Consider the following 72,089-nt stretch of genomic DNA (forward strand, 5'->3'; position numbering starts at 1 on the left):
TTGCTATCTATGTGGACATGAAAGATTCAAGTGGAAAGGAAGAGCCAAGACAATTTGAAATCAACTTTGAAGCAAGCCTCTTCTATCTACCCAAAAAACAAGAAAAATTTGGTGCAAACAATGGCAAACACCCTTTGTGGAGATAAAATCATGTGCTTATTTTTGTGAGAGTGTGTCCAAAAGTGCTTTCCACCCACACAAACTGTTTATTTCAATGTATGTAAACAATCATTCTAGCACCGACCTTACAAGGAAACTCTTGCAGAAATGGACAAGGATACTAGACTTAAAAAATTGTCTATGTTTTTCTTACAATTAGTGGTAATGTTCTTTTAAAAAAAACTCAAGTTGTATACCACCTGATAAGCTTGTTGTGCAAACTAGAGGCTCTCACAGTGTGCTCATTGGCACGAATAGCTCCTTGTGGCACTACTTGAGCCACCTGAACCATCCATTCTTCAAGTTGCTCACATAGAGTTCTTGAAGCATGGTTGTGTTGAGCTACCCAAGCGCGAGGCATTGAGCGCCATCTTTATTGAAGATTCTCTCACTCTTCATGCCAACAAATGTATCCTATTGGGTCATGAATTCGCCCTGCATGCCTTTGCAAGCAAGCTCCCTATCTCACTCCTATCCCATATTTCCCTAAGTCTAAGTTAAGCATTGACAAACCCTAAAGAGATTGTAAGAACCCTTGGCATGAGGCCCGCCATCTGTCATATACAAACTAATGTAATTCGTAGAAAGAGAAACACTCCATGATGTAATTTTAGAAACAATAGAAATAAAATTGTTAAGTTAGATGTCTTCTTATTTCATTTTAGTATTGCTTATTTTTTTATTAATTCATTTTGTTTCTACAACTTTGATTAAGGCAAAGCCTCTTTAGAACAACAAAAAATCCCAATCGTAGGGTCGTAGTCTAGGTACCTAAGGGTGACCGTTGAACATTTTTTTGCCCAATTGGAGCCATGAGGGGGCTAGGGGGAGGGTACTCAATGCCTTGATATAGTGTCCGCCTCTTGCATCCTCCGCCCAGCTTTGCGTGGCCTTGTTTTGGTGAAAAATTGCCCGAAGGTCATCCTCAAGCACTTGGATTTCGTGATGGAAAATAAGCCATATCGCACTTCACCACTTAAACAACTTGGGATGTGATAGTTATAAATAATTCCCAATTTCAAAGAATTAACTATACAATCGCAAGAAATTGTAGAAATTGAGTCATTGAATTATATGAAAATATTACAGTTCTCAAAAGAGAATTTACATGGAGATAGTCTAATTTTTTTGGAGGCAATCCTCATTTCATAATTCGATGGAAATGGCTTGGGTCAATGTTTTTGAGAGTGACCCTCTTCGCATGTACCATATAGGAAACACCATCTTAGAATAGTTGCACTAATATATCCTTCGAGGTTTCCTATAGAGCCATCATTAGGGAAGGCCGCTTTAGGAATTGGCTTGGTGCTCTTCTAAGATCTTCTAATCTCCCTCAAAGCCACCGTTCTTGGCCTCTATATCTGTTTCTTTTGTGTTGTTGGCAGTGGTGGCAAAGTTGGTTGCTGGGCCCATTGAGGATGGTCATTTTTGTCCTTGGTTGTCCTCTTCTCTTGCGCTTGTTGCTCTTCAAGTGTAAACTTTCCTTTCTTTTTCTTTGTATATTTTTTGGCACGTTGTGGAAACTTTGAAGGGTTCAAGCTCCCACTTGCACCTTGTTGGGTAGTTTGAGCCCTATCCTCTGCCGCTTTCTTCTGAACCTCTACCCTTGCTTGTAAATTGGCAAGGTGGGCTCTCTCAGCCTTTATCCTTTCCCACTCCTCCTCATTGATCTTTCTTTTGTCCTCCTCCTGCTTTTGTTGTGCTTCTTTATCTACCTCCTCTTTCCTTAGCTTCTCCTTAGCTCCCTTGATTTGCTTGGTCTCTCGTACCTTAGATTTACAATCATGTGGTATACCTTTCAAACCTTTTGTTTGATGTGAGGGCCCGTTAAGCACTTTTTTTATCCTGTATTTTAGACTACTTTTGACTCTAGTCATCTTCCTCTCTCTTCTTGCTAAAACTCTATAGAACCAGTTGAACATCTCATGCTAAGAATTTTTCCCTTTCCTCCCACCTCCATGATGTGTATTTTTGAAGTAAACTACTTTTGCTTGATAGTGTGAGCGCCCCATCCTTTGGCTACTCCAAATTCCCAATGTATCATAAGTATCGAGAAAAAATACACCATGTGCAAAAGTATGTACTTCAAATAGATATAGATGACTTTAGTTCAAATCCACAAGAAATTAGATTATAGAGACTACATGCTATGCCCACCACATAATGTGTTATGTGTGGTTCTCCCAAAGGCATTAACCATTTGGGCTATGAAATTGTTGATTGAAAATGTTAAGATGGAGATGTCATCAGAGGTTAGTTTTGCTTTTACAATAAAACTAAACATCTTGTTAACATACTCCCATACGTGAGCATGATTAAGTCCAAAGGTGCTTTGTTACCTTTGAAGGTGGTTATATCATACACTTTTTTCCATAATTGAAACTCCTTGGGCCTTTGGGAGTCATAATAGTTTGAAAGTAGATGTCTCTCTTTACTACCACCCATACATATTTTATTTGAGCGATCTTGTGTGCTTCATGATGCCTTTTTGTCCTTTGTTAGCTCAATTGCACTGCCATGGAGATCGACACTTGAGAGAATGGCCTCTCTTATACACTCTTTCCTTTGTTCTGAAGTCTACATATTCCAAGAATAATTAATATGGAGCATTAGAAACTTGTCAAGAATTATTAAACGTACATGAAGAGTGCACATATTCACATTTGCCAATGGAATGTGTAGAATAGAATCCCAATTTGGGCCTTTCATATCTCGAATAGGGGGTACACTCTAGTCACAACTAAGAATGCCTCAAAACAATTCATGTAATTCTTCAATCATTGTTTGCATAGCACGTACACCTTGTGCAAAGTTGGCTTCACCTTTGCCACCCTTGTCATTTCCACCATTTGACTTGTTGGCCTTTGCACCCTCGCCTTCTATGGTCGTCATTGAGACTTTACTACGACAGTGATAAATGCATGGAAAGAGGTGCATAGCATCTTGCTTGCACCCTAGCATACACTTTAGAGTTTTCAAGTCTCTTGACAACCACCATCATTTGACTTGGAGCATACCAAACAAAAAACCTACAATCTTTGTCCTTTCTATTGTTGCTGAATAATGTCAACAATTGGAGTGTGATTGAAATACCACCTGAGGGACTCATGTGTCCTATGTGGGAGATGACAATTTGCCAGTCACCAAACATTTTTCTTTGATTGAAACCCAAATTACATGTTTCCCTTCTCATTGGCATTTAGCTCAACATCAACACTCACCAAATCCCTCACTGCTAATCATTTTGAGATGTTAACTTGTCACAACCTGACACTCATCAAGCTTTATAATGAGGATGACTTTACTATCACACTCTTCCTGTGTCAACCCATAAAACCTGATCATTGGCTCTTGAAACTTCAATAGGTCAATGTACACATTATTAAACTCGTTATAGCAGAAGGATTTATTGTCTTCCATGGGCATGCCATCATCCACACATTGATACCCACCTAATAAGTTGTCAATATTATTTTGACACATTTCTTCACTAGGATCACATTGTAAGGTGTTTGTAGCAATTTAAATAGTCCCTTTGCTCTATGTCGTAGCTAAAGTGCGGTGTGGTGATGAAAAAGCAGTGTGTGTGTGGTGCAAGAAGGGGAAGAAGAGAGAATTTGAGTGTAGGTGGAGTGAAGGGACATGTGGAACTCACTCCTTATTCTCTATATGTACATACAAGAATGAGAGGTTAGTGGACAGTCGAGCACCATAAGTCGGGCCTGTAGAAAATGTACATTCACCTTTAACCCCAACAACCTCTTATTTAAAAGAAAATGTGTTGATAAGTGGATCCAACTAGTTAAATACTAGTATGTACAAATAAATATGTGAAAGACTCTCTTAGCCTACACTAAATGGCTTGCTCACTCAGCCTACCTACATGCAAATCCTATATGAATCCCTATATGGTTTGCATAGATCCATAATGCATCATGCTAGTGTCAGTCATTGTACGATTTAAAATCCCTATTGCAAATGCTCCCACTACTTTTGTTAGTCAACACTAGTGGATCATGCATGAGATGCCCTAATGTTGATAAAATTTGTACAAACCTAGCTATACTAGCCTCCTTAGTGCTATCTGTATATACTACATCATCAATATTACGCATCATGTATGGATGTGTCATTGTCAACACTAGAATGGCTATGTCCCTCTCATCCATAGGTGGAACTATGTGTCCTAGCATCAACTCATCAACCTCTAGCATGAGCATATCAAAGAACTCCATGTCCTCCATATGTTTGTGTCCCTAGGAAAAGACCTAATTTAGCTCTCTTCGCATAGACTCTGATGACACCTGTTATGTCTCAATAGAGCACTACCGCTATACCTTTGTCTCTATAGAGTCTAGTGGCACGTCCTGTATAGTTAAAATCTTTGTCTCCTGAGCATACTAAAGCTCACTAGCAAATGAAGCACATCTCGTCTCTTGCTCATCACATGCCAACAAAATGAAATCAAGACTATGCTACCTTGTACTGCAGATATGTGCATAGGATATACCAAGCCCCCCTGCAATCACTAGTGATCTACTATGCAACTAGAAATACTGCTCTCTAAGCAGTATTATCTGACAACCAAAATCTACTATCTCGTCAAGATCAAACTATGTTTCAGCTGAGGAACATAATGCACATCTCAAAGTGTATATGATGTACCATCAAGCAAGGATAAGCATATATCTCCTGCTTTTGTAATGTCAAACGTTGTATCATCAGCCAAGTGTACATGACCAAAGCTCCCACTAGAGAAAGTGTTCAACCACTCACGGTGTGGTGTGACATGGAAGACTACACCCTCATCTAGCAACCAATGGGAAGAAGTGGATGGCATATCAATGAATAGCACATATGCAACAAAAGTGTGGGGTGACAAAACCAAAACTATGGCCAGAAATCCTAGGAGAAAACGAGCAATATTCTCCCCTATAAATTGAGCAACATCTCAACCATAAACTACATCCAAAGATGCCAAAGTGGGAGATTATGTTGGAAATAGAGTTGCAAAAAAACACACACAGCTTGGAGAAGATGAAGGAAGCTCAAGAAACACAACAGAGAGTATATTACTTAGAGTGCAATGAAAGATAGATAGCCCTAGATTGATGGGCATATATGTAATGCACCGGGGAAAAAACCTCCTAGCGAGGGGAAAAATTCATCGGCGTTCCTAAGTGTGTTCACAAACATCACTACCACATGTATATGGTAACAAATCCCCCCTGGGAGTGATGCGGTGAACGAGAGCTTGCACATAGAGTATAGGGAAGTGCCATGCCATGAGGACATGATCACTTCACAAAGGGGAGTAAGCCCAAAGCTTTGTGGAAAGCTTTGAAAATCTCACGAGGGAGAGAATGTCTTTGTGAAAAGATCTGCAAGGTTGTCACGTGCTGGCACATAAGCCAAGCTCATCTCTCCTGTTGAGTGCCTCTCCTTGACATAGTGGTAATGCACCTCAATATGCTTTGTGCGAGCATGAAAAATTGGGTTCCTCGCAACTGCCAATGCGCTCTGACTGCCAGTGTAGATAGTGTTGGCAATGTCCTGTCCAACACCCAAATCGTCCATAAGGCATCTCAACCATACACACTCAATCGTAGCTATGAATAATGCCATGTACTCAGCCTCACAACAAGAAGTGGCCATAGTAGGTTGCCTCTTGCTCAACCATGATATACATGAGCTGCCAAGCATGAAACAAAAACCACTTGTGGACACTTGCGTGTCAAAACAACCAGCCCAATTTGAGTCCAAAAAAGCATGTAAATCTGGCAGCAATGATCCTCCCTTGGGATAAAACAAGCCAAGATGTAAAGTGCCACTCAAGTAGTAAAAAGTCCTCTTGACATCCTGCCAATACTTAGACCCTGGGCTATGCATGAATTAGCTGAGCTGTGAGACTTCAAACTGAATATCCAACCTCGTGTTGCATACATAAATGAGACAGCCAACATGTCGTTTGGTAAAGAATGACATTGGAAAGATCACCAACATCATGAAGAATCAATTTCAAACCTGTTCCCATGGGAGTTGCAATAGGTTTTCTTCTCAAGTCCAAACTAGAATGTCTCTATATAACATTTCTGACACAAGGCAATACCACCATCACACTTCTTAATCTGTATACCCAAGTAATAATGCAACAGCCACAAATCTTTCATCTTCAAAGTAGCATTCAAATCAGCCTTAAATTCAGCAATATGTCTCTCATTTGGTCCAGTGATGCGCAAGTCATCTACATAGAGAACCACAATGAGAAGTATATCACCCTCACGCTTTACATACAATGTGCTTTCTGTTGGACTATTATGAAAGCCTCATTTCAACAAATGAGTGTAAGCCTTCTCATAGCAAGCACAAGGAGATTCCTTCAACCCATACAAAGCTTTCTTATATCTGCACACTTTATCCTCTTGCCCTTTCTTGACAAAATCGCGAGGCTACATTACATAAACTTCCTCAAATATTTCACCATTCAAGAAAGCAGTAACAATGTCTGACTGAGGTAAATCCCAACCAAAATGATCTACCAATGCAGTTAGAAAACACACAGTAGTCATATAACAAGTGGGAGCAAATTTTCTTCATAATCTATGCCTTTTTGTTGTGCATAACCTTTTGCAACAAGTCAACCCTTATAGCGATCGATCTCACCATCTGGCTTGCGTTTCAACTTGTAAACCCACTTCGTGCCAATGGCCTTTTTGCTAGGAGGAAAATCACTTCTATAAGTGTGTCATTTTGATTGCATGGCAGTCATCCATTTCTAGCAAGTGCGGATACAGACAAGAGATTCTTCTTGATCCCAGGTACATAAATTGCATCAACAAGTGTGAAAGAACTGCCATTTGCAGTAGTAAGCACAATCTTTCCAACTCCCTAAACTGGATAAGCGGCATTGTTGGCACAGTGACTGAATTCCCATGAGGGACAGACTCGGGAGAGGTAAACAATTCACGATGTGAGGTAATGTGCTTTGTAGCACCACTGTCGAAATACCACACATGTGAATCTGCAGCAACTGACAAGCATGCATCATGGACAACAGGATTGTAAGTGCACTCTGCGCTAAAAGCCCATTCTGCATCAACATCAGCATTACAGTCTCCTTTCATGGAAGACTCAACAATGGATGCATTTGTAGTGGAACCAGCATTTGCAGTGGAACCACCCTCTTTCTTCTTAGCCTCTTTGGCCTTCAACTTAGGACATGACTTGATCAAGTGATCATTAGCTTTACAATAATGGAAACGCATCTTCTTTTTGTCCTTATCACCAGAATTGCCAGACAAAGTGCTGCCAACAGAAGCATTAGGAACAGAAGTTTTGCCACTCGCAGCAGAACCATAAGAAGTGGATGCATTGTTGTTACCACCCTTTCTTTGAGAAGCAATAAGAGCCTGTTCAACTACACGATGTCTAGTCCTGTTTTTTCTTGAAAGTGACTCTTGCAACAGCAATGTGCATAATGCATCAAACTTGACAACTTTTGGATTTCCTTGGGTCATAAGTCTCCAAGTACTAGCAAAAGTCTGGTAGGAATTTGGTAAGGTATCAATAACAATCTGCACTAGGGAACTGTCTGAAATGACTTCACCTGTAGAAATGAGTTGCTCATTGATATCCTTGACACTAGCAAGAAAAGTGTCCATATCATCTTCCTCATGCATAATCTTTGACTCCAGCTCTTTACGCAGCAAAGCAATTTTCGCCTCATTGTGGCTTGCATAAAGACCATCCAAAATATCCCAAGCCTGTTTTGCAGATTTCGCTGAACGGATGTGAGGAACAATGGTGCGCTTTACATACAACGCATGAGCATGCACATCCTTAACATCCCAACGAGCTTGTTCTGTTGTGGGCAAAACAACTCTAACAACAGCAATCCTTGTAGCAAGACCTGCAACATCCTCAACATCGCCTACATCCTCAGAACCAGGACGTACATCAATGCCCTACACAATGTTCCAGACGCCCTTTGACACAAGAACATGTTGCATCTTATAAGCCCACATAGGGTAATTATCCCCATCCAACCTATCCTCATCAAAAAACATCTTGAACACATCTGTGTTGTTGTTGTCAGCCATGGTAAATACTGCACCTGATGTGAGAACTGCTTGAAAATAGGAGAAACGGAGCGGGAATAACACGTGCTATATAGCACAAATCGTAGGAGACTATGAGGCACCTGTTATGCAAAAAACGACACTGACAAAAATTCTACACAAAATGACGAAATAGCATGTGCAGTACTGCCTGTAGTGGAAACGAAGGCCGAAATGAGCCCGAATTAAAAATCTGAGCAGACTGAGCTCTACAATCGTGCCCGAAATATTTGTCAACCTGCGAACGCTCAGCAAACCTCACTGTAATCGGAGAAAGTGAGCAGACGTGTACTGGAGCAGCTGGCGACTAAGCCCGAGAGGACGCAACCTGCTCTGATACCAATTGTTGGAATTAGGGTTGCAGAGAAATGCACACAGCTTGGAGAAGACAAAGGAAGCTCAAGGCACACAATAGAGAGTGTATTACTTAGTGCAATGGAAAGATAGATAGCCCTAGAGTGATGGGCGTATATACAATGCATGGGGGAAAAAACCTCCTAAAGAGGGGAAAAATGCCCCGATGGTCCTAGTGTGTTCACACACATCACTACCACATGTATATGGTAACATTTGTATAGGCTCTAGTGGTGTGTGGAAGCGTATATCCCTACTAGATTAAGCATGCATACCATGTAGGTATCTTATGGCGTTGTAAGATGCATGTATATAGTAACCAATGCTCCCACTAGCAAAAGTCCTCAACCATAGCATTGGTCGTGCATAGCACTCTAGAGATCATTCACAAAAGATATGTGTCTAGTCTCTCGCCGACATGACTATAATGTTATCAAGACTATGTTGTATCGCACCTCATCATGCATAGGGTAGACCAAACCAATCATGACTCCTCTCGCAATGACTAGCAAACCCCAATGCATCTAGAACAATTGCTCTCTAAGCAGTATCTAACATCCAATGTCTCTCAAGCATCTCGTATAGATCAAGCTCTGTGCAATATTAGGAACATAACGCACATGTCGTAGCATTTAAAATGCACCATTGGGTAATGACAAACATACATCTTCTACACCCTCTTTATCATATGTTGATCCATCAGTTAGATGCACAATGACCAATGCTTCCCCGACTTGGGCATATGAGTGCCAAAGGAATGCAAATCCTTCAAACAAAGAAGCTTCTACCAGGTTTGAAAGAAGTGGACTTAGAGTTCTGTGAAGATTGTGTTTATGGTAAACAAAAGAGGGTAAAATTTCAAAAATCAGGAAATAAAAGAAAAAATAAAAAACTTGAGTTGGTTCATTCTGATGTTTGGGGTCCTGCAAGTACACCATCACTTGGTGGCTCGTTGTACTATGTAACATTCATAGACGATGCGACTAGAAAAACATGGATTTATGTCATGAAGAATAAATCCGATGTATTTTCCATATTTCAAAGGTGGAAAGCCTTTGTGGAGAATGAAACAGGTACCAAGGTTAAATGCCTCAGATCCGACAATGGAGGCGAATATTGCAGCCAAGCTTTTGAAAGCTTTTGTGCTAGCAATGGCATTCGGAGGCAAAGGACAACCCCAAGGACACCTGAACAAAATGGGATTTTGGAAAGTATGAACAGGACAATCATGGAACAAGCACAAAGCATGCGGCTACATGCAGGCCTACCGCTTGAGCTTTGGGCGGAAGCTGTAAGTACGTTTGTGTACTTAATCAATCGGTCACCCTCAACGGCATTGGATGGGGGAGTTCCAAAAGAGGCATGGACAGGTAAACCGGTGAATTATGCATTTCTCAAAGTGTTTGGGTGTGAGGCTTTCATGCACATAGATAGAAGCCTAAGATCAAAGTTAGATGCAAAGTCCAAAAAGTGTTTCTTCATTGGCTATGCAGAAGGAGACTTTGGGTATCGCCTATGGAATCCTGAAGATGGTAAAATCTTAAGGAGTAGGGGTGTAATTTTTAACGAACAAAATATGTACAAAGATTACTTGAAAAGAAAACAAACAAAAGAAACAGGTGATGAGTACATGGAGCTTGAGGACGGTGAAGACTCAAGGACTGGAAACGGTGACAACGTGCAACAACGTCAACCAAATGAGGAGCCTCAACCTATTCCCCAAAGATCTACAAGAGCAAGTAGACCTCCAGAAAGGTTTGTTCCTTCCTTCAACCATCTCTTGATCTCAGATTCTGGAGAGCCGGAATCATATGAAGAAGCTATGCAACATGAATCCAAAGAAGAATGGACGAAGAGCATGCAAGTGGAGATGGACTCACTACATCGCAACCAAACATGGGAGTTGGTTGAGTTGACTAAAGGTAAGCGGGCACTTCAAAACAAATGGGTGTATAAGCTAAAGGAAGAAGAAGGTGGGAAGAAAAGATACAAGTCTAGGCTTGTGGTAAAAGGTTTTTCTCAAAAGAAAGGTATTGACTTCAATGAAATATTTTCTCCTGTTGTAAAAATGAACTCAATTAGGCTTGTCTTAAGCCTTGTGGCTGCTCGTGATCTAAATCTCGAGCAAATGGATGTAAATACGGCATTCCCTCACGGTGACTTAGAGGAGGAAATCTACATGCTTCAACCAAAGGGGTATGAAGTAAAAGGTAAGGAGAAAATGGTTTGCAGATTAAAGAAGAGCTTGTATGGTTTAAAGCAAGCATCAAGACAATGGTACTTGAAGTTTTATCGATGGATGTTGGATCATGGATTCACAAGACGCAACTCGGATCACTGCGTCTACATGGAGAATTTGGGAGATGGGAAATTCATCATCCTAATGTTGTATGTTGATGACATGTTGATTGCAAGTGCTAACATGCAGGACATCAAAGACCTAAAAGAGGAGCTGTCCAAATCTTTTTCAATGAAAGATTTAGGTGCTGCAAAGAGGATACTTGGTATGAAAATATCAAGGGACAGGACGAAGAAGACAATAAAGCTATCTCAAGAAGATTACATCAAGAAGGTACTAGAAAGGTTTGCAATGCAAAATGCAAAACCAATTTCTACACCTTTGGATGGTCATTTTAAACTAACGAAGGATATGTGTCCAAAGACACAAGAGGAGATAGCCTATATGTCTAAAGTTCCATATGTTGCAGCGGTAGGTTCTCTAATGTATGCTATGGTCTGGACAAGGCCAGACATTGCACATGCAGTGGGAGTTGTGAGTAGGTTCATGGACAACCCACGTAAAGAGCATTGGCAAGCTATGAAGTGGATACTTAGATATCTAAAAGGGACAACAACAAATGCTTTGTATTTTGGAGGAACTGATATTTTTCTAGAAGGGTATACTGATGCAGATATGGTAGGTGACAAAGATACTCGAAGGAGCACTACTGGCTATGTGTTCACAGTTGGAGGAATAGCAGTAAGCTGGGCTTCAAAGCTGCAGAAAGTGGTTTCACTTTCTACCACGGAAGCAGAGTATGTAGCAATGACGGAGGCAAGCAAAGAAATTCTGTGGCTTCACAGATTCTTAGAAGAGCTTGGATTCAAACAAGACAATTGTGTCTTGTACAGTGATAGCCAAAGCGCTATCCATCTTGCGAAGAACTCAACCTTTCATTCAAGGACAAAGCACATTGAGGTGAGATATCACTTCATACGCACTCTTTTGGAAGAGGGACAACTAAAGCTAGGAAAGGTGCATACAAGTGAAAATCCTGCAGACATGTTTACAAAGGTGGTCAACAAGGAGAAGTTGAGCTTTTGCTCATCTTCAATCGGCATTCAAGGATAAGAAGCCAGAATGGAAAGCAGTCACAGGTTTGGTTTGGAGATCAGTCTCCAAGTGGGAGATTGTTAAGTATGGAGCCTGATTTACCCTTGTAATTTTCTGTGGTAAAAGCGCACATTTGTAAGGCCCCCATTATGAGGAGAAGCCATCGTGCGTGAAGGAAAATCACTCACCGGAAACCAAAATTTTCACGGACAAGAATCAGGGGCAACTTCTCCGCCCCCGAGACTTTTTTTTCGCCGGAATATTATGGCCGGACGGCGGCCGGAAAGTGGTCGGAAAACAATCGGTCGGTTGGCCGGTGGCCGGTAGTCAATGGCCGATGGCCGGTGGTCGGAAGTCAATGGCCGGTGGCCGAATTCAAAAGCGGACTTGTCTTCTCAAGGGCGGCCACACATGGGCGGATTGGAGGGTGTGATTTGGACTTATTCGCACAAGGGCGGCTACACATGGTTGTCTCTCATAAGAGAGGGCAGCCCTTTTGGCCTATAAAAGGAGGCCATTTCTACACACATTTCATAGTGTGAAGTTGATGCAACAAGGTGAGTGTGAGGTGGTGAGAGTGAAGCAAGGCGGGAGCTCCATTAAGAGTATAATCCCTTTGTAAACTACTTTTTGTTTTGAAGTACTAAAGCCATTGAGTGGCTGCTTTCCCGTGGACGTAGCCCACATTGGGTGAACCACGTATATCGTGTGTACTCTCTCTCTCTCTCTCTCTCTCTCTCTCTCTCTCTCTCTCTCTCTCTCTCTCTAATCTCGTGTATATAAATATATCTCTCTCCATTAAGTAATCTATTCAATTATCTATTTAGCTACGTCTTATTTCCTAACATTTTCTTCAAGAAGGACTTCTTCGCTTCCATGGAGGGAAAACGGAGGATGAGTGCTCTTTCTTTTGAGGTTCCCCCACTGCTTCCATTTTTCTTTATGTTGCCCACTCTCCAGGCTCTTGTGTGCGTCGGCTCATGGATCCCCATCAAGGCCATTAGTTCTTTTACCTCTTCGTCCACATTACCTTTGTCTTTAAGACCGCAAATTCTCACATGTAAAGCGCGCACCCGTCCTCTTTGCTCCTCCTCTAGTGTCTGATTAATGATAGTGGGTGTGGACGTGGACGTTATCTCCTTGCCTAATCCTTTCTTGTCCACCTTGATCCATTTCTCGGCTTCATCCGCCTTCTGTTGAGTTTTGGTAAGAACATCAGCCCAAGAAGTCGTCATCTCTTTGTGTTGCTCTTCTCCCTCTTTGATAGCCGGCACTTGCTCCTTGATCGTGTTGATTTCTTCGATTACTGAGGGTTGTAGTTCTCCCTCTTCCAGTGTGTTTCTTGATCGTGCTTCAGCGAGATCTTTCTTAAGCGACGCAATCTCTTCGTCCTGAGTCGTCACTCGGTCTTCAAGTGTATTTATCTTGCTCTCTTGAATCAGCACGCATCCTTCGAGCATTTTTATGGTGCCCAAGAGTTCATCTTGGTAATGGTCTCCGTCATTTCCTCTTTGCACTTTTGGATGGCATCCTCTAGGGGGTCGGCTTTATCGCTCAGCTTCCTCATGCTTGATCGCCGTCCGAAAAAGAGCCACTAAGCGCACGTGTGCACCCACACTAGCAACGCGGGCGTGGTAGGTGGGCGAGTGGGGGAACGCGAGGAGGTATGGCAGGGGAGGGGCAACGCAAGGGCGAGGGCGTGGCAAGGGAAAGGGGGGGGGGGGGGGGGGGGGGGGGGGGGGGGGGGCAACGCGTGGGCGGAGCTACGCAAGTGGGGGAAGGGCGAGCCGAGAGCCTGGCAGGCGGGGGGGGGGGGGACGGCGCAGCGCGCGGGGCGAGACCAGGCTGCAGAGGGCATCACAGGCAAAGGATAAATGAAAACGCGATAGAGTACGATGGGCAAAAGATAAATAAAAAATAAAAGTGAAAATTGAAAAATGAAATGGAAACGCGATAGAGCAGGAGGGAAAAAGAAAACGAAAGAGAAAGAAAGAAAACGCGATAGAGCAGGGGCAGCCGGGGGGGGGAACAGCGCGCGGGGCGGGGAAGAGAGAAACTCAGATGCGCGAACGGGCGAGAGAGAGAGAGAGAGAGAGAGAGAGAGAGAGAGAGAGAGAGAGAGAGAGAGAGAGAGAGAGAGAGAGAGAGAGAGAGAGAGAGAGAGAGAGAGAGAGAGAGAGAGAGCACAGGGGCAGCGGGTGCGGGTGCGTAGGGGCAGAGCGTGCGGGGAGGGCGAGAGAGACTCAGAGGCAGGTGCTGTCATTCTTGCGAAACATGCGAGAGAGAGAGAGAGAGAGAGAGAGAGAGAGAGAGAGAGAGAGAGAGAGAGAGAGAGAGAGATTAAAGTTTGTTTTTTTATGCTCCTATCCAGGAACACTTTGCAGCCGTCGTGATTATGGCATGCAATCGTCCATATTATTTGGAAAGAACAATAGAGAGAGAGAGAGAGAGAGAGAGAGAGAGAGAGAGAGAGAGAGAGAGGTGGGAAAAAAATAATTTAAATTTGTTTCACAGGGCAATGATAATTTTGTTAAGTTTTATGTGTTGGTCACTTTGCTATTACAATAGTCTATTTAAGAAAAGAATAGGGCTAAAGAATGTGTTGTTGATGAAGCTTTTGTTCCTACACAAAGAAGAGGTAGCAATAACAATGATACTACCTCCAATCTTCCTTCTTTAGGTAGCAAACCATCTATAACAAATACCTTCTTCCATAAGAGAAATGCATCTGGTAGATTTTTTGAAAGAGGAAAGGAAAAGTTACATTATAGTTGTTTTATACCTGCTAATCATTTGATAAAGCAATGTCCTAAGCTAAAGGCTAAAGAGACACATAAGAGAGTAAGTGAATCTTCTTTGAATGTAGCCACTGCATAATTTGCAAGTTCTTTTGTTGATGCACAATAGGCTTTTGGTACATAATGACAATATGACCCCTTTGTCTATGATGCATGCACTATTGAGGTTGGAAATTCACATGTGTGGTATCTTGACATTGGTGCTACAAAGGACATTAGTTCTCATCCCCACAAAGACATATTTGATCACTTTGTTATTTTACACATGTAAAAGAATATGACACTTTTCTCCTCTAGCCAAGATAGAAAAATCTTCCAAGTGCCATTGGCAAAACATGTAAGATAGCCATAATGATCTAGATGTCCAATAAAAATCAAAGTCTTTGTGAGAGTAGGCACATGTCTCACATTCTTCACCACAGATGAAGAACCATTGGAAAGTCTCAAATGTGTGTCTCCTTCCCCAACTATATCTCAAGCAAGTTGTTGCTCAAATCTATGTGTCCACGTCTACTATCATCGTAGGTAGAGAACCATCCTCTATGTGTAGTACCATGAAAAATATACACCAAAATTCAAGATCTAATCATAGATGAATGAGGCATCTTTGCAAGTAGAGAAGAGCTAAAATAGAACATTTTCTTCATCACTATTGATCTAAAATGGCAAGCAAATTTATAGCTGGCAATCATCAATCAAAGATCCTCTTTATTTATTAAATTGTTTCTATAGAAAGCCGCATGGTATGATTGAAAATCAGAATATCAAGTCTTAATCTTTAAAGGCTAGCCATGGTAATGCTCAAAGTCTTTAACTTAAAAATTGTATACCCTTGGTATGTAGATGTAGGTGGACAATGGTATTTTTTTATCCCACCTTAGCCATTGTTCAAAACTTACTCCCTTAAGGAAAACAATGAAGAAGCAAGTAGGAGGAAAACCCAAAGAGAACATATTGAAATTGCAACATGTAGCCTAAGTAGCTCCCACATTTGAATGTTCTCAGCATGGTAGTTGTCAGACTCAGGCCCAAACTTCAACTGTGGCCATTTGTGAGACAAAAATGACTGCATATTCCCATAATTATAAGCTATTGTATAGTAAAGGCAACCCCCTTCTCCCTTTACTAATGCTCAAAGTTTTTTCATGATGCACAAAGAAAGCAAAGATCTATAGACGTGACACTCAACAATAAGGGCAATGTCAAGTAAGGCTTCAACCTAAGGACTATCATTTTCTAAGAGGGACTACATGCCCACCCAAACATATGAAGGCTCCCAAATAGGCTACCATCCAAAGGGCACCACAAGCCTATCAAGAAATCACAATATTATCAAAATATATCTATATTTGAAGGCAAGGAGACCAAACCATATATAAGCAAGCATCCAAGGAACCCAAACTTGATAGAGGTAGTAAACTTAGCCATTGCCCTTATAATTGAACAAGGACTACCGTACTTGCAATTCAAAAATAATCACATGGAAGGAGTGTATGAACATATTTTAGTGCTCAACAAATACCCAATGTGTGTGTTGGTGCACGTAGTCACACCCCAACTCTTAATCAATCACCATACTTAAAACATTGAGTATGGACCTACTACCTCATCAAGTAGATGAGACAAGGATTTGCCTTAAATGTTTTGGTCACTGTTGAAAAGCATTGTTCACACTGAGTGCTTTTCATGATATGAATCTTACAATGTTTACATCGTTCACATTGAGTGCTTTTCATCATATGAATCTTGCAATGTTTACGTTGATAGTGTACTGCAATCGTCAAGATAGTCTTTCAAAACAAGCAAAATCTTCATGACGCCTAAGAAGCAATCTCAGTCGTTCAAACGATTATATGAATTGTATGTTAGTAGAAGTCATGGGAGAAATTCTCAGTAAAAGCAAGAACAATCAAGTCCAAGGACAAGGGAAGGTCTTTGGTAGCCCTTACACCTTCAAAAGCCGGTCAACTTAAAGCATAATGACCCTGCTAGGGTTTCTTCTATATTAACCACTCATGCTACGTTCACACATGCCAATCTAGAAAACACATTGACAATGAGTGTAATGAGTAATAGAGATAGCAAGGGTCAAGAACCAAAATCCTGAGAGAAATTTCATGTGTCTTGCGTTCAAAAGACAATTGGATTCTTGATATGCCAAGGTTGGTTTTCAATTGATAAAACAAGGTGAAGGGTCACTTTGGCATTCTAAACCAATCTAATGAAACGGACCCATGTGAGGCTGCTAAATGAAAGGGCTCTTTTACAAACTACAATATCAAAGAACATGTCAGTCTTTGTCAAATGTGTGCTTAACTCCCTTCTTCATTGAGGCTTATCTTAGAAAGCCAAAAACAAATTTTCCTGAATCAACAAAAAGGCCTAATCGAGGTGGCATGTAAGGAAGCAATCCCAAGTACAAAGAGATGTACATTTCTTGCGACCAAAAGAACTGCAAAAGACTGAGAACTGAGAATTTTCCTGCTGCTTTAAATGCTCAGCTTATGTTTGCTTGAAACTACACATACATACGGACTATCACATTTTTTGAGACCATCAAACCGCAGAAGACTGGTGACAGAACATTACATAGCTTGTAATACATGAAACTTCCCTAGACTGCAAAAATTTTATTCATGTTCAATGCCGGTAGGATAATCGATGCCACCTGAAGCTTAGTAAGCATCGCATATAGTGATTATCCACATAGAACATGAAAACCCTTATCAGTCCGGCTTACAGATTTAGCCTCATCTCCGATGATAGAACAGAAGTTAGACGTGCCAAACAAGGAATGAGGCAGCAACGTCTTAGCATAATAGCGCACGCAAAGTGCCCTTACTGGCTCAAAAGGAGTGCCTCAGCTACATTGTGATGTGGTAAAATCGTAACCCATGAATCATGACTATGGCCCTCACTGAACACGATATCTTCCCATAATTCTGCAGTTTGCAAGACTGGCTTGCCATCATTTTATAGAAAGACACAAAGGCTTTGTGCATCTGCAGCGGAAGACCCAAAGATTTAAAGATTCAGGTAAGAGTGCAGTTACTCGAGTATTGAGACTAAAAAATCTGTGCTTTACAAACTGCCACACCTTATTTGAAAACCAAGTAATGCATTCATTGCCATTGCCCAAAAACAGCAGGCTTGCAGCCACAAATCCGATTGACCGCAGGATTATTGTGTAAAAATGGAAAGGACAAAATACAGAGCAATTGAGGGGAGGCCTGCTCATACACTACTCAAAGTAATGAAGCTGTTTGTACTATACATGTGTATCAAGAGGTCTTCCCTTGCATACCCTGCCTATCTGCTGTAGCATACCACACATAAGAGGAGAATGAGAGAAAGAGCGGTGTACAGACTACAGACCGTCAAAACATACACTACACATTTGAAAGAACACAAAACCGTCAAAATGCGTGCAGACTACAGAACCCCACCGTTGGTAGAGCCATATTTGGTTCAATGTTACTATACAAAGCAAAGGTCTGCCAAGAAAGTCAAACCTTCTTTTCCCTCATAAATTATGAACACAATACCCATACACAAATTACATGGCCAGAAAATCAGGCTACTTCTGAAGAATCCAGAGCAATGTACAGATACGCTTGCTGATTTTGAGAACAAACCATCCGTAGAAGCTTTGCAGTTTGCATCCACTGGAATTTTGGGGGATTAGTACCACATAAATATCAATTAGAAGGTTGAACTGCATCCACACTCCATAGATCTCTGCAGAATCTTCAGCTTGTTCGACTTCTTCTTATCCAATGAGAAACAACAGCCCATGCGCAAGAATCACTCAGCTCTGAAAGCCTGACTGGCAAACCATATATTCAGCATCATTGATGGCCAATCATTTCGGGGCAAAAAGCCGATATATGCCAAAAGCTCAAACCTTGGATTACTAAAATTTTGGAGTTAACATGATCAACCACTAAAGGTCTTGTCTTCTGCAATGGCTGGAAGCTCTGAAATTTCCTGAGTGAAGGAGTTCCTTGGTGTAAGACCTGTTCCTCCTACATGTTGGACGAAAGGATGCTCCAGGAGTTTAGAGGCTGATGGTCGTCTTAAAGGATTAACTTCCAGACAATTCTTGATAAAATCCTTCGCCTCCTCGGAAAGAGTTTCAGGTATCGGAGGTGCTTCTCCATGTCCCACCTTCCACAAAGCGCGATGCTGTAGCATTGAATGTTCCAATAGTTTAGCTCATGCCTACTTATGTACTACTCCCAACTCTTAATAGCCTTATATTCATTCTCTTTGTGGTGGTGTTAGGCGTTACCCATTCCATATCACCAAAAGGAGGCCGCCTTGTAGCCATTTCCAGTACTGTGCAGCCCAGACTCCAAATGTCTGCTGGAAGGCTGTATGTCTTCCTCGGGTCAATGACCTGAAAACAATAAGAAGGTGAAACGCTATCCTCCTTTTATTTCAGCCTGAGGTGCAATTGTGGGAAGAAAGTACTACTCAATCGAGGCTGGTGGAAAGTGAGGACGATACAGAAGTAAGACTTGCACAAACACCAGCAGGTCGTATCAAAGTGCCTTCATGACAAGTACCAAAAACAATATCCTGTATTTTCACTTATAAATATTCTCCTGCCTCTGCATCCCTTCCAAAACTGCAAGTCTTTGCTTACTCATTTACAATGCAAATGCCAAGCACTTGGTTCTGAGCTTATTTGCCTAATTTAAGGAACTGAAAATCCTTCAATTTCCAAGGGACCCCTATTAATTGACTAATGCCTTCGCTAATCTAGCAAAACAACCATAAATGAATGTAAAGAGATCTAGCTAACAAACAACCCAGATAACTCCATTTTCTAACCCGCTGAGAGATGAGTCACACACTCAAAATGAAACATGAACTCAAGAACCTGCTAGCGGGATAAAGAGCATAGCAAAGAATGCATGCAGGGAAGTAGTGGGTTGTGACATGTGTCAAGTGGCTAATCAGTCCTTCATTAAGCTGATCCTTTACTGAAGTCATACGTACAAGGCTTGGCCCTCCTCACTAACTTATGTGTAATGTATGCATATACAATATTCTTTCTAGAAGTTTCAAATGAAAGAAAGTCAGTAAAAACCAGTGAAGTCATTAAGGACTCTCCTAAAGAGAGTTAAAGCCCGAGCTGCAAGATAGACATTCAATTCCTATGAAATACTTCACATAACAGGAAGGTAAGCCATGCAATATACCACCATAAGCCTTAAAGCACAAAAGAGAACGTTAACTAACCTCTGGAGCCATCCAATAGGCACTTCCCTTGCACGACTTCAGTTCATCCAGTTGTGAGATCTGTTACAAATACAGAAATTAAAGGGGCAGATTCAACAACAAGAGCAATTTACGAAGATAAGATAGTCAGCAGCACCTGCTTTGCTAATCCAAAGTCTGCAAGCTTAACCTTTCCGCTTACATCCACCAATATGTTGGCACATTTGATATCTCTGTCGACTCAGTAAAGAAAAGCTTGACATAAATAAGCAGATTAATGGTATTAAAACTTACTGTCATAAAGCTTACTGAGGTCAGAAAAAAATAACCAACCTATGCATTACTTTCCGTTCATGCAAATATTTCAGCCCACTCAATATTTGCCGAGTGTATGAACGTATTTGTGAATCAAACAAGGTATATTTTTGGTAAAGTGAGGAAAGTGAGCCCTTGGTGACAAGTTCGAGAAAAATGTACAGCTTGTCAGATTCCTGAGAAAAAAAAATCCTGTCAAGTTCTTAAACAAAATGTCCAAAGCAATTAACTTTTGTGCGGCATGATAATGCAGAATTTCTGATGTACTAAGGGTTAAGAATTATGATGAAAACAATCTCAGATTCATGAGAGAAGCTCGTGATATTGCAACTCTAACAATATGCAACAGCGTGATAACAAGATGCACCTGAAACAAAAAAGTGTACGTGCCTGCGAGCACGTGTCTCCGTAAAACGGACCCAGTTCAGAGTCTTGGAGATGGTCTCCTGGCTTCTCCGTCTTGATCTAGTAAGCAAGGGATATTTTGTGGCTGTGCCTGGCCTTGTGATATTCTAGTAGGTGTATGGTATCATAGGGGTCTGCAGCTTTTGTCGGGTATGGCCATTGCAGTGCCAGTTTCTGAGGGCACCCCTAGTTTCTGTAGTTGACCCTTCATATTCCGCTTTTTTGGGTCGTGTTGTATTTTTCCTGGGTACGGCAGATTGGTAGCACCCCTTATATAGGGGAGGGGGGCATGCCCACTTTTGCAAAATGTATACTCTCGTTGAGCAAAGTTTGCCTGCAGGTTTCCACTCTCTTCATCTTCTCTCTCTAGCATGGTATCTGGGCCTGGGATTGTCGTCGGGATCGGGAGTGCGTGAAGAGACTGATTGGGCTGCAGATTTTCAGCCAGCAGACGACTTGTGGCTGCTGCGTTTCATCACGGAGACCTTCCCCAAACCGGGCTGACGATGCTCTACTTCAATTTTATCGTGAAGAACCCTTTAGGTAGACAATCGGAGGAGTGCGGCCGTTTTCAGCGAGCAGTTGGACGAGACTGTGACGCGTTTTGAAGGCAGAAGGGGACTCTCAAGTGCGATGGTTCGAGCCCGGTACCTTTGCTAATTCTAAGCCAGCCAGCATTGCCCAGCAAGACTGTTTCGTGTGGCAGGAGGGGCTAATTTTGGCTGGTGACTCTGTCCCTTCCAGAGGAGTTTGGAGATCTCTTCACGAGAGATTGCTTGCAGCCTTGAGCCCAGTGTGTACCTGTCTACGGAGGTTTGTCTTGTGACCTTGGAGTGCTTGATCATGGCAGCAACGAAGGATGTTGGAAAGAGTTCCATGGTCTCCAGCTCCGTGGTGGAGACCACAAAATCAATCACACATTGGATGACTCGTTTGAGCAGTTGAGGAGGTCTACTCATGATGAGGAGTTGCAGGTGTTACTTGAGAGGAAGAGTACAATGTTGCCGGTGTTTCCACACGCTCAAAAGCTTGATGATCAGGATTGGAAAGTGCTCATGGAGGTGGCATTGGAGATCCACCGCCTTATCTTGATGGTGTACGACAAGATTGATCAGCCAAAGGCTCCTACAGCCAGTACTCTCTCTTCCAACAGTTGGAGAAGCTTGAACAATATCTAACGCTCATGGGATTGGCTGAATGCTAGGATCTGATCTTTCATCTTCCTCAATTGTACTCAGCAAACACTTGGACACATTCGGAGTATGACCAATGCTTGGTGATCTTGAACCACTTGGATAAAGTCTACAATAGGATGACGCCTAAGAAGATAGTTCACCTTGAGGTACAGTTGCGGACTTTAGACCCAACGCAATCCAAGTCCATGAAGGATCACATTCATCGGGTACATGAGATGCAAGTTGCAGCAAGTGATTCTTCAAACGAGGAAGCTGATCTCTTTGAAGGATATGGCTATCATCTTGATGAGACATGTAACGGGAGGGCACCACATGCCAAAGGAAAAGAATAGACTGAACATACGCTTCAAAACAATTGAATAGAAAGAGATACACTGCATACGAGAGAGCATTGGCCCCAAACTGTGGCGTCCCTTTGGTTATATCTTTACATTCCTTCAACTCAATACAACATCGGCAGCACTGCTCTGCATCTCCTCGCGCACATGCCAGAGAGTGAGCCCCTGATTCATTTATAAAGGCCGTTGGTCATCAAAAGCAGTTACATGAAAAGCATCATATCCCAAAAGCATCTGGTCCCAACCAAAGCTGCCAGCCCGTTTCACGGAAATCCGTACAGCTGCCACGTCAGCAATCAACGCAAAATGCGGCTTCCATACAACTGCCACATCATCAGCATGTCAGCACAATTTTCTGTTTGCCACGTCAACATCATCTACACAAGTTATTTGTGTGTGTGAGTCTGCTTAGCTTTAGGCCCCATCGGACGAGGGTACCATAAGTTGTTGGGGGTTAGGATTTGGGGGTACCTAGGTTACTCGACGAGACTTCGTAAGTTGGTGAGAGCTTAGTCTTCTTCTACTTCTTCTTGTCTTCTTCTGCTTTTGCTAGGGTTCAGGCCCCTCGTCCGGGATCTACAAGTTGGCTAGGGCTAAGGCTAGGGTGCCCAACCCTCTAGGTCTTCAGTGGCTTGACACGTCAACAGTTTGTGACATCCCTCCTTGAAAGAAGAGTAATCATCCACGCTTACATCTGCAAAACAACTCAAGTTAGCTCAAAAATATCCGAGGGTCATTCAATTTTCCACATCGGAGTTCTTGATATTCAGCGTGGCAAAATTAGCCATCACACCCAGACCACATTAATCGCACTGATCTGTAACGGGTGTCTCGATGCACTAAAATTACCTACCTAGGCAATCTCATTCAAGTAGCACATCACAATACAACACAAATCCTTTCATATGCACGTTACAAGACATAGAAACAAATAGTCGCCAATGAACACTCCTCCCGCAAATAACCATCCTGGTCTAGGCCATGAGATATAGAGGACTTTTACAACCAAATGCTCCCCAAACCGCAACTTGCATTGCTTGGAGGTTCCGAGAGTAAACACTGCTCTTACTATATCCTATTTCTTTTTCAATACTCCTCCCGTGAATAACCAACAAGGTCCGGGCCATGAGTAAAGACAACACTTTTCCAATCATTCAATACTCCCCCTGCAAATAACAACAAGGGTCCAGGCCATGAGTAAATTCAAACCTTATCAAGCATCAATTCTTCTTTCAATACTCCACCCGAGAGGGCCAGAGCCATGAGCATCAAAAAATGTTCCCAAAAACATTGAAACTGGTATTAAAACAAGAATCAAGCAATTCTCAAATAGACACAAATACAAGTTCAACACAGATAACATCCATTTCAAAAAATTCCAAATAGTATTTTCAAACAAAGTTCAAAAAGTATCTAAATACAAAGCGCTTAGAAAATTCATTTGGGGTTTTCTTCGAACAGTCAAACCTTAAGGACGACTCGCTTGTCCTTTTGGATAGAGTAATCGTACGGTTCCAAATCTGGAGTGTTGCATCATTCTTGTCGTGCCAAGGCATGCCCAAGAGAGCTTCGCAATTGTCCAACTTCATGATGTGAAAGTCTGCCTTTCCATGGTATCCTTGGATGGTTACTAGAAGAGCACCAACCACCTTCTCCACCTTGTGAATTGTAGTCAAAGTCCATCTGCTTAAGGAAGTCGTGATAGATGATAAGGGTTTTCAAGCCGTTGATTTTTCATAAGCACTGCTCAATTCATTAGAACTTTCGAAATAAATGCCATAAATATCATGTACAAGTCCAATTGCAGGTCTAGCTCACTTAGCCAAAGGTGATCCTTAGGATCTATCGGTTGTCGAATCAGGGGTAGGCTCTACGGGTCTATCTGTTTGTTGGGGACAATTAAAATAATTATGCCCTGATTGAAAACATCCAAAGCATCAGCCTTTTTGTAATAAAGTTTCTAGTTGTTGTGGAGCCAAATGAGGTGTTTGTGGTTGACTTTCACGAAATCTAGCCCGACCACAGCATGGTCCATCAATTCTTGCATTGTCGATACTTGTTTAGAAAGACAGTATTCTTGTAATGGTGATTGTAGTCCAATTGTGTATTGCTCGCATTGGTCCTCCAAGGGAATCAACTTGAAGAACACCGTAAAAGTAGCCAAGTCCTTGGAGCATGCAGTTGGGTAGCTATTGAACTCCACCACTACATAGCATTATCTTTGAGAAATCCCACAGCGCGAGAAATCTTTGATTCTTCTATGTAGTTCCCCAAAGCATATATGTTGTCAAATTGTTGGAGGAACTGCAAGGCTTTCTTCCTATCCTTCACTCCAAAAAAAGTGAAAAATTTGGTTGTGGTTCCGTCATCCTTGAAATCCTTTAGGTGTAAAACGTTACCATACATATAAGGTGGTGATGAGTGTGAACACACTTAGGACCGCCGGGGCATTTTTTTCACTCACTAGGAGATTTTTTTCCCCGTGCATTATATAAACGCACATTACTCTAGGCCTAACTTATCTTTCCATTGTGCTTATAGAAAATGACACATGGACTTTATGTGATTTGCCTCCTCACAAAAAGCCCATTGGTACGAAGTGGGTTTACAAGTTGAAATGTAAGCCGGATGGTGAGATTGATTGCTAAGGCTCGACTTTTTGCAAAAGGTTATGCATAGCAGAAAGGCATAGATTATGGAGAGACTTTTGCTCCCACTTATCGTATGACTACTGTGCGTTTTCTATGTGCACTGGCAGCTCATTTTGGATGGGATGTACATCAATCAGATATTGTTACTGCTTTCTTGAATGGTGATATATTTGAGGAAGTTAATGTAACGCAGCCTCGCGGTTTTCTCAGTACAGGACAGGAAGATAAAGTGTGAAATGTAAGAAACCTTTGTATGGGTTGAAGCAATCTCACACTCATTCGGTTAAACGAGGCTTTTGTAACAGTCCAACAGAAAGCACCTTGGATGTAAAGCGTGAGGGTGATGTACTTCTTAAGGGTCTTTATGTTGATGATTTGCTGATCAGTGGACCCAATGAGACATATTGCTGAATTTAAGACAGATTTGAATGCTACTTTCAAGATGAAAGATTTGGGGTTGTTGCATCATTACTTGGGCATACAGTTTAAGTAGAGTGATGGTGGTATTACATTGTGTCAAACAAGTTACATAGACACATTGCTATGTAAGTTTGGACTTGAGGACTACAAACCTACTGCTACTCCCATGGAAACAGGTTTGAAATTGAGTCTTCATGATGCTGGTTGGATGCCTTATTTACGTAAGCAACACGAGGCCTGATATTCAGTTTGCAATCTCACAAGTCAACAGATTTATGCATAAGCATTGGCAGGCTATCGAGACAATTTTTTCGCTACTTGAGTGGCGCTTTGCATCTTGGGTTGTTTTATCCCAAGGGGGGATCATTACCGCCACATTTACATGCTTTTTCGAACTCATATTGGGTTGGTTGTTTTGACACGCGAGTATCCACGAGTGTCACGTGCGCACTTCACATGCGCTATATGGACATGCTTCTGCTACAGTCTAGCATGAGTCTTAGCTTAGGACCTAGCCTGACACCTTTGTGAGCCCCTCTAGCACGGCGTGCATGTCCAGGCCAATCATAGTTGCATACCTTCTCTTGCACATTACCGCATTTTAGCACTTAGGCATTTACTGCGCCTTAACCACCTCTTTAAGTGCATTATATTAATAAGTGACTTTTTATTTACCCTAGTTGGGATGGCTGCCCGACCCAGGCAGTTGTACCTATTTAACCAGCTCTTGGTGCACTAGTAGAAGCCAGAGGAACAGTAAAGGTGCCTCTCATGAACCAAGCAATACCAAGCACCTGGGATGTCATCATCTCGAGCCTTTTCCAAGATCGGCCATCAACGTTGTCACAAGACGGGCACCACGTGCCAATAGAAAAGAACAGACTGAACAGACTTTTAGCACTTCAATAACAACTGAACTGAGAGAGAGAGAGAGAGAGAGAGAGAGAGAGAGAGAGAGAGACGACACGAGATACGAAGTGGCGGAATTCCATCCCAGAGAGTATTGGCCCCAAACCTTGGCACACCTTTCGGTATTTCTTTATATTGCATCAACACAGTACAAGCCGGTACTCCAGACTCTGCACCTTCTCCAGGAAGCATGCCAGAGAATGAGCCCTAGCCTCATATTTGAAGGCCCTTGGCCTGAAAAGCAGTTATAGTAAAAAGCCTTTAAAACTCAAAAGCTTCTAGTTCAAAAGCAAAGTCAAAAAGCTGTCAGCACAATTACGAAAATCCGTACAGCCTGCCACGTCATCAGCCAGCGCAAAACGCGAAAATCCGTACAACCTGCCACGTTATCATGTTAGCGCAATTTTTGGAATCTGTCTGCTACCCTTAGATTAGGGTTAGGGTTTCTGCAGTTTTAGGGTTAGGATTTCCAGAATTATGGTTTGCAGGTTTTAGGGTTAGAGTTTCCAAAATTAGGGGTTCAGCAGTAAGGGTTTCGGGCAAAAATTAGGGTTTAGGCCCCTCGGCCACATCTGTAAGTTGACTCCATTCTTTAGGCTTTGACACGTCAGCAATTTGTTACATCTCCCCATCTTGAAAGAGAGTAATCGTCCACGATTACAGCATATCTACAAAACAACTCAAGTTAGTTCAAAAATTTGCAAGGGTCATTCCGAGGGACATTCCGAGGGACAATCAGTTTGCTCTTTTTATTAAGGAGTTAGCTTCTCCTTTTTGCTCTTTTGATCAAGGAGTTAGCTTCTCCTTTCGGCTGTTTTGATCAAGGAGTTAGCTTCTCCTATCGGCTGTTTTGATCAAGGAGTTAGCTTCTCCTTCCGTCCAGATCGGACCTCTTGATATTCCGGCGTAGTAAAATTAGCCATCACACCCAGACCGTACTGATCTTCCACGGGTGTCTTGATGCACTAAAATTACATACCCAAGCAATCTTATCCAGTTAGGAATATTCAATGGTTGGCACATCACAATGCTGTGGGGGAGCAGGAGAGAGAGCCCACTTGCTATCCTATGCAATGAGAGTGAAGGAGAAGAGGAGAGTGGCGCAGAAGAGGCTCACGCAGAGAGAAAACGTGAGAGAGAGAGAACGCGTAGAGAGATTTGGGAAAAGTCACGCTAGCACTTTTTTTGGGCTTCACCTTTGAGTATATGAGTAAGTGACTAGGGGGCCATTCACACTTGGGCCCCCTCACTTATAAGTCTTTTAACTTATAAGTTAGTAAGTACAAGGCACTTAGGCCTTTATTCCCTAACAACCTCCCACCTAAAGGCAATGTACCTTGGGAGATCAAAGAATCAGCTAACTATGATACAACAGCTGATCATGCACTTACTCATCCAACACCCATCATCTGACGGCAATATGCAAACTGCTCTGCTGGAAGACTCTTGGTCAAAAGATCTGCAGGATTGTCATCTGTGTGCACCTTGACAAGTGTAATGCTCTTGTCATCAAGCACACTTCTGATAAAATGATACTTCACCTCTATGTGCTTTGTCTTGGCATGAAAAACAGGATTCCTTGCAAGCATAATAGCACTTTGACTATCACAGTGTAGCACAGGAACCGGTGACTTAATGCCAAGCTCTTCTACCAAACGCATGAGCCACAAAGCTTCTTTGCATGCCTCAGTGGCAGCCACATACTCAGCCTCAGTGGTAGACAAAGCAACACATTTTTGCAGTCTAGAAATCCAAGAAACTGCACCTCCTGTGAATGTAAACACATATCCAGAGGTAGACTTCCTGCAATCTGGATGTCCAGCAAAATCTGCATCTGTAAAGCCATGCACAGATGTCTCACTCTTCCCAAAACAAATGCACAAGTCTTTAGTGCCTTTCAAGTATCTCAAGATACACTTCACTGCTTCCCAATGCTTTTTGCCAGGATTGCTCATGTACCTGCTTACCACTCCCACCGCAAATGCAATGTCCGGACGTGTAGCAACCATAGCATACATCAAACTGCCAACGGCTGATGCATAAGGAATCTTGGCCATTTCAGCCCGCATATCATCTGTGTTTGGGCAGTCATGTGCAGTCAGTTTTACATATGGAGGCAGCGGAGTACCAAGTGCCTTTCCCCCATCCATATGAAAACGATGTAGCACCTTATTAACATAATCTCGTTGAGATAGATACAGACGCCTGTTATGTCTATCTCGAGAGATACGCATGCCCAAAATATGATTAGCATCACCAAGATCCTTCATGTCAAAGCGATTCTTTAAGCTTTGCTGTAATGCATCCAACTCCGTGACATTTTTACCCGCAATAAGTCATCAACATACAAAATCAGCAATAGAAGAGATCCATCACTTGCCGTTTTGATATACAAACAGTGATCAGAATTACTTCTTTTGTATCCTTGAGACCTCATGAATATATCAAACTTGTGATACCATGCACGGGGAGACTGTTTCAAACCATACAAGCTCTTCAAGAGTCTACATACTTTCTTCTCTTGCCCCTTTGACACAAAACCTTCTGGCTGCATCATATAGATCATCTCAAGCAAATCGCCATGCAAAAACGCTGTTTTGACATCCATTTGCTTTAACTCCATATCTTCAGAAGCAACCAGGCCTAAAACAAGACGTAATGTGGCAAGCTTTACAACAGGAGAAAAAATCTCATCAAAATCAACACCATGCTTTTGCTTGTACCCTTTAGCAACCAAACGTGCCTTGTACTTAGAAGAAGCATCAGATGTGACCTTGGTCTTGTAAACCCATTTACATGGCAGAGCCTTATGCCCTTTAGGCAAATCAACCAAGTCCCATGTATGGTTTTTCTCCAAAGACTGCATTTCCGAAACCATTGCTTTGAACCATTTCTTACTGTCTTCCCGTTGCATAGCCTCTTTATAGCAAGACGGCTCACCACAATCAGTAAGCATGACATAGTCCAAAGACGGTTCATATCTATCGGGGGGCCTTGTCACCCGAGTAGACCTACGCACCCAATGATCCATAACAGGTGGATTTTCAGGCTGTAAACCATCAAAAACAGCAGGCTGTTCAGCCGGTTGCATCGCAACAACGGGCGGTCTAGGAGCATCAACCTGTTCCCCTACCGGTGGTGCATCAATGGCAACTTGTTGGGGCTGATTTTCAGCAGCTAATGGCTGATTTTCAGCACCATTTTCAGCATGTAAAGGCTGCTGAACATTGGGCCTTCTTGGCTGTCCATATGTAACATCTTCACGAAAAACAACCCGGCGCACTTCCTCGACCTTTGTGGGTTGTTTGTGCATGCACTTCTCATTGAAGATGACATCATTGCTGCGTATGATTTTCCGTAATGCGAGATCCCATAATCTATACCCCATTTCACCATCCTCACCATATCCTAGGAAAATGCATTTATGAGACTTTGGTTCTAGTTTGGTGCGCAGTTCACTCCGGATGTGAACATAGGCCTCACAACCAAACACTCTTAAATGTGCATATGAGGGTGGCTTGCCAGACCACACCTCCTCAGGCACCTTTCCACCCAAAGCCTTGCTAGGTGAGCGATTAATCAAGTGAATAGCTATTTGCACAGCTTCTGCCCAAAAACCATGAGGTAATGCAGCATGTGACAGCATACTCCGAACTTTCTCTTGGATAGTCCGGTTCAACCTCTCTGCAACTCCATTCTGAGAGGGATTAAAAGGAGCCGTGAGCTCTCTTTTAATACCTTTAGTAGCACAAAAGTCAATAAATGCTTTTGATACATACTCCCCCCCATTGTCTGAGCGCAAAGACCTAAGCTTCTTGTCAGTTTGATTCTCAACAAACGCAAGAAACTTCTTGAAAGTATCCAAAACATCGCTTTTAGCACGTATTGGATACACCCACACCTTACGTGTAGCATCATCGATAAACGAGACAAAATATTTCTTTCCCCCTAAGGACAACTGTGGCATTTCACATACATCGGAATGCACTAAGTCCAACCTGTCAGACTTCAAAGAAAGAGACCTTTTGTGCGGTGTTTGACTGTGCTTACCATAAATACAGTGCTCACAATGAGAAAAATCAGCATACCTCAAACACGGCAAATAACCACAACGAGACAGAGTTTCCATTCCTCTTTTACTCATGTGTCCCAACCGGCCATGCCACAAAGAAACACTTGGTTGCTCGGTTACGGCGACAACATGGTCACGCACACTAGATACATACAAAGGATACAAAGTGTCTGATTTACAACCCTTGGCTACAATCCGGGCCCCTTTACAAATTTTCCACTTGCTATCACCAAAAGTGGTGTGATAGCCTGCATCATCTAGCTGCCCTGTACTAATCAAACTCTTCTTGAGTTGTGGCACATGGCGCACTTTGTGCAAAACAAAAGTCATACCATCAGCAAAGGAAAACTGGACACTGCCAATACCTGCAACGTCACATGCATAGTTGTCTCCCAAATAAACAGTGCCCTGCACCTCACCTGAGTACTGTGTAAACCAATCCCTATGAGGTGTTACATGAAAGGAGGCACCTGAATCAAGAATCCAAGTATGCATATCCACATCAGAACCCATAGCAAGGGTATGTGCATCCACAGAAGAGGCATTGAGAACATCAGTGCTGCTGTCACTGTCACAACTACTAGCAACATTGATTTCCTCAATCAACACAGTGCTCTTCTTGGCATGTCTCTTGTCCTTTGCATCAGTTTCAGCACCCTTGTTCTTCTCTTTCTTCCACTCATAGCATTCCCGTTTATAATGCCCTTTCTTTCCACAATGATGACACACAACATCTTTCCTGCGAGATTTGCTGCGTGCCCTGTCCTTACTGTCAGATTTCTCCCTCTGTTGAGACCTGCCTCTCAAGTGCAATGCATTAGAAGACCCACCTGTGGTGTTCTTCCTGTTCATCTCTTCCATCAAGAGAGAACTCTCTACATCTGCATACTTAAGTGATGCACTTGAGTTACTAAGAGCTGTCCGGAATACATCCCAACTCTCAGGCAATGTGCATAGCAGAAAAGTAGCTTTGAACTCCTCATCAATCGTGAATTTCAGCTCTGTCAGTTGGCTGAAAATAGAATTGAATTCATTGAGGTGCACTGACATGTGCGTGCCCTCCTTCATGCGGAGATCCATAAGCTTCTTAAGCCAATACACTTTACTGGCAGCACTCTGCTGTGCATACAACTCGTCTAAACGCTTCCACATGCCCCATGCTGTCTGCTCATTCTCTACATTGAAGAGTAAATTGTCAGACACCGAAAGCATGATCGTGGAGCGAGCCAACTCGTCCGCTTCTTCCCATTCTTCAACCTCCATATCATCCGGTTTCACACCCTGTAACTTAATAGGTTTCGCCTGTTTCTTCTGCAACATCACATTATAACATTGCTTCTTCCATATAGCAAAGTTATGGGCCCCTTCAAGCTTGCGAATGTGCAACAAATTGCCACCTTTACTGCTAGAAGCCATTCTGAGTGATTGCAAGCACTGAAACCCTGTTTTGCCGACCTAAACACGCCCAAATGTGCGCAATCGGGCAAAAACAGCTTGCTGTTACAGAAAAACAGCGAGCAAATTTCACGCGAAATCACCCCAAAAACGGCGTACATTCACTGCCAAACCCTTACCAAAGGTTTCCACAAGGTGTATACATCATTTGCTTGCTGAAATTCCCTGTTTTAGGGCAAAAATCAGACCTGTAAACACTTGTTTTGCTGAATTTTCAGAACCTCGTTGGTGGAAACACCTGTAAGATTGACCTGTGAGACTTGCCCTAATGAAATTGCATCAAATTGACCCCGAAATTGGTCAATTTCAGCAGAAATAGGCTGTTGTTCGCCAGTTTTTGAAACCCTAATTTTGGGGAAACTGTCACCGGAGGTCGATTCTACACGGTGAGAGGATCCCTTCGCGACAGAGTTGATCGAAAACGGTTGAATATCCTTCCTGCAGCGAGCAAGAACAGAATTCTGATCTGTGTTGCGAAAATGGCTCTCTTGGAAACCCTAAAGCTCTGATACCATGTGTGGGGGAGCAGGAGAGAGAGCCCTAACAAATGACAAAAGCGATGTTTATTCCCTAACAAATGCAACACAAATGCTTATATATGCATGTTACAAGACATAGAAACATAAAGCCGCCAATGAACACTCCTCCCGCATAACCTAACTAGGTCCGGGCCGGGAGATTCAACGACTCCCTCATCATTCCTCTCACATAATCTAAAAAGGTCCGCGCCGGGAGATATAGAGGCCTTTTACAACCAAACACCCCCCAGACCGCAGCCTGCGTCGTTTGGAGGTGCTAAGAGTAACCACTGCTCAGACTTATTAATACTCCTCCCGCATAACCATCCAGGTCCGGGCCGGGAGTCACAACAACAATTATTTTACAAGCATACAACCAAACGCTCCCCAAGCATCGGCTTGCGTCGTTCTGAGGTTTTCAAACATACAACGAAACGCTCCCCAGGCATCAGCCTGCGTCGTTCCAAGGTTCAAACAATACCAAAACAGTATTTCTCACTTCTCCGCACGGGAGTAAAATCACCAATCATTGAAACCAGTATCAAACCAGAGTCCAACAATTCAAATCGGCACCAAACAGGTTCAAAACAGATACCATCCATTTCAAACAAATTCCAAACAGGATCACCAAACAAGATCAAACAGAACTCAAACTTAAAAAGCAATCTCGACATCAGTCGAGCTGTAACAGACTTGGACACTCCAAGTCAAGAATCAACCGCGACAGCACCAAATAACCACTTCAAAACAATTCACAGATCACAATAGATATGCACTGGCCCGGCAGAGTTCCGTGCCTAGAGATATTGGCCCCAAAGACTGGCGCCCCTTTCGGTATTTCTTTTTATATTAATCAGATCAAAGTACAAGAGAGTGGCTAGGGTTTCACTCTCAAACTCTACGTCCAAATGCTCTAAGAAGTGAAGCCCTCACCACTTATTTAAAGATACAAGGGATGCCCAAAAGCAGAGCTCCAAAAGCTTTTAAAATAAAAAGCATCAGTTCTATCTCTCTCTTACAGAGTCTTTTCTCTTTTTTTATAAAAAAAAGCAAAATTCACGTCGCTTATCATTTTATTATTTTTTTATTTTTTTATTTTTTTTCCAACCTCCGCGATTTCCGGAAATTAGGGTTTCTGGCAGAAATTAGGGTTTTTGTTGTCGGCCACGTCATCACTTTGTGACATACCCCCCTCTTGAAAGCATTGTAATCGACCGCGATCACGCCTGCAAAACCGACAAAAGCCATAAACCGTCTTAGCAAACACTGACTGTTAGTACCTACGTACTAGGAACACACATCTAGCACATGTACAAAATCGACAATCACATCACACGACATCACAGGACATCACCAGACATCACATGACATTCAACATTCATTCGGATTAGACCATGATTTATCGGCAATGTAGCTAGCAATCACATCTAGGTCCAATCGGGACCTCATCGATGTCCGATTGACTAACCCCTATTGCAACCATGTCTATTCAAGATCAATCAGACCAAAATGCTGCAATCATTTTGTCTATCAGTTCCAGCACTCACAAGAAGTCAAGAACAAATCAGTATCATTATCAGGAATTCCATTTCATAAAGTCATACAGCAGAATATTGTCAGCTCTCAGTATCCCCGAAGCTCAAAAAGACATCAGTGACTCTAGTATCTAGATCAAGGCATCTGTTGACAAAGGAGTGGAGTGACTCCCCTCTTGTGCATCCCACTGCACCAGATCTCCGGCCAAGCTGAATTCTGGGTTCCATTTTGAGTAGACTATGCTAAACCAAAAGCATCGAGGTAAAGTTTCACAATCTGAGGAGTATCTGCTAGGTCCTCCTCCTCCATCCACTTCGCATCAAGTGCAGGATAATTCTTGAACTTAACCAAGAACCGCCTTCGAACTTTACCCTTATTCTTTGTATCCTTATGTGCCAAAATCTGTTCAAGAACAAGGATCTCCTCGTTTTCTTCCACTTCGGGTTGCTCACCAGGCTCCCCATTATCAGGCATATCACCTTTAAAAGGTTTCAAGAGACTCACATGAACTGCATTGTGAATCCTCCAAGTATCTGGCAATTTCAATCGGAAGGAGACATCATTTATCTTTTCAGTAATCTGGAAAGGGCCATAGTATCGCATACTAAGCTTTGGAAAAAGCCTCTCCTTTCCCTTTTTCTTTTGTAGGCGTGCCTTCTCAAAACATAGGAGCACCCAATCATCCTCCTTCAATTTCATGTCGCAACGATGGCGATCCGCTGCCTTTTTCTGTCGTTCTTGAGACTTTTGCAAAGTCTCGCGAACCTTGGCAAAAGCCGTATCCAGATCTCGCGTATATTCATCCGCTTCAAAGATCTTATCTTTCGTGCTCAGGAAGGGTGGAACCTTCGCAGCACCTTCAACAATCTCAAACGGCGCCTTCCCCGTCGACGAGTGTATCGTGTTATTGTAGGCAAATTCCACCAAACGTAAATATCTTTCCCATTGAGTCTTCTGATCTGAGATATAAGACTTCAATAAATCTAGAACCACTGAATTGGCAATCCCGGATTGCCCGTCAGTCTACGGGTGGAACGATGACGAGAACTACAACCACGTGCCAATGTTCTCCCAAATTGCCTTCCAAAACAAACTCGTAAATCTGGGGTCTCTGTCGGAGACAATGGTCTCAGGCATGCCATGTAATCTGAAAATCTGGGCCACAAACAGTCTCGCTAAGTGATCCGGCTTGACTGTTTTCTTCACTGGAATGAAATGAGCCTGTTGGCTAAATCTGTCAATAACAGTCCAGATACCATCGTGACCACTCTGTGTTCTCGGGAGATCAAAAATGAAATCCATCGCTATACTTTCCCAGGGGTGGGTGGGTATGGGTAAAGGCTGTAACAATCCCTGTGCCTTATGCATGTCAAACTTGACCTTCTTGCATACCAAGCAACTGCGCACAAACTCTTCCACATCCTTTTTGAGTCTCGGCCAAAAGAAGTATCTCTCTACCCCTTTCATCGGTGACCCGTAAAAGGTGGATAGTGGCATTCAGCCATAACCTTTTCCCTCAACGGCTGTGTAACGCACAACATAGTCTTTTTCATCAAGAAGCCTTCCCGAAGGGAGTATCCAGCTACTCTCTCCCCATCCCGTATCCGTGTGAAAATATCTGCAAAATCTGTGTTTGTGGCATATTGATCGACCATATCCTCGAAGCTCCCATGATGTATCGCGGAAATAGCCAGAACCAACGGTTTCCGAGACAAAGCATCTGCCACCACATTCTTCTGTCCCTGCACATGGTCAATCTCGAAGTGGAATTGTGACAAGATGTTCGCCCACCACATCTGCTTTTTCGAAAACTGCTTCTGTGACAAGAAGTAGCGCAAACTCTGATGGTCTGTAAAGACTGTGAAATCCGCTCCGAGTAGGTAATGCCGCCACTGAGTAAGAGCATGGATAACCGCCAAAAGCTCTTTCTCATAAATCTGTGCTGTCATCTCTGGCCTAGAGAACAAACGGCTCTCGTAAGCTATGACATGGCCTTCTTGCATCAAGACCGCACCCAGACTACGACCACAAGCATCACAATATACTTCGAATGACTTCTGCAAGTCCGGCAAAGTCAAAATAGGTCCCGTAGTCAATTTCTCTTTCAAATTCTGAAAGGCAGTCACCTCTGTGGGTCCCCACGAAAAAGGTACTCCTTTCTGTGTCAAGATATGCAAAGGCTAAGCAACCTCTGCAAACTTCCGTATGAACCGCCTGTAGTACGAACACAATCCCAAGAAGCTTCTAACTTCATGGACATTCCTCAAGTCGGGCCAATCACGGATAGTCTCTATCTTGGCCGGATCCATTTGCACTCCTGCTGCTGACACGATGTATCCCAAAAAGTGTATCTCTGGTAGGAAAATTTCACTTTTCTTTGCATTAATCACTAACTTGTGATCTCGTAATGCCTGAAAGACCTTAAGCAGATGATCTCTGTGTTCTGCCTCATTCTTGGAGAAAACAATGATGTCGTCAAAGAAAGTGCCAACAAATAGCCTATACTCTCGGAAAATCCTATCCATCAGCCAGTTAAATGTCGTAGGAGCATTGGTTAAGCTAAAAGGCATCACCAAAAACTCAAATAACCCAAAAATCGTCCGAAAAGCTGTCTTGTAGACATCTCCTCGCGCTATTCTGATCTGATGATATCCACTCTTCAAGTCAATCCTGCTAAAGCACGAGGATCCCTGTAACCTGTCGAGTATATCATCGATCCTAGGAATCGGAAATCTGTTCTTAATGGTGATTTCGTTGAGAGCGCTATAATCGATGCACATTCTCCAAGATCCGTCTTTCTTCAAAACCAACAACACTGGAGAGCAATACAGTGAAGTACTAGGCTGGACAAGACCCTTTTCCAAGAGGTCTTTCACTGGGTTCATAATCTTTTCATTCTGTACTCGGCTCACATAGTAAGGTGGCCGATTCAGTGGCGTGCTTCCAGGTATCAGATCAATGGTTTGATCTTCAGGCCCTCTAAAAAAAACAATCGGCATGAGTGTGGAGAAAAATCTTGGCGTTCTTTTGTTCAGGTCAAAACATATTCAACCTTTATCCATCGTTCAGTTCTCTCCCAAAAGAACGAGTAAAGAAACGGAAGTTCATCAAGTACAATCTCTAAGCCCTTCATTTGTCAAAGTCGCTTTGTCGGCCCGGTAGTCACCCACGGCATAGTTCCGATGGTACCAAGGCATTCCGAGTAGAACGTCACTCGCGTGCCTTGAACACCCCTGTCATTGCAAACGAAGTTTGCCAATGCTCGGTGTAATGGCAACATCCCATCCGGGTGCCAGTCGAACTACCTCCGCCTGTGGCATCAGTCTGTCGGGCGTAATTCCAAATCGAGCCGCCAATTCCAAGTGAAAAGAAGTTGGCCTTGGCTCCCTCAAAAGAGCTTCCTGATCCTTCACTTTGCCCCAAAAAGCCGCAAAGTTTGTACTTTCATTCATTTGATTTGGTGCAAGTCCCACGCCATGTGGTACCAGTTCTGCTTTTCTATCTGCCTTTTCTGCCACGTTCCTCAGCTGCTCTCGAACTCTCAGGCCTGTCGTCGTTCTTATCATTCTGTTCTTTCTGTGTCTTTTTAGGGCACTTCGCGGAGATATGTCCATGTTCCCCGCATCCAAAGCACTTCCCCTCTCTAATGAAGCGAGCTTTCTCCTGAGGAGTAAGCTTGGGTCGTGCATCCTTCTTCTCTGGGTTGCCCTTTTTCCTTCTACTTCGCGGAGATATGTCCGTGTTCCCCGCATCCAAAGCACTTCCCCTCTCTAATGAAGCGAGCTTTCTACTGAGGAGTAAGCTTGGGTCGTGCATCCTTCTTCTCTGGGTTGCCCTTTTTCCTTCTACTTTCATTCCCAGAAGTTTGTTCGGCTCGTTGTGTCATGGCCTCATCTGTGGGGTAGGTCAGACTGTCAGAGTGAATGGCAAAGCCCCGCTTCGCATGACTCATCAACTCCTGAATAGAAGCTGACTTCTGTTCCAAGCAGTGATCTCGGATCTCTGTAGGTAGACCCAAGGTAAACCGCTCAATCTGTTCTCTGAACGAGATTCTCTGAACAAGATCTTCTTGAATGAAGAGGCGGGTAGAAAAGAGTTCCAGAATCTTTCACAGTAAGCATTGATTGTATCTTTCTTGGTCATCCGAAGATGGTTCCAAGCAGCTCGTATATCTCGTTCATATTCTTGCGTCAACCAAGAAGAAATAAAAAGCTTCTTAAATTTCAGCCATTTAACTGGCACAGTCTTGTTTAAAAGAAGCGTGGACCACCAAGTACGAGCATTCCTCTTAAAGTAAGAGGCAGCTCTCCGAATCTTGGAGTGCTCTGAATAGCGTTCTCCCGCGAAAGCGATGTCAAACTGCTGTATAAAAGACAAAGCCTTCGAAGCATCTGAGTATCTGAAAAAGTATCAAACTTGATCGAGTGGCCACCTTTCTTAAACTCTCGAACTTTCTTGCTTTTATCTTCGAGAAAGTCATACCCGTTAGCTTTGTAAAAAAATTCTTCTTGTTCACATAAAAGTTTCCATCATCGGAATCTGAGCTGTCTGTAGACGAGTCCTCAATAGAACTGTCAGTCTCTCGGCGAGATGTAGCCTTCTTTGCCTTTTTCTTGCCTTTCTAAAGCTTTGTTTTCGCTTTTTGCTTTTTCTGTCTTCTTCGCTCAAGTCTGAAGAGCTAGAAGAACTGTCAAAAGAAGAAGAAGAACTGGGTAAGCCTTCAAACTCGACACACTTCTTCTGTTTCTTTGCCTTGTCGAATGTCGACCGACGACCCAAATATCCCGGGAAGTCAATGCCTTTCTTCTGCTTTTTGCCGTGCTTTTTGTCTTTCTTTTGCACATCGAAAAGTTGAGCAATCCGTGCATCAACCACGTTCTCCAGTTCCTTCTCCGTATATTTCTTGGAAGCAGAAGGTTTCTTGAGAGCGCGTTTCAAGAGTGGTGTTGTGGTTCTCTGCCACTCCGTCTGTACCTCTTCTAAAGAGGTCTCGTTCATATATTTTGCCATCTTCAGGTCCTTGGCAAAATTGAGCATCATCTTTGTTGCATCGCCAATCAATTGACGACGCTCCATCTCTTGCTGCTCCGCCTGAGTAGGCCTAGGCGGGCCATACTCAGTGCCGGAATCTTTGTTGTGATCCCTGCCCGCATCTCCAGATGCAGAGGGAGTCGATTGATCATTGCCTGAAGCCATAGGTGCCGCGAAAAAAAATTTGGGGATCGGATTTCCCGTAGAAGAGAAATCGGCCGTGCTCGAATACCACTGTAACAGACTTGGACACTCCAAGTCAAGAATCAACCGCGACAACACCAAATAACCACTTCAAAACAATTCACAGATCACAATAGATTTGCACTGGCCCGGCAGAGTTCCGTGCCTAGAGATATTGGCCCCAAAGACTGGCGCCCCTTTCGGTATTTTTTATATTAATCAGATCAAAGTACAAGAGAGTGGCTAGGGTTTCACTCTCAGACTCTGCGTCCAGATGCTCTGAGAAGTGAAGCCCTCACCACTTATTTAAAGATACAAGGGATGTGTCACCGGCCAATGGCAATTCCATTTTTGTTTATTTCTCTTTCTTTGGGGAATTTCGTTTGTTTTACCTTTTGGAAACACCCCTCTGGAAATCTAACTGCCCTGCATTGCATAGCCAGTGTGGAACTGTTCAGAGAGAGTCCAGGCCTGAGGGCTAAAGAGCACTAAGGTTCGGACAAGGACTATGGTTAGCCAAAGTGGGGTCATTGGCCAGGCAAAGCGGAATCCTTTGCTACATAGGCTACATTTCAGTTCTGGGTGTGGCTGCAGTGTACAAAGAGGGTCAGATGACCTAAAAGAATGTAATGGCAGAAACTCCTAAATTTAAGGGACTGCTATTTTTGGACGGCAAAATGTCTTCGCGTCATTACGTGCAGTTTGACATGGGGATCATTTTGTTACTCTGTGGCCAAGTCAACAGAGGCTACAGGTGAGATATTTTTAGACCTGAGGGTCTAAAGCGGGAAAATGCACAAATGAGTGACACTTGGCACTCTGAGGCCAGTTTACCACTTAAAGAGAAGGCAAAAACGTGATTTTCAGCTGTGAGCTCGTTTTTGAGTGTTGTCACAGGTGGGAGAGCTTCAATGGAGTGTTGGCTTACCCTCTATGTACAGTGAGGTGCAGGATGTCATGACCTGCACACCTCTCACTGCTCTCTCTCTCCCCTATTCTTTATGGTTATGCCCCTCTAGTGGGCTTTTCATTTGATCAATGTACAGTTATGTGGGTTCATGCGCGATTGCCGAGGCAAGAGCCTCTTGCACAGTACTGGATTAGCTAGCGGCTAATCCCCCGCAGGTACAGGTGAATTCGGAGAGGTTTCACGTGCGAAATCCCGTCCGATTCAAAGGGCAAGTAGCCCTACAGGTGCGGGAGCTCGAGGACTTGCTACGGATGCGACCGGCTCGTGAAACAGAGCCCGAAACAGTGAATTACAGCCTGCTGTGTATTTTTGCAGGTTTAGGGTTCGGCCCTAAACGGACCCTAATACCCCCAGGAGGTTCGGGGACGCGAGCGGACCACTGTACAAGTGATCTGGCGCATTTTCAGGGCAGAAAACAGAGAATTCAGCTTGCTGCAGATTCTCACCAGGTTTTGCAAAGTGTCCGTATGCGTCGGGAAAGTCATCTAATGCGTGGGGATACTGACCGTGAAGGGTCCTAGTACAGTTATGATGCCGAAATCGGGCCGGAACAGTTGAAATTCAGCCAAGCTTGTGCGGGGCAGCTTGTAGGGAACCACAGCATTTATTCCCTCTTTTAAGCAATAAAGAAATACCGAAAGGGGCACCTAAGTTAGGGGCCAATCTGGTGTCGGTCTTCTCATAGAGGTGCATTCTAGCAGCCTGTATCCCTTTCCCCCGTGTTGTGTCTTGAAAGTACAGGTAGAATAGACGACTAATAATGGGTGAAAGCTAAATCAAGGTTTGAAGTAAAGTCTACCGCCCTTTTTGGATTGAACAGGCCGGTTACAGGATGCCCAAAAGCAGAGCCCCAAAAGTTTTTAAAATAAAAAGCATCAGTTCTCTCTCTCTCTCTTAGAGAGTCTTTTCTCTTTTTTTATTAAAAAAAAAGCAAAATTCGCGTCGCTCATCATTTTATAAATTTTTTTATTTTATTTTTTTTTCAACCTTCGCGATTTTCGAAAATTAGGGTTTCTGGCAGAAATTAGGGTTTCTGCTGTCCACCATGTCATCACTTTGTGACACGAGCTCGAAAAGTCGACTGACTTTCCATCCTCAAACCTGCATCAAAAGTTAGGGCTAGGGTTCTTCCATAGGGTTGTGGCCGAGCACAGCATGGTCCATTAGCTCTTGGACAAACAGTGTTTTCGTTGGTGGCGATGGTAGTCCCAAGCTATATCGGTCACATCGGACCTCCAAGGTCATCAGCTCGTGAAGAGACATCTACTGAGAGATGTCGAGAAATTTCAAGTTATAAACTCTTAGGGTTTCCATGGCAAGCATTTCAGGATACCCTTCTCTGCCAGAAGTTGCACTCCGAAGGAAGATGTCAGAAACCATATAACTTTGGGCAATTTTTTATTTTTTTCTTGAAAGCTTGCCAAGTACTTGGAGTATGCTGCTTGGTAGTTGTAGACATCAACATCTGCATGGCACTTCTTCTGAGAAAAACAGTGACTTGAAACAAATTTGGATCCTTCTCTTGCAAGTGATCTCTTATGGCTTATGCCTGTAAGACATGAGCGGTGAAGACGGGAGCGCCCGGTGCACGATGAAGTAAGGGTGGGAGTGGCTAATAAGTCCAGGGTCGGAGGCCGAAGATAAAATTCCATCACTAGCTCTGTCTGCTCTTTTGTAGGACCGGTGGCCGAAGATCTCTCAAATAAAATTCCATCAATAGCTCTGTCTGCTCTTTTGTAGGACCGGTATGCTTTCAGAAAAGCACACGTCTGATGCTCTGATACCACTGTCACAACGCGGGCACCACGTGCCAATAGAAAAGAACAGACTGAACAGACTTTTAGCACTCCAATAACAACTGACTTGAGAGAGAGAGAGAGAGAGAGAGAGAGACGACACGCGACACGGAGTGGCGGAATTCCACCCCAGAGAGTATTGGCCCCAAACCTTGGCGCCCCTTTCGTATTTCTTTATATTGCATCAACACAGTACAAGCCGGTACTCCAGACTCTGCACCTTCTCCAGGAAGCATGCCAAAGAATGAGCCCTAGCCTCATATTTAAAGGCCCTTGGCCTGAAAAGCAGTTACAGTGAAAAGCCTTTAAAACTCAAAAGCTTCTGGTTCAAAATCAAAGCCGTATCGCATGAGACAAGTGGGTGTCCCTGTATCTGGGCCTCGTCACAAAACCGTCCTCCGTAAGCTGGAGAAGATGCTCTCTGTAGAAAGCCATCTTCGTGCCCAACTCCTGTGCTGGCTGTATCCATGTCCTCCTGGTGTCTAGCTGAGTCAGGTCCTCGCGGATGAGCCTGGTGATCTCGGACTGTGTAAGAGTCAGAGAGGGTGCATCCAGTGAGTATTGGAAGGGGGGCAATCTGTCTATGCTGAACCCATGCGCCTGAAACCATGATGTCATCTCCCCATACCAGCATGCTGTAACTCCCTGCCTGGCTAACTGTCGAGAGGACTCAAGTGCAAGGCGGGCATATCTGTCTCTGGGAAGTTCCCACATGCGGTGTATGAAGGAGACAAATCTGGTGAGCGCCTCCACCACTAGTGGGGGGGGCAGCTAGCTCTGCCCGGATAATGGCACGTGGTACTGAAGCCTTGGCTCTAATGAGCCGCGAGATTATAGAGACTAGTGGCTTCTCCATGTCCCCCCATCCATCAGTGCGACCTGTCCTCCCGTAATGTTCCAATGAAGGTCCCCAAATCTCAGCTCCATAGAGAGAGAGATTATTGTACCGAGGATTCTTTTAGAGGGAAAGAGGCACAACAAGTAAGTGTTTGTGGGACTATAGGTTTCTACTAGTTTTAGAAAATCATAATTATTCAATTTGCAATCTTTGAAGACAAATAATATAACAAAAAAATCTTCCTCTATGTCGTCTGGCCTCAAAGATATGTAATGTTTTTAGTTGTAAAGAATACTAAACCTTAAAGCCAATATAGCGGAATGACGCATTGAGTCACTAATGTGGCTCAAGCGACTTAAATGGCTCAAACACGAGTGTTAAAATCTAGTGTCTGGCATCAATTCCTATCACAATGAATTGTAAGTTAAGATTAATGCAAGAACAAAATTGAGTTGAAAGAACCAACCTTCTGAGTGCCCAAATATTGCACAATATTCTCATGCTGAAATTTGCTCAAAAACTCGATTTCCTAGAAAAAAAACAGAGCGTCAAAAAATGGTTACAATGAACAAATGTTTGAAACATGATAGAAACAATAGAATTAGTTCATGTACTTTGAGCAATCATTAAGATGACAACACTACACCCCAATTCCAATTCTTAAGATTGACATCGAGCCTCTAGCAAAAATCACACATGGCAGATCACAAAGATAGACTTGTTCAGAAATCAGATGAAGATGAAGTTTCACCAGCTTATACACCCCAATAAAATTGTGCTTCAACATTTAGGGATCTTAATTAAGAGGGCTATAACATGTTGTAAAAATAGCAGGCCAATTTTGAACCAAGGTTAGTAGAACAGACTAAATGTCGTTCAATTACCATCTGGTAGACGCAGAAAAACTAGCCCCTTGTTTAACAATAACAAATGTCCCTGGTTAAGCTGTAAAAGCTGAAATGTCCTACCGGAAAGTTAAGCTAGAAAACTGTAAAACTGAATACAACTGAATAAGTGTAAAAGAACTTCCATTAGCAGTAGTAAGCACAATCTTTCCAACTCCCTGAACCGGATAAGAGGCATTGTTGGCACAAGTGACTGAATTCCCATGAGGGACAGAGTCAAGAGAGGTGAACAATTCACGATGTGAGGTAATGTGCTTTGTAGCACCACTGTCAAAATAACGGGCCAGAGACCAAAGGGTAACACTGGATACAACCGAATAAACTGGCCAGAGGCCAAAGGCTAAGGCTGGAAAAAAAGCTAGGGGGAAAAGCTCCCTTGAACAACTCACGTTACAACCCTGCTCTCGTCCCCATTTCATCTGGCCAGCCCACAAAGAACCCACCGCTACATAAAAGTCCGCTTGCAAGTCTGCAAGAATAGGACAGGCCTTACGCTGTCTAATATTGGCCTTTCCCAAGCGAACATTTAAAATCCTGGGAAAATTACCAACATGCTCCTGAAATCTATGGAGGTAACCCTCAAATTTCCAAAAATTTCCAGAATATCCCTCGTCAATCTTACAAACATATCTCCAAACATTTTGTTAATCGGTTCTTTGTCTGTAGAAAGAAATGCCACTATTTGTGAGCTTATTGGTGAAATTTTTTTGTCTATGACAAAAAAGATAGACTTTGATTATCAAAAAGAATAAACTATTATCAAGCTATGTGAAGATCAATCCATTCTAAATTGGTACAAGGGTACTTTGGGAATTTTTTAAATTTTGGGGTATTTTAGGAATTTATTTTGATAGTTTCCCTAAAGTCTTGGATCTACAGCAAACAAACCCAATTTTAAGGATGCCCTGTACGGTGTTTACTGAAGTAGACTCTATCTACAGCTTTGCAAGCCAAAGAACAACACTTGCAACTACTTTCCAAGAAATGCAACATGTCCAAATCAACGTCAAATGCAGTCACAACCCCCAACTAGTTACTATACCCCTAACCCCTAACTTGAAGGAAGCTCCAATGTATCAACTTTTAGGATAGACAAAAGAGGAGCCGGAGGGTTTTATGCAGCAGGCACAGAAGGGAGAGGGCAGTAGGTAAAAGAGAGGAGGAAGTTCAGGGGCCTAATCACAGCAGACCATTGTTAAAATTACAAGCACCTGGGGACATAGACTTTTTTTAAAGAGGAGGAAGTTCAGGAACACTAATAATCACAGCAGACCATCATTAAAATTAAAAGTACCTAGGCACATAGATTTTTTTTAAATTAGCTAGAGTTGCCTTTGAACAATATAGCTTATGCCAGCTGTTTAAGATGGTGTTTCATCTACAGGCTACAGCACTCATTATCTTTTTTCTCACAAACAAGGACATAATCCAGATCTAGCCAAGTTTGTCCAGGACAAGAATGTCTTTCATCTCGTATATTTTATAAAAGCGTTTTGATGAGGACTTACAAGAACTGAAGATGCCCACAATTACAGCAAAAGATTAAAAAAACAAAATTGGATCTTCAATGCATTGCTTGAAGAGTAAACTTTACCTGTTCAAGCTGTGTGACACATTGTTGTGCCTTGCTATCATTTTCAGACAAAGAAACTTCTTTCACTGCAAAATATATGCCATCCCTGCCAGAAAAACAAAACATCTCAATCAAGTCAACAAAAAGAAGTTTTTTTTTTACCCGTAATAAAGCCTATGGTCCTACGCTTGGAAATTTTTAGCGCATGTCAATCCCAAATTTTTTCGTTTCTTTTTTTTTACAAGAAAAAAAGGGCTTATACCGCATTGATATTGCAAAACAAGGTGAAGGCTCGCGTTGGCATTCTAAAACATAAAGATGAAACCAAAGTGATGTGATGTGAGCGTAATGAGAGGACCCATTTACAAACTAAGAAACAAAGAAGATCCTGAGCTAGGCAGGTACATATTATGTTATATGTTGATGATACTATTTGATTTCTAAGTGACGAACAAGGCTACATCAACAACATTTCAGCATAAGACAACTTACAACGAACCTTGGGAAAACCAATGTCATGATCTTTCATACGTCAGCAGTAGTCACGAGGAGATCGGCTTTCATATTTGCGGCAGCCAAATATGAAGCGGAGGTCTCTGTTTCATATGTTTATCCAAACGACTACATTCAATAGTGAATCTTTTATGTTACACGCCCTTGTGTCTCTTTGCCAAGAGCTCTCCGCCTCACCCTCTTGCTGTAGACCACCTTATAGGGCACCTGGAGCCTCTCTATTGCCAACACAGCTCGGTTCAATCGTAGATGAGCACCTCCTAGAGCTACTTTTGTCACACTAGCTTGTTGCTTTGCTCTGTTTACAACACACGAACGTCTAAGACGGAGCTGTATTACAGCACTCATGAAGTGTATCCTTTGTGATAGATTGGATAGACGCAGCCGATTCTCACCTCAGAATATCAACAAGAAGTGGCGTCTTTGGTTATTGTATTTTCTGTTGTTTCTTGTCTGTTGATGCAAGACGGCTCCCATCTGAAAATAATAGCAGTAGGTGACTCGCATGTGTGAGTCTTGTTAACCCAATTCACTAACAGGAGTCGCTTCAAAGCAAGGAATTGCGATTTCCTCACATACGCTGCAGAACCCCATATCCGAGAGTTTTGACTCCCAACAATCATATAAGGAACCGAGATTTCCGAAGAAAGTATGCAAACTTCAAATCCTAAAGCTTTGACTCTCCAGATAGATTGTTGCCTCTAAGCAAATACAACAAGGGTTGTAGGTCTCCGGTTAGATATGGGCACCATCCCATCTTCTGGTCTCTCTTTACAAACTGAGTTTATTCAAGATACAGTAGTTTGAGTTAAAAAGAGAGTTGGACAGACCGCAGTAAAACAAATCCTATTTACCCTCGATTACTTCAGGGAGGACCACTGATTTGACTTGCACGGAGCTTGCTTCCATGGTGTTGGATCAGTTACTAAGCTCTGACCGGGAGGGGGCTCTTAAGGCCTTGATTGGACATACTTGCAATACGCTAGAGCAGAAGCCAAAACAAAAGGATGACACTTTTGGATACGGTGAAGCTTGCAAGAAAGAGGAGGTTCACTACTTTCTTAATGGGTATAAAGAACTAAGTCCTACTCACAAAAAGAAGTCTTGAGTCAACTAGAGTTACATCAGATTCACATTCCGATGAGGCAGCTACCTTCACTCGAGCTGTGGCATTCACAAACCTATTGCGCAAACATGTATCTTCATTGGATACACTGAAAGACTAGAGGAGGATAGCACTCTTGTACGCTTTCATTCCCAACACCATACTTAGGCGATTGCTCCAACTTCCTTGTTATAACATAGGGGACCTATCGGCTTCTTGCGTTGAGAGTAGTTTATAGAGCACATTCGCTCTAACTACTTCTCAATAGAGGTGCGGTCGATCTCTGTAACAAACTTGGACACCCCAAGTACGTATTTTGTTGTGACACGAGAGAGAATTACTCTAAACACTTCACAAAATTAAATCACAATTCAATTGAGTCGACGCGGCCCGACGTAGTTCCATGCCCAGAGTGATTGGCCCCAAAGACTAGCGCCCCCTTCGGTATTTCTTTTTGTATTAACAATTGAGCAAGTACAATTGCCTTGGGCTCTCCTCTGCTCACCGGCTTGTCAGCTCTGTATGAGCCAAAGAGAGCCTAGGGTCTTATTTAAAGGCCCTTGGCCTTGGAAAAGCAGTTTACATGAAAAGCTTAAGTTTCAAAAGCATCTGGTGACAAAAGCTGCCGCCCAAAATAGCCAGCGCAATTCGTGGAATTCCATACAACCAGCCGCGTCAACAGCTGATACGCAATTTTTCTTAATTCTTTGTCTCCCTTTGGCCTCGTCGACAGTTGCCCATAAGTTGGAACAACTTAAGATTTGAAAGTCTTTGATCCCATGTCATCAGTTTGTGACATACCTCCCTCTTGAAAGCGTTGTAATCGTCCTCAATTACGCCTATAAAACAGACAGAGGCCATAACCCAGTTCAATAGACACTGACTCTAACTACCGACGCACTAATCAACATAGATCTAGCACTTGCACAAAGACGACACAGTCAATGCACTTCACGTCAGATCAATCACATAAAAATTGATTCCAAATCTAGGACCATGATTCCTGGCAATGTATTTAGCAATCGCATCTAGATCCATCTCGAACCTCACTGATGTCGGATTAGCTAATTCTTATTGCAATCATGTCCATAGATTTCTCAAGACCGAAATGCTGCAGTCATTTCGTCTCTGCAGCATTTCGTCTTTCAATTCCTGCACTCAAACAAATCACATGAGAGAGAGCACATCAATCAAATTCAAGTTTAAGAATTCCCATTTCAATATTCATAAAGTCATACAGCTGAATACTGTTAGCACAGCAGTATCCCTGAAATCCAAAGGGAAATTAATGACTATTCCATCCAGGTAATCTATGACAAAGGAGCAAAGTGACTCCCCTCTTGTGCAGTCATGTCTGCACAAGATTCAACCCTGATGATCTGCGGGATCTTTCAAAGTAGACGCAGCTAAACCGAAAGCCTCAAGGCAAAGTTCCAAAATCTGAGGAGTATCTGCTAGGTCCTCCTCCTCCATCCACTTTGCATCCAATGCCGGATAGTTCTTAAATTTCCCTAAGAACCGCCGAATCACTTTACCTTTCACTTTTCTTTCCTTATGTGCCAGAATCTGTTCTGGAACGACTATCTCCTCGCTCTCTTCCACTTCGGGTTGCTCATCAGGCTCCCCATCAATTCCCACCTCACCCTTGAAGGGGTTCAATAGACTTACATGAATGCATTGTAAATCTTCCAAGTATCTGGCAACTGAAGGATACATCATTTATCTTTTCTTTAATCTGGAAAGGGCCATAATATCTCATGCTAAGCTTTGGTAAAAGCCGCTCCTTTCCCTTTCATTTCCTTAGGCGTGCCTTCTCAAAAGTAAGAGCACCCAATCATCCTCCTTCGACTTCAAGTGGCGTCGATGTCGATCTGCCACCTTCTTGTGCCATGCTTGAGACTTTCTAGAGCCTCGCGAACCTTGGCAAAAGCAAAGTCCAAGTCCCTCGTATACCGATTGGCTTCAAAAATATTGTCAGAAAGGGAGGGACCTTCTTAGCACCTTCGATTACCTCAAATGGCGCCTTCCCCGTCGAGGAGTGAACCGTGTTATTGTAGGCAAATTCCTCCAAAGGAAAATATTTTTCCCATTGAGTCTTCTGATCCGAGATGTAAGACTTCAAAAAATCTAAAACCACTGAGTTGGCTATCTCAGATTGCCCATCTATCTGCGGGTGGAATGATGACGAGAATTGCAACCGCGTGTCAATGTTCTCCCAAATAGCCAGCAATGAACAGTCTCGCTAAATGATCAGGCTGACTGTTTGGAATGAAGTGAGCTTGCTTGTTAAATCTGTCAATGACAGTCCAAATGCCATCGTGCCCACTTTGTGTCCTCGGGAGATCAATGAAGCCATAGCAATGCTTTCCCAAGGGCGGTTGGGAATGGGTAAAGGTTGTAGTAGTCCCTATGCCTTATGCCTGTCAAACTTAACCTTCTGGCATACTACACAATTGCGGACAAAGTCGTACACGTGCTTTTTGATTCTCGGCCAATAGAAGTAACGCTCCACACCCTTCAAGGTGGTATCTATGCCACGGTGACCCGTAAAAGGTGGACAATGGCACTCTGTGAAGACCTTTTCCCTCAAAGGTTGTGTAACAAACAATATCGTTTTCCTCATCAAGTAGCCATCCTGTAGGGAATACCCTAAAATTGTCTCCCCATTCTATATCCGAGTAAAAATGTCCGCAAAGTCGGGATCTGTGGCATACTGGTCAACCATGTCTTCAAAGTTTCTGTGATGAATCGCGGAAATAGCCACGACTAGGGGCTTCCGAGACGATGCATCTGCCACTAAATTTTTATGTCCATGAACATGGACAATCTGAAAGTCAATTTCAATCCCAATTCAGGGAACAAAAGTATGTCGTACCCATTTTGGAAAAAGGCTTAATAAGCCGAATCTCAGAAAATACTGGTCGCAAGTGGCGTAGCAGCCTGTCAATGCGCGATGAACACCCAGATGGTAGTGTGGCAATAAAATAGGTGGGCGTGCGAGCAAGGCGGCGGATAGACCAGCAGGGCCGCAGGGAGACGAGCATGGCATGGGACGCGCATTTCAGTGTTGTGGGCAGAGCAGAAGGAGGACCGCTTGCCATATTTTTTTAATGCATGAATTGCCCTGTTTGAGCACCTCAACATAGCTGCTTGGTTGGTTACATCATATCATCAGAGGGCTTTGTGCATGATGGTGATGAGTTCGAATCCACCGTCTCCAGTCTTTCTTTTAGGAGGATATGACAACAATCTCCTAAGGATATGGCAGCACAGAATCTTGGCAGGTATCGAGGTAGTTTAATATCAATCCTACCAGTATGGGGAATAGTACACCATCAGAACAACAAAGCAATAATTACACGATCAAATCAATCGAGTACCACACCTTCTAATTACACAACCTTTGAGAAAATCGTACAGTACAACTTCAAGAAGACAAGGAAGAGTCATTCGAATAGGAGGCTAAGGTAAAGAAATGGCACTAGATAGTGATAATTGCATAGTTACATGGGACGGCGGGTCGGGGTCAGGAACGGGGACGGGGACGGTCGGGAAACGCGGACGGAGGTCGGAACTACCCAAAAAAAAAAAAAAAAACAGAGTTTTTTTGGCATTTTTTGACCTACATACATGCCACACACATAGAGCATCACTTTGACCACAAATTTGCACTAATAGACCAAAGAACATGAGTCATATAGACGCAAATGTGCTAATAAAACATCGAGAAATGAGGACCCAAAGGGTGAAGAATGGCACTAGGTAGTGATAATTTGGCAAAAAGAGAAAGAAAATCATTTATATATTCCTAATTTTGAGATTCTACAAAGGAAAGTAAAGAAGCCATACCATTTCATAGAGATAGGGGACCACATAGTCAGTATTAAAGATAAACATGAACTTTTTCATCGTGACAAATTACGTCACAAGCTCGAGGTTATGAAGCAGACAAGTTCACTACAAGGGACCGAGATACGGATGGCAGATGAGCTTACACACACCAACCGAAGAACAAGAGACAAGAATTTGCCAAGGAATATGAAGCAAGAAAAGAGGCAAATGGGCAGTCTACCGATGAGGTAGAGCAGCATTCTTGTCAGCCAAGAAAGACACCAAATAAGATGCATAAACAATATTCACGTGCACACCTCTCTCTCTCTCTCTCTCTCTCTCTCTCTCTCTCTCTCTCTCTCTCTCTCTCTCTCTCTCTCTCTCTCTCTCTCTCTCTATCAATCAATTTTCTCTATCAATCAATGTACTCAAACCACAATCAGCTTACTCAACTTCATAAAGTCAACTTACTCGGACAACCCCTCATAAACTGTTCCAAATGAGCCACTTCCTAGCAAGTCGAGCTTCCTCCAAGACTGGATGCTTACATCACTTGCCCTTCGTTCTGGCGTTTGAGGCACGGAACCTCCTACATCTTCGGCATGAATCTGCTCTTTTGCAGAATCCGAATGCTGCAGTACTACTTTCGTTACAAAGCCAAATTGTTCTTTCGTGTCTTCTACATCATCAGCTTCAGAGCCTTCTGAATTGCTTGGAGAAGTGTCATTGCCATCGCTCGCCTGTTGGTTGTTGCCATCCGTGTTTTCGTTTGGCCCAAAGCCAGCCAATAACTCTTGAGTTGAGAGAAGAGGAAGGTACGCTTTTGCACGAAGAACAGGTGGAGGAAGTAACGTGGGCTGATTTGACTGCAATGTCACACGTGCTAGTTGATCGACTGATTTTGACAACCTGCATAGAGCACACAAGAGAAAAATTGCAATTACATCATCCTTGGTATCTACTGCAATATATCCTCTACTGCTAGGTAGTAAGTTGTAACTACTCTTGTCAGGAGCCTTCATAAAATTGAGTGACTCTCTATAAACTGCCTTTGAGAAAATATGAAGAAAACTTCTAAACGAGTAAGCATAGGGTTCCCCAAAACTAATCAGCAGTAGGAAATGGACTAAAGTTACCAATACTTGCTGAGCAGGCATACCTTTCAAAATCATATAATTTGAGATCATCTGCTTGATCAGAATTATCATGCTCATGAATCCTCGCGTCATGAATGGGCTGTTCATGCACCACTTTGCCAGGTGGCCTTCCACTACCATTATGCGGTCTGGCATGCATGTCCAAATCTTTCACTTGGTGATGTGAACTTTGCTGACGACCAACATGAACTCGAGACTCGTGGGTGATGAGTGGATTAGCAGTGTGCTGGTTATCAACAGGAAGTCGAGAATGATTGGTGAAGAGTGCATTGGCAGTTTGATGGCGATCCTCAGGAACTTGTGGACCACGGACAATAGAATGAGGCAATGCCTGTTCTTTAGGCACGTCAACAGGCCCTAGAAACCCCTTCTCGCCCACAATGAGGCTCGAGTCTGATGCAAAGGAATCCCCAGAGGAAGACGACATTGAATTGTAAAATGGACTGGGGCTCAGGCTTTGAGTGGCAGACAGAGGGGAGCTAGCAAGCTCATCACCAGTGCAGTGACCAAAGAACCTACCTGGGGGCTCATCGAGAGACCGTGAACGTGCCTTATGATCCAGAATGAAACGATCCAAGGAGCCTGCCTTCGCTTTCCCTGCTTCCCATGCCTCTTGTGGGATGCTGAATGCGTCTGCTCCGCCTGCAAGACCGAGCTCTTCGCATATTTTCTCGATCTCCTCTTTACTGTCATACCCTATAACTCTGAAGCTTTTGGAAGCGCCCTTGTCAATGGCCCTGTAAGAAGACGAGGGTGAGGGTGAATCGGTGGAAGGCTCGTAATCAGATATTTTCCTGGCAAGGCGCCTCTCAAGCTTGGGCTTCCCTGACGATGAATGTTTAGACAGGGAAGCCATAGCTGGCATGGAGGTACGAGACCTTCAAATGGAAGCGGAAATCTCTGCAGATGATCATGAATTCTTCTTGTTTCTTTCAGCAAAAGAGCTCTCGCGCTCGCTGGATTCGTAGAAGAGGAGATTCGGTAGTTGCGGGGGTCAAAACTTGGGAAGTGAGACGAAAGTCGTAACTCGTAAGAGACGTTTTGAACTCGGGACGTGTGTGTGTGTGTGTGTGTGTGTGTGTGTGTGTGTGTGTGTGTGAGAGAGAGAGAGAGAGAGAGAGAGCTTATAATGTTAGTCTATATTCCTCTTCTTATATGCAACTAGTGTTACTTTGATTCGAGTCACATTTATGAAGTAAAGAGCATTGAATTTGCTCCAATGAAGGGTATACATATCAATCGTCCATACCTCACGCAAATCGAATATTGGAGGTCAATGTATGTCAACGGTAGTAAAGATTTTGATGGCATGGATTCAAAAGAACATAATCAATGTATATACATATCAATCGTCTAAACCTCACGCAAATCGAATATTAGAGGTCAACAGATTTTGAAGGCATGGGTTCAAAAGAACATGATCAATGTAGTACACGTGCTTGCATGTTGTGCCCGAAAAAGAAAGAAAAACCATACATGCGTATGGCGGGGGTGGCACCGTCCTCATTCACTTATTATAAACCGTACAGAACATGCCCTTCCCCCCTTATGCTTGTTTCCTTTTCCAATGTTGAAGGGTTACGTTATGCTTCTCTTGAAGGGTCATGTTGGCTTCTCCTCTAGTATAGGAGGGGCACTTTTCTTCAGGAAGAATTCACTCCCTTCAAGTTCGAACATATAGTGGCATCATGATGGTCCTGGTGCAAAATGGCACCCACGATTGTGACCAAATACCTGCAATGTCTTCTGTACCCATGCACCCTCAGCTCCCTATTTTTCCTACGCAAACGTGCGCAATTGCCTTCACTTTGTCGGAGCTTCCTCAGCCAACCTTGTTGGGCATATCCTCCCATACAATCTTCCTTTCCACAACCACGTCGGGCATATCCTACAATCAATACATTCCAAGTGACCTCCTCTCACCACCATCATCATGTTGTGCATGTCTATTACAATCTCCATCATCATTCTTAAGCTGATGCGGTGTTGGAGTTTTCTTCCACAACCATGTTGCATATATCATGCAATTTGTTCGTTGTATAGCTGTGTTGGGCATATCATACAATCAATACATTTTGAGTGGCCTTCTCTCATGTTGACTGCAATCTCCATCATCATGTCGATTCATGTCTACTACGATCTCCATCATCATCCCTTATCTCTTAATGTTGTGGTGTTGGAGCTTCCTTTCCACAACTAGGTTCAGTATATCCTACAAGTTGTTTTCTCCACAACCATGTCGGGCATATCCTACAATGAATACCTTCCAAGTGACCTTCTCTCATGTCAACCACGATCTCCATCATCATGTCACTCATGTCTACTACAATCTCCATGATCATCTCTCATCTCTTAATCCGCGGCAGTGTTGGAGATTTATTTCCATAGCTGCAATCAATATATGTTACTTCTTTGATTCTCCTTCAAAGTTAAAGGGTCGTGTTTTTTTGGGTTTGTAGTGCATGGGGAGTATTGTTACCTTCAAGTTTTGTAAAACCATGAGCGCTCTCTTCCTCACGACAAGCCATACTTGGCATCTCTTCCATCCACATATTGTAACCCCAAATAGTTTTTAAAAAAACCATCGGGTTGACGAGGGACAAGTCGTACAAACAATGCACTCTAAGAGATGACTACACCAAATGTATGCATGAATCTCTTCTATCAAGCATGGACCTTTGCTGCTACTCTCTCCTCTCTTTGGCTAAAGCAAATTGTTCATTGCAACACTTTGAAATGAACTATCCAAATTTCTTACGATTTTCAAAGGTGTCATAGTACCTTGTTTTCCCTCTTAAGAAGCTGCTTCGTTCGTTCTCATTGAGCTCAATTTCAAGCTCCTTTTCAGTGAGTCTAGATCCATGAGTGTCATAAAATCTAATATCTAACCAACCCAAATGATTTTCTCATATTAAATTGATCACTTAATGTGGGAGAATAAATGGGAACAAGTGTTAAGATATAGATATGTGCTTATAGATCTATCTCAACACGGGGCCAATAGTAAAGGGGCCCAAATGGGAGATGGTCTATCAAGAGCAAGGCTAACCAATGGAGCATAAGACCTTAGGGTTAGCTTCATTGAAGACCTCCAATAATGTGTGTAAAAGTCCTTTGACCTTAGGTAAGCTAGGGCTGAGCTTGAGGTGGGAACCCGGCCCAAGCTCAAGGTGCTTGTCGTGCTTGAGGTGCTTGTCATGCTTGAGGTGCTTGATTAAGATGCTTGAGGTGCTTGACTGGCTCCATGCTTGAGGTGCTTGACTTGGTGCATGATTAAGGTGCTTGAAGTGCCTTGAGAAGCTTGCCTGAGATGCTTGTGGGAACACCCCCTACTTCAAGTGCTTAGTCATGCTTGATGACTAAGGGGCTTGCTCATCCAAAGTCAAAAAGATCCCTACAAGGAGGGGGGGCGAGCCTACAAGGGGGGGGGATGAGAGAGAACACACACACACACACAAGGGAAGCCCCAGCTTGAAGAGGCAGCAAGGAGACTTGTCAAGTTCCTCCTCATGTTGCCCTCATGGTGTGCCTGAAACCTATTGGTTGGCCACCCAAGGGGTCCAATGATAATTTAGGATATTTAATTAATTGATTTTGCATTTATCAAGTCTTCTCTCTCAAAAGGGAAAGGGGGACACTTGTCCCAAGGCTACCCATGTTGCTTGTAATGGCTCCTGCTTGTGATTGGCTAGGCCTGGAGGGGTCCAATGAGCTTCAAGCATGACCTACAAGGGGGGGTCGACCCAAGCAAGCTAGGGGGGTGCTTAGGGGGTATACTCACCCACACACACTCACAAACACTCTCATTGTGTACTATGCAAAGTGCAAGAGCTCCCTCTCTTTCTCCAAGCAAGTAGAGGTTGAGAGCCTACACCAACACTCTTGGCTATGGAGTGCAAATCCATCCAAGAGCCATGCTTCAATGCTTGAGCTTGCCATCTATTTCTTCTTCATTACTATGCTATTATGTATGCTAGCACAAGAGTTATGATAAGTGAGTAACTAGCTCTTTCTCGTATGAAATGTTTCTTCTTCCTCTTCCCTACCCTCATTCCCTGCTAGCTCTCTCCACCTTCAAAGGTGTTTGAGGTCTTGGGACTGAGGCTTGGTATAGTTAAAGCTTTCTTCAAGTTTAGGTTATGCTATGATGGTGATGCATGAAGCTTTCCATCTTCATTGCTTCACCTAGGTCACAAGGAACACAAAGAATGTATTGTAACAAGTCTCTCTTTATGGGAGAAATCATAATATAAATGCCTATTGGAGGGGGGACCGGCTCCACATAAATCCGGTCCTCAACTGTTGTCATGTTCTCTAAATTCTCTCTCTTGCAAAAGTATTGTCCATGCCAAGTTAACTAATTGCTATAATTATGTTGCTATCTTCAATTATGTCTACCCGCTATGCTCACAAAATCATTTCTTGAAAGTACTCTCATTAAATTCCGCTACTCTCAAATTGAATAGGCAAATTCCATTACAATGAGCATAATGATTTGGATATTTGATTAGCTTCCCATCCCTGAAAGGTGAATTTTCTTCTCAATCATGGAGATGACCTTAATACATGCCTCTTGATCTCTCTTCACAATAGCTTTTTCATTAGCAATCACATGTGTGGCAATTTGCAATACATGCACAATCCCTTCTTTCGATCATGAAGCTTGCAAGCTGCACAAGTAGTATCCACGATCCATGACGCGTTAATCCTTACCATGGTAAACTTTGAAAGCTCAAGTTCTTACGGTTGATTCCCTTCTGAAGAGCTAGAGTTTCTATCATCTCGATCCCTCCTGCGCCAGCCTCTACGTTCATCATCGTCAGCATTGCTTGCATATCCACTGTATTCATCCCTACGATCATCATGCTCACTGTGAGTTCTTTGATCACCATCCCTATGTATGCAATCCCTTTTATATTCATCCTCTCAATCATGGTCCCTTTGCCTTTCATACCTTCTCCTTAGCTCTGGTCATGTCGTGTCTAAAATAAAATTAATGCATTCCAAGAGATAACATCTCTCTCTCTCTCTCTCTCTCTCTCTCTCTCTCTCTCTCTCTCTCTCTCACACACACACACACACACACACACACACACACACACACATGCACACGCACACACACACACACACAAAATCATGCCTAAAAGAGCATTACACAACAACTAGACAATGCTCTAGTAACCACTTACATCAAAATCTTGTCACATAGCAAACATAGGTGATCACATATGGCAAGGTCTTCACTTTGCATCATGTAAAAATAGCTCTTTATTTTGCTTGGATGAAGTCTGAAGAGCCTCTTTTACCCATGCATACATAGCTCCTACTTGCTTTGCAATTTATTGACATGCAGTCTTCACTTGGCATATATCAAGGCCTTCACTTCACACCATATGAAAGTAGCTCTTGTTCTCACATTGAGGGAGGCTAACAAACCCTTTTTTACCGTTGCATATGAAGCTTCTGCCTACTTTGAGATTTATTGATGTGCGCCCTCGTGCTATATAGCCTCTGCAGAGCAAACATAGGTGGTCGCAAGCTATATAGCCTTTGTAGAGCAAACATAGGTGATTACATGTAGCACGGCCTTTACCTCCATCATTAGAAAGCAATTGCATACGTAGGCCTTGATGCAACAACTACTTTTATTAAAAAGTGTCTAAACTCCTCCACTCGCAAACATGGATGATCACATATGGAACACCCTTCAGTTTGCATCACAATAAAAGCTGCGAGTCTTACAAGATGGCGAGCAATTTTTCCCAAGCGACAAAAAAAACCAAGCAAATCTCTCAATAATGTTATATTCCTTGAGGGTAGCCATGTGATGGTGATGTGGGATTCACTAGTAGTAATAGGGAGACGTGACCTGCGTGCATAAAATTCACCTATCATTTGCTACACCTATTGTTGTTGCCTTATAAAACCCCGTATTGTATGCTCATGTGATACCATACAATAACCCTTAGTTAATACTCGAGAAGGAGATGACTTCAACATATTCAATTGTATACACTTATATTAATGTTCTTTTGTTACAATAATATAAGAGCTCCATTATATGCACAAGCTTTTGTTTTCACAAATGAATCGATTGAAAACTTTCACCTTTTTCATAGATATAGCTCATTTTTCTTTTAGAAAAAATATGGAGTCATTATTAGGATTTTGTGTTTAAAAGTTAGTTGACACTTGCCTATCAGAAATGGAGGATGGCCGTAAGGAAAGAAAGAAGTAGGCCTTAAACTATGTGTTCTGAGGTCTAGACTATGGTATAGTCTTGAAAGTATTTAGTCGGAACAATACATAAATGAATTCTCTGTTCTCTCCCAGTGTTGGAATGTTAGTTCGTAAAATAAACTTCTCCCTTGGGATCCTTCCCAAAAGTGTGAAATTAACCTCATCTTGCTCAGTTGGAAAAATATTTGCATTTGATAGCTATCCATCAAGATTCTCAATCAGGAATTGACCTTATTTATCGATGTAGATGATGCTCCAATAAATTACTTGCCTAAGCATTAGTTTAGTACCAAAAAATGCATCTATTCGTGAAAATGTTTCTTAATGTTAGATCTTGAAATTGTGAATTATGTAGGTGTAGATAAGGTGCATTGTCAATCTATTTACTTTCACTATAGAAAGTATGTATTTACAATTGAAAAAAACTCCATTTTTGTGCACCATGTGCAAAGGTGGACAAGTCTTACCTAGCCAAAACTGAGGCTAGATGTAAACACAATGATCAATTAAACAATAAGAATTGGGGGGATTATTGACCGCATATCAAAATTTAGCTAAGCTAAGTTGGAGCTAAAATGTGAAAGATATTTGAGCATAGTAAGAGCTAGGCTTGTGATTTTTGCTAAGCATACGTGGCTTTTTTCTTCCATTTGAAAAATCAAAGTGAAACTTGAAAGAGAAATGAGAATCTTATTTAGAAATAAAACACACTAAATCTATAAATATACTATCAGGCTTAGCTCTAGAACCATTGGAGCAAATCGAAAGAGCAGTGGGACTCGAAAGAGCAATGAGACTCTTATTCAGAAGTAAAACCCACTAAATCTATAAATCTACTCTGAGGCAGACATGGTTTACAAAGGATCTTTGAGCTTGACATTCATAGTAACTTCATACAGTGCACATTGCTTAGAAAACACAAAAACTGACACAATTTTCGACGTCTAGTGGGCGTTTCCCTTCTAGTTGCATCTCATGGTTGCACAATCATGAGATGTAAAATTTGTAGGGGGTTGGTGCCGCTCAAGAGTATGGTGTGTCCAGAATAAGGCTAGAAAAATACATTTTTCTTAGTTGGTGAAAATAAGATAAACTTTGAAATTCTCCCGGTTTTGAGGTCAAAATTTGAAGCTTTTGCCAATAATTACACTAAAACTTGTCTAAATTTAGCGTTTTTCACAAAGGCAAGCTCAAAATTTAATTGGACCCCAAATTGTTTTTTTCATTGACTCACTTCGAAAATTCTTCCATTTTGTGCAGACCAATGGCCACTCACAACGTCAGAAGCTTGCCTTTGTGTACGTTGTTTGAGTGCAAAATCCGTGAGCTGGCAGCCGGTGCAGCACCTTCCTCGGCTTATGTGAACGCTATCCACCCGGCCTATGGGCATTGCATGCCTGCACTGATAGAGTACGTTCACCACCCTACCCTTAGTGTCCTTACGGTTTCCATACTGTTGTTTTCAGTAATGCTACTTCCATTGGTTGCTTTGTGGCAGCGTGGACAAAGGTAGAGAGGGGGGTGAGTGCCGGGAAGTCAAGATGATGAGTCGGTCGACATCTATTGAAGCCGAGTGCTTGCGACGGGGGGGGGGGGGGGGGGGGGGAGAGAGAGAGAGAGAGAGAGAGAGAGAGAGAGAGAGAGAGAGAGAGAGAGAGAGAGAGAGAGAGAGAGAGAGAGAGAGAGAGAGAGAGAGAGAGAGAGAGAGAGAGAGAGAGAGAGAGATCCGTACAGTGAAGTCAAGATGATGAGTCGGTCGACGTTGATTGAAGTTGAGTGCTTGCGACGAGAGAGAGAGAGAGAGAGAGAGAGAGAGAGAGAGAGAGAGAGAGAGAGAGAGAGAGAGAGAGAGAGAGAGAGAGAGAGAGAGAGAGAGAGAGAGAGAGAGAGAGAGAGAGAGAGAGAGATGGAGATGTTGGAGTGGTCAGAGGGAAGGAGCTAGTGCTTGGGAGCTAGGAGTAGGCGAAGGCATTGTCGAAAGGAATGAGCTTTGTCAAAAAAAATCCATTGCTATATAGTGAATCCATACAACGACGCACATAATGGTTAATTGCAAGATTTCCTCACAGCGAATTGCATTGTATGCTAGCTCCGCCTCCATAGGCTTGCATTTGGCCCCTTTACCGCCAGCTTCATTCCTCTGCTGCACCACAATTCCTTTGTTGCACCACCATCACAATCCCAATCAGTTACAATCAACCTCACCTGCATGCTTTACTCGCTCCGTGCTGGAACCAATCCGGGCCGGCGCGGACTAGTTTAGACAACCTGCTGGAGCCCATATTACAAACAAAATGCGTTGTATATTATTTAATTAGATAGGTTTGTATAGTGTGCAGGAAGAGCCTCAAACTAGTTTGCACCAGCGCGGACTGGTTTAGACAGCTTTCACAAAGATAGAGAGTTGAGACAAAGTTGGGGGACGGGGGGTATTTACTGACGTTGAACGCCCTGGAGTATGAAATCTATACGAGTGTTACGAAAGGAGATGCCCTCGAATTAGCTAAGAAGAATGCATGTTGGAGCCCATATTACTAAAAAAACAAAAAACTTGCTTTGTATATTATCTAATTAGATAGCTTTGTATAGTGTGTTGGAAGAACCTGAAACTAGTCCATGCCGACGCGGACTGGTTTCGATAGGTTTCACAAGGAGAGAGTCGACACAAAGTTAGGGGAGGGGGGTGTTTAATGACGTTGAATGCTATGGACTATGAAATCAATATGCGTGTTCCATAAGGAGATGCCCTCAAATTAAGTCTTTTTGCTTGCTTGAAGACATGAAGCGCATCCAAGGCAAGACATGGAAGAATTGTAGTGCGCGCGTCTCCCAACCGTCACTACTCAATAGAGGAGCTGGCAGAACATCCTCGTTGCACTGCATATCCTCAAGGCCACCATGCTCTTCCTCATCAATTGGATGCAAGTTCTTGCCTTGGAGTATGTGAGCACACCTTTGTGGTATGGGTGCCAAAAGATGCAACAAGGTGTGAAAGCATGGTTAGCTCTTAAAATCTTGGTGTTGAGATGACGTAGAGTCACTCAATGAAAGCACAGGACATGCACTGCCATCTGAACCAATTTCTTTATACTCTTGCCCACCAGTGCAAAGGTGCACCTTGCGCATTGCAGCAATGTGAAACTCTTTTGCACATCCGACCACGACCGTGAGTGCAACTTCTACAGAAATCTCAGAGAGCCTACTTTATTCTACTTTATAAACAAATTAGTTTGTGACATCAAGTATGCCACTTCACTTATTACTTGTCTTCCCTCCATGTGATGAGATGGAGTGCCTATAGAGTTCTTATCAGTGCCTTCCTTGGATGAAGATGAATTGGACGATGTGCTAAACTAGGTGCTTTCCCCGATTATGGCAGGCGATGAGAACTATGTTGTCAACATCCCCTTTGATGATCATGACATCTCTAAATGTATGAAGATATTAGCTAGTCCCTTTGCAGATTTTCTCAAACGAGCTCCTCTCAACTTTGCAAAGATGAATTCACAACAAGTATTGTGTAGATTGATTGAACCTATGGGCATCGTGTCTCCTTCAATGTTACTCACAACTTACAAACTTATAAAAGTGCTTCATATGCCACATTCACAATGGGATGAGCTTGTTCATGGTATGCATTACACTATAAGTAACTCTAAGCCCACTACAATTACCTTCTCAAATTTAGAATTGCACGGCTTTGCAAGGTGCAATGCATCTTTGAACCCAAAGACATAGCCGTTTAGTAACTATTTATGAACCATGTGATGAGCTTCAAATTGGGTTTTTCAGGTGCAAATTATCCCCATCCACATATTTTGAATTCAAAATGTTTATGTTGAGAGATACAAGATGGAGTTTGAGATTGGATGGTGATGACTTCTTTTACGATTGTGTTAAAAAGAGTCCAACTACTTATGTCAGTACCTTTGCCAAAAACAGTGTTGTAGTTCAGTGCATCTTGACATGGTAAACAACAATTTCTCATTCAAGTTGCATCGATAACAAAGATATGGGTGTTGCATGGGGTAATACCCCATTAGCTCAAACAAGTCTCATGGGATGGTATCCACAACAATCTCTTTAATGTCTCCTAGAAAAGATCGACTTTGAATGCTACATCACCGCATGGTAGATCGCCTATAGAATTAGAGGATGAGTGCCACGCATAACTTTGGAGACTGACCATCATGGTTATGTATTTTGTGACAAAGGGTTCTTGGTCTTACGCGACAAGTCTTGAAGTAAAGGTTTGCTACCGAATACCCAAAAATAATGAGATTCTTCTTCACTATTTGACTAAGGAGATTATATGTAATTTGATATGATAATGGTGTGACAAGCGTGCCACTTTTACATCTTACTTGTTGGATTTGATTTTTGGCTGCACATGGTGTAGTTCTCCCTCTCTATCTCTCTCTTTCTTTGTGTGTGTGTGTGTGTGTGTGTGGTGCTTGTGTCATTCTCTTTTCCCTCCCCCCATTTCTCACACATAAGGCATAGAAATTCATTAACCTCCTTTCTAATCAGGCAATAACCTCCTTTCCCTCTCTATTCTCTCAAGGTGAACTTGCTTGTACGACGGGTACATTAAAGCTTTAGTTTGCAAGCCCAAAAAGAGTCAACAAAAACTAGACTCGTCTAGTCTCCCTCAACATCGACTGCTATCGCCAATCGGCTACATGTCCTAGTAAAAAAGAACATGCCCATTAGCCTTTAAAAAAAGGTCCATCATGTCAAACCTTAAATCCATTGCACTTCTATAGGTTCTAAAATGCGATGGTTTTTACTGGTCGATATGCATGTTTTTTGACCATTCAATGCAAGGCAATAATTTCAAGACCAACCAAGCTTTGTGTTCTTTCATATCTTGAGTTTGGGCTTTGTTGCCCATGAGTTTGCGCATTAAGCTACACTCACAAAGGTGGAGTTGTTTCAAGCCTTGGTAGGTACTTGAGTGGCCTCATAAACTTGCTAGATGCACACATAATTAGTCACTTTATATGTAGTTTTGAGACTTAAATTTTTTTTAAGGGCCTCAACATGTAAGGACGTTTGAGATTATGAATCCTCCACTGCTTTGTGGAAATTTTAGATATACGACCCTTTTGCGTCGAGGTGTTGGGTGGTCAAGTCCAACATGACATGATTATTTCCTTCAATATACCTTACACTCACATCAATTTGACAAAGGGTGTTGATAATATTTGCTCAAAAATTGGCTTTGCTAAGTTTTCTTTGCGCGTTGATTTGAAACCCCCAAAAGTTGCATACGCAACTCCTACTTCATTTTACGTGAGTGTAGATGCATTGTAGCTATTATTATAAGCACCAGATCCCATTTTGCTAAAGCACTTAATTTCACCTAATTTGGGTGAAGCACCTAATTTCCTTGGTGACATATGGATCACCGACGTTCCAACTTTCACATGATCGCCCGTAGAGGATCATGGTAAAGACACACACACACAAACAAACAAAAAAGAGAGAACCATTGACTTTGGGATTGGAATGTTAAGTAGACAGTAGACTTATATTTTGACAAGAGCTTCTAATAGCATGTTTGAAAAAAATTAAATTGAAATCCATCAAATCGTCTCACATATATTGATCTCACGTGGCTACACAAGTGTGTTTTTATTATTGATTAACCAACAGTAGTTTCACTTATGTAAACTATTGAACCATAGAATGGGATTGACTAGGTAGACCATACTTACGGTCCAACAAAGAAAATTAAACTTTCCAAAATGGAAAAATATATATATCAACTTGATATGTAACTATCATAGAAAAGTTTATAAGGACAATCTCTTAATTTTAGGAGATGGGAACAGGGTATGGATGATAATCTCGTCTTTAGGAAAAGCTTAGCAGTCTTCTGTTCTTATTGGTACGTGTTGTGTCAAAGAATCTAATACTTACTTTAAATTGAACGGAATTAAACATATGAAAGGAGAGAGAGTTTTCCAGAAGAGTGAGATTAAAGAGAAGATTATAGGTAGTACCAAGCTAATTTCTTTACAAAATTATACATGAAAACAGTAGTATCATGCATGTAATTTTAAGAGAATACCACAATTAAGATTGACAACTTGTTGAGGAACAAATTTGCTTGGAGCCAGTCCCCCCTCCAAAAGGTCTTTGTATTATATTTTTCTCTCAAAGAGATCTTTGATTACCACAAAACTTGTGCTCTTGCAAAGCTGTTCTTGAACTAAGATGATGGTTTTCTTCAAGATTCCATGGTAATACCCTCCTTCCCAAGCCCTAAACACCCTAGCGGGGAGAAAGAAATGCGGGGTAAGAGGTAGTCAAGGGTGAAAGAAGACTCTTTCAAGAAGAGAATTGATATTTTGTATATCCATCATGCAACAAAAGCAAAAGACTATTGCTGATAATCATAGACAAGACTTGATGTTCAACAAAAATGATCGGTTATTACTTAAGTATCTAAAAGCACTCCTAAGCCATACTACGGGCAAGGGAACACAAGGACGTCCAACATGTCACCAAAAATATTATGCTAAGTTAGCAAAAAGATATTATGGCAAATTCTTAAGCCTATTAATGAAACAACTTACAAGTTAAGGTTACCAAGTACTTGGCTCATTCATAATTCCTTTCATGTGAGCCTCTTGAAAACTCATAAGGGCGAGTGTGCGCTCCTTGCCGCACTGTCGAAGCAAGGGACTTGCCGTTACACCGTGTGCGAGCCATAGACGGCTCCAAGCACACAACTAGTTTAACTAGTAAGCTCAAAAGAGGGCAATGGTGTGTCACTCACCGCTCTATGCTCCTGCCGTGGAGGATTCCTCGCCGCGAAGAAGAAGGAGACGCCGCTACGTCGCGCTCAACCGCTTCACCGTCGTCGTGCCGCCGCAATGCTCGATCGCACTCTCTCTCTCTCTCACACACACACATACACACACACAAGGAGGTGAAGAAGAAGAAGATGGAGATGGAGATGGAGCAAGAGCACTCTTCTATTGCACAAATGAGAGAATGAGTGAATTTTAGGTTTAGTTGGCTTTTATATGAGCTCACCCCATTCACACTTGGGCGCCCATGCTTAGCCAACTAATCCCTTGAATGTCCCAGTTAGAGTGCGCCTCTCATCGGTGATCACTCTTACCCTTTTCCTATTGGTCCGACAAGCTCGGTACCCGACTCTACCAAATACATAATACACGTCCGTCGTAGGTGATGGGGTGTCCGTGAGCCGTGAGGGTTAACATGCCCCCCTTCCTGATGTAGATTCCGTCCTCGGAAGCTATTGAGTTGAAGCTCGTTCGTCGAGGTGGAAGAGCATTTGAGACGAATGTCCTTAGACTTCTTCAGTCACTGCAAAATCAAACAACATTGGCACAATAATTGCATTCTCATAAGTGATTAAAAAGCATATGGAGTTTTAGGTAGACAAATTGATTGGTAAAAGAATTTCAAACAATTTGTCAGCAATGAACATTAAATTGCAATGTAATCAAATGCATAAACAGATGTAAAGGTAAAAATTAAACAAGTCTGGGGTCGCTAATTTAACGGTCGAAAGGCACTAGAGATTGAATATTAATACCATGGGTAAGCTTCTTAATTTTCTGTGGTCAATTAAGTTGTTTAATCGGGAGAGCCAAGTATTCATGTTCGAGGGCTGACTAGAGGCTATATCTAGAAGACCTTGTAGTTAAGCTACCATAAAAGGAATTTCTCATGAAATCATCTCCTGACTGATTACTTTTTCTTTGACCCCCCAAAGTCTTTTCACAGTAATTCAATTTTGATGTGTGTGCTTATTTTGTATGCCTTGGGTTTTTTGCTTTTCAAGTAAAAGCGCCCATACTGGGAACCTCTAGGGCTCTAGTACCATAGGCAATACATGTGAGTGAAGTACCAAATCAAGCTGAGATTTCTCTTCCAGCTTAAGATTTTACAGTGTGGCACTTTGATTTTTTGTTTGTTCATTTTCAGCATTTTAATTTTGTAACTTTGGGGGGTCATATAACACTGATACACCTCCCCAGGCTCATCACACTAGTAAAATCCCTTTATAATACTTAAGCTAAAGGTCACTAGGGTCAAGCCCACTAGAAAGCCCTAGTACATTTCACACAATTCTGCCTAAATCGGATTAAGAACTTAAGTAACCATTAATTATTAGGAAGGCATTCCCCATGGTATTAAGAGAAGATTTCTAACACCTAACTTGGTCAAACTAGTTTGTCGGACTGCTTGATTTTTAAACCTAGACAAGTGATTATGATAAAAAATTACATTGAATTAAATGTTTGATACTAAGCAAATGCGGTGAATATTAGGCTACCAATCACAATTAAAGCTGACAATCATAGATGCAAAAAAGATAAGGGGCAATGCTAATGGACAAGAAACACCTATTTGTGTCGATGGTCGCGCTTGATTTGAAGAGTGAGTTGAGATAAAGATTCCATGAAGGTCCAAATCCTACCAATAGCAACACGCTCCTGTACACACTCGGAAACAAAAGGACTACCTCCAGGAGGCACATTAGTGGAAAAAGGTACCAACACTTATTGAACACAACAAAAAACATAAGGAACCCTAACCTAATTATTTGCACTCCCCCTAGAGAGTCAAGGGAATAGGATATTGTAGAGGTTGGGGGGAAACCCTAAGGCTAAACCCCTATCCTCATCGTCGAGATAAACAAAGTCATCATCCATGAGACCATATGTGCCATCCGTGTAGTCGTGTAAATTTTCTTCTTCATCATAGGTGCCCATGTTTACTAAGAAGGTCACTAGACGCCTATAGTCATCTTGGTCAAAAGGGTAGGCTTGTGCAATGGGAGAAACACTCTCTACTAAGTATGGATCAGACGTGGTCAAGAGACGTATCAGCCATTCTAACTCCTCAAAATTCCTCTCACATGCTAGCGTACCTATCAAATCCCATTCACATGCAAGCACTGGAAAGACCATGTGAAATATTTGTGAAAAGTAACGAGGGTACCTCTCACCCAAGGCAGGAGTGGATGACTCTAGCGTACTAGCCATATCTGTACACGCAAATAGATGATGGTTAGAGTGCAAATATTACAAGGGTCGTGTTCTTGTGCATAATTTGTTTTTATGATTTGTGTTATGGCTCTTGCTCTTTTACTTTTTTATCTTGTTTTTGTGAGTATAAGGCTTTATATATACATTCCCTAAGATTGGAGATTAAGAGGACAGGGAGAAAGGTTGAGAGGGAAGCAAGTGAATGATGGATGTCCATAAACACTCCCCTCTTCCTTGGGTAGATCATACCGTTTGAAATGATGTCGTCACCCTTTGAAACCAATTGTTCCAGTTGGTAATAGGTGAGGATTTTTGCCAGTAGTTTTCTATTACCCTAGGTGCCTCGTCAAGTTGCAAGGGTGGTAAGGTACTCTCCCAGGATCGAACTTGAAGTGGTTCATCAGGTGATTCTTGAACACTGGGAGGTGTGGATTCTTTTGTAGCTTCATGGAGGTCCACTACTATAGATGGAGGCTGTGTAGAAGCTTTTACCTCTATGGATGTATTACATGAGGAGCTAGAAGCTTCATGGAACTCCCCCCTTCCTGAGCTAGGTGGAATAAATTGGTTTTCCCTTGGAGCCCAAACTAGCTCTGGAATAGGTGTGTAGCATTCTGTGATCTTTCCCTTCCCACGGTCTGCCATTGGCTTTAGAGTTACATTGTTTGACTCATATGGGTTTGTTGTCGATAGGGAAGGACACATTTTACGTTTAGGTACCCAAATTTGCTCATTTCCATCATAGTAGCCTTGGGCTTCTAATAGTTATTTTGGAATCCATTGTGATTTGGTCTTGACTCTCCTAGGGCGCGCTCTTGGTTTTCCCAGGAAATTTTTTCTTGGAATGGATGGGAGGGTTGAGGTAGTTGGAAGTAAGACCTTGGGGACCCATTGATATGTACTCTTAGGTCGTGCAAGTTGAGTACTTGCAATATTACTGCTTGTTGCAACTACAAGTGTTGAAGTGCTAGGTTCATGGGTAGCTGGCAAAGACGAGTTAACCACCTTGGCTTGTGAATGTTGGCTATCCTTCAACTTTGCTAGAGTTTGCAATGTAGGTGACTTTGCTTGAATGATAGGGGTAAGAGTCGGTGGTCGCATCGTGACACTATCAATATCCCAATCAATAGTGCATTTGGTTGCCAACATCCACGTGCGTCCCAGGTTTACGTTGCCTTCCATAGCTCCCGCGGGCATGACTAGAAACCTCTGCACTATGCTTCCATTGTCATAGACAACAGGGGTCTGAAGGACTCCAAGAATAGCAGTTTTCTTTTTATTAATGCCCTTGACTTGCATCGTAGTCGGGGATAGGGTCGGTTTCCCTAATTGACACCAAACTCCATAGGATAACAAATTGTGTTTAGCTCCCGTATCTAATAAGGCATTGTATAGTACTTTCCCATAGGGGCTATTTAGCTCAATTGGGTATCGTAGGGGGGGCTCAAATTCTAATGAGTCGTCATCTGTGTCCTCGAAAAATGCTTGCGTGATTCCCAGATTAGCCTCTTGTTGGCGTCTAAGACATTGTTGTCGTTCTCGAGCCTCAACTCTTGCTTGGATTTTTTTAAGCTCTGCTTGTTCCTTGGCAGCCTTCTTTTGATGGATGGCTTGCAACTCTTCCTGGCTTAGAGGATCATAATATCTTTTGAATTTACTCCCATTAAGGAATCCAATGGTTTCAACTCCATCTAGAGTCTCCACACGAATGGTACCTTGCGGGGTAATTTCACACACTCGATATGGTCCCTTACCAGCGTATTTCAATTTCTTCTTTTCATTACGTACCCCGTACATAAGAACTTTATCACCAACCTTGATGTCTTTATCCTTTAAATGGCTATCAAACCACTTCTTTCTCCTATCCTTCTCCACTAGAGCATTTCGCACAGCTAATTGCCTCTCTTCATCTAGCCTTTCCAAGATATATAATCGCCCCACTAAGGGGTTACCATCCCAACCTTCTTGAGAAGCTACTCGAAGACTAGGAATGACAAACTCCCATGGCATAACTGCTTCTTGTCCATACACCATCTTAAACGGTGTGCAATTAATAGCAACTTTATACGCAGTATGATAAGCCCATAAAGCTGATGTAAGCTTTAGGTCCCAATCAGTGCGATGAGCCTCGACTGTCTTTGTCAAAATGGAGATGAGAGTTTTGTTGGTACTCTCAGCTTGGCCATTTGCTTGGGGATAATAGGGTGTAGACTTGTGGTGTGATATCATGAAGTTTGATGTGAGTTCTTTTATTACTTCATTTATAAAATGAGTTCCATTGTCACTCACAAGTTCAAAGGGGCATCCAAAACGTGTGATAATGTTCTCAAAGAGGAACTTAGCTGTTGTTTTTGCATCCGCCTTCCGTGTTGCTTTTGCTTCAGCCCATTTGGTTACATAGTCGGTAGCCACAATGATATATCGTGATTGCGTGTTACGTGCAGCCGGACTAATCGGTCCTACAAAGTCTAAGCCCCACTTTTCAAATGGTTCGGTTACCTTGATGGGATGTAGAGGCATCCTATCCCTTCTTTGTGGCTTGTTGAAGCGTTGGCATTCATCACATCCCTTTGCAAAAAGTGATGCATCCTTAAACAGAGTGGGCCACCAATAGCCTGACTGTAAAATCTTTCGGGCAGTCAACTTTCCTGAAAAGTGACCACCTGCTATGCCCATGTGTGCCTCTTGTAGAATATATAAATACTCATCCTCGCGGGCACAACGTCTAAGAAAATCATCTTTTCCTCTCTTATAGAGAGTTCCAGCCAGTAAGCAATAGGGTTCGCATTCCTTGATTAATTTTCGAGCTATATCTTTTCGCAGTTCTTTGGGTGGAAAACCATTAACTAAGAAGTTAACAATCTTTTCACTCCATTCAGGCATTGTCTCAACAATGAACAAAGGAGTATCAGGAAATTCATCATCAACCCCCGTAGGAGCTTCGCCATTAGGGATACGAGATAAATGATCCGCCATGACATGTTTCCTCCCAGGCCTCACAACAACGGTGAAGTCAAACTCAAGAAGAATTAACAACCATCGTGTAATTCGACCTGTGGAACACGGCTTGTTTACCAAATATAGCAATGCTTGATGATCAACATAAAACACAAACTTGGTAGCAAGAAGGTAATAGCGAAATTTCTTTACTGCGTAAATCATAGCTAGACCTTCGCGCTCTGTAGTAGTGTAGTTCATCTCGGCATCATTTAATTGGCGACTTGCAAGGCTAATAGGGTAGTCCAATTTATGTTCTCCTGGTTGAGTTAGAACACACCCAATAGCAAAATTTGATGCATCAATATGCACATGAAAAGGTACATTCCAATCAGGTGTTCGCAGGATTGGAGCACTTGTTAGGGCCTTCTTTAATAACTCATAAGATTGATGACATTCTTCCGTCCAGTGAAACTCGATAAGAAGCTTGTACAATGGACGCGCTATCTCGGCAAAGTTTAAAATAAATCTTTGATAATAACCAACATGGCCCATAAATCTTTGAACTCCTTTATAGTTCATAGGTGGTGGCAAATCGGCAATGGCTTTAATCTTACTCTCATCTGTGGATATCCCGTTCTTGGACACTATATGCCCTAGAATGACTCCATGCTTAACCCAAAATTGGCATTTGAAAGGGTTCAATGAGATGCGATAAAATCTGCACCTTTCAAATATTTTTCGTAGATATAACAAATGCTTCCCCCAAGAAGAATAAACACAAAGGTCGTCTAGGAAAGCTTCACAAAACTCCCTTAGAAATTCTTTAAACGCAGTGTTTGTAATCGTTGGAATGTAGAAGGGGCATTTGTTAAGCCAAAAGCCATAACACGAAATGCAAACACTCCAAACTCTGTGATAAAAGAAGTTTTAGCTTGGTCCTCTAATGCAATTGTGATTTGATTGTAACCAGAGTACCCATCTAAAAAGCTATAAGCTTCCTTGCCCGCAACTCTTTCAAGCACATGTTCTGAATATGGCAAGGGATAATGATCTCTCCTAGTGGCTGCATTAACTTTCTTGACGTCCACGCACACTTTTAGTTTCCCATTCTTTTTTGGCACAATGACTATTGGAGAAACCCATTCTGAGTGCTCAATAGGGTATATGAATCCACATTGGATAAGTTTTTCAATCTCCTCTTGTACAATTTTGGCGTACTTAGGATTCATTGGATAGGGTCGTTGCTGGATGGGTTTAGCAGTGTTGATCATGGGAATTGTATGTTGCACCACAGAAGGTGGAACGCCCTTCATGTCATGATATGTCCAAGCAAAGATATCCTTGTATTCCTTGAGGAGCTCCTTAAGTACAGCCTCTTCAATTTCGGTAAGGTCTTGAGCAATAAAGACTGGTTTAGACTCCTCACCTGGTTCTGCTAATTCTATCTCTTTAACTACCGCTGGACCATCATAGACTCCACTGCTTCCATTGGTAGGTATTCGTTGGACTTTGGCATACACAACCTTTCGCTCCCCCGTGGTATAACATTTAAAATGTTCAGGAGCCGTATGTAAGTCAGCAGGCTCTTGTCCTGACGGAGACCTTTCTTTTAGTTCTGCCTCCTTTTGTTGTTGTGCTAACTCTCGGTTTTGACGTCTTCTTATAGTTCGACTCAATTTCGGCTTTGTAACCTCCAATTGAGCGAGGTCAATGGGTCGCGGGCTGCACCACATGACACTCTGGAGATGTTCACCCCAATTGTCTACTAGCTTTCGATGAGCATCACATGCCCCTAGATAGCTAAGCCATTCTGCAGTAGATCTTTCCTTGTTTATCCTAGCTCTCATATTTGCTCGATATCGTCGTCTCTTATATGACCTTTGTTTCCTTTTAAGGTTTTGATTTTGGTAAATGTTTGAACTCGACTTGCTTGATAGGTCTTCGCTTGTATCTTCTTCACTCTCATATAAATTACCATATATGGTCGTACTAGACCTTGAGTGTTCAGTTTCTATACTTGGCTCACTCGATGTTTCCTCAGGTTTTGAATCCATTTCTCCCTGAGATTCCGTTTCTGATGTGTATTGGCCTGAAGCCTTTGAGGAATCATCGGTTTCACTCTCAGGTAGGTGTGCCTCTTTCTTATCATCGGATGTTACATGCGCTACA

General features: G+C 42.6%; 1 protein-coding gene across 3 annotated transcripts; it reads right to left on the minus strand.

Moving 5' to 3' along the window:
• Positions 1-18,134: 18,134 nt before the first annotated feature.
• LOC147443837 (mitogen-activated protein kinase kinase kinase 9-like) lies at positions 18,135-52,708 on the minus strand. 3 transcript variants are annotated; one of them, XM_086526636.1, is made up of 10 exons: positions 51,708-52,708; positions 51,020-51,457; positions 45,121-45,205; positions 43,088-43,150; positions 20,322-20,479; positions 20,146-20,221; positions 20,010-20,069; positions 19,054-19,161; positions 18,667-18,947; positions 18,135-18,584 (listed from the first exon to the last, which is right to left on the minus strand). In XM_086526636.1, exons 1-9 carry the CDS (start codon positions 52,568-52,570, stop codon positions 18,699-18,701), a joined length of 2,100 nt encoding a protein of 699 aa, XP_086382762.1. In that variant the 5' UTR covers positions 52,571-52,708; the 3' UTR covers positions 18,135-18,584; positions 18,667-18,698. The 3 variants fall into 3 exon arrangements, with proteins under 3 accessions (XP_086382762.1, XP_086382761.1, XP_086382760.1); XM_086526635.1 differs by having other exon boundaries at positions 18,135-18,588; XM_086526634.1 differs by having other exon boundaries at positions 18,135-18,947.
• Between the last annotated feature and the right edge of the window lie 19,381 nt (positions 52,709-72,089).

The sequence above is a fragment of the Adiantum capillus-veneris genome, chromosome 13 (assembly GCF_014529385.1).
Source record: "Adiantum capillus-veneris isolate H3 chromosome 13, ASM1452938v2, whole genome shotgun sequence".
NCBI classification, from domain to species: Eukaryota; Viridiplantae; Streptophyta; class Polypodiopsida; order Polypodiales; family Pteridaceae; genus Adiantum; species Adiantum capillus-veneris.

Excerpts from the sequence above, each read along its gene's own strand:
- LOC147443837 (XM_086526636.1), bottom strand. The coding sequence starts at position 52,570 with ATGCCAGCTATGGCTTCCCTGTCTAAACATTCATCGTCAGGGAAGCCC. Across the intron at positions 20,222-20,321 it reads GAACGGAAAGTAATGCATAG|AGATATCAAATGTGCCAACA; the intron begins GTTGGTTATTTT and ends CTGAGTCGACAG. Across the intron at positions 20,070-20,145 it reads ACTTTGGATTAGCAAAGCAG|ATCTCACAACTGGATGAACT; the intron begins GTGCTGCTGACT and ends TATTTGTAACAG.